Genomic DNA, 70,720 nt, shown 5'->3' with positions numbered 1-70,720 from the left:
TATTTTTATGTGGTGCTGAGGATGGAACCCAGGGCCTCACACATGCAAGGAGAGCGCTCTGCCTGCTGAGCCACAGCCCCAGTCCCTATTGTTCCCTCTTAACTCCTTTACATCTGTCTTAAAAATATTTGCCCCTGGGGAAAATCAGCTACAATACCTTTGACATTCTCCATCTAATTTCACATCCAATCCTTCTCTCTTCCCCACACCATGCACCAAGCCAGGCATCAAGTATCATGGAAATCTAATTCAAAGATGTTATAACAGAAGGACAAGTAATTTGAAAGTTGGCCTGCCCTCTGATTTGCTTTAGACACAGGACACAGGCTCCAGAGCTTATATTCCAGAGCTTATATTCAGCTTGTATTTATATTATCTACATAAAGGGTTTTTTAAAAATAGATACCTACAAAGTACCACTACAGATTTCTTATTCAATTGTGTGCATGTGTGCCTTGGTAAAGAAATTTTCCCCCTCCCTATAACTCCATCTTCTTCACCCTAGTAGCTTTAGTTGTGTTTTGCTTTCTCCAAAGTTCCCCAACCACCCAGTGAGACACTAGATGACTCTCTCAAGACTCATAGCCCATTGTTTTACATTAACTTGTAAAGACATTTATAATTCCTCCTAAACCATTTTTTAAAATATTTATTTTTTTAGTTTTAGGTGGACACAATATCTTTATTTTATTTTTATGTGGTGCTGAGAATAGAACCCAGTGCCTCACGCATGCTAGGCGAGCGCACTACCACTGGGGATATGAGCCATATCCCCAGCCCCCTCCTAAACCATTTTATATATGTTTGTCCTTTCTCTCCAGCTCAGGACCTATAAGTTCTGGTATCACTTGTCAGCAACCAGTATAAGCACTGAATCCAGCAAGGCTGACTTGATGTCATTTGGTTAAGTATTTGATGGTTTCTCTGATTAGTATTTCTGATCACTCTTGGAATTTGAGGCTAAAAACCTTGCAAACTGAAAGGAGGGAAGGCTCCAGGTTTTGTGAGGCCTGATGCTGCTGCTTTTTCCTCTTCCTTTTTTCATGTGTGTGTGTTGCTGGGGACTGAACCCAGGGTGTTGCTCATGCTAGGCAAGTGCTCTGCCTTTGGGCTACACCCCCTGCCCTTCTTCTTTAAAAATAATTAATTAAATAAATAAATAATCAATCAATCATCTTGGAGTTCCTCTTTGAGTAAAAGAGTAAGCAAATTATAAACATACAATTAGATACAGGACCCTGGAAGAGGTCTGTGAAGGTGAGGGGTTCTGACTCTGCATTTCATTAGCTTCTTTTAAATCAGCTTCTGGCTGAGACAGCGAAGCCTGGTTATATCCTGGCCAACTCTCCAGCCCTTACTGAATTAGGTGTCTATTCCTGGCTTTTCCTGTGAATTTCCTGTATCCAATACATCTATTCCACAAGATGGCTCTGGCTTAACAAAATGGCCTTGACAACCAAGTCTCTATCTAAGGAAAAGTCCCAAAAGGCTGGATTGACATTCCTCCCACTTAGAAACTTGATGGCCCTTAGAATAGTGCTCCTTTTAGAGCAGGTGGGTTCTCTTACTGCGCATGGTGCAGGGTGAGGAAATTGTACCCAATTCTGGAAGCCCCTAATGGCTCAATGCCTAAAGGTTGTGTTGTGCCACAAAAGGGCTTGGAATGTTCCAGCACATTCCACCAGTGACCTCTGTGGCTCCTGTTTCCATTCAGTTTTGGCAAAAGCGGGATAGTCTACAGAGTAGCTGGTATTCTGCTGGGATAGGAAGCAGCTTGGCCTTGCTTCTTCTATGCTACTCTGATAATATCATACAAGTTGGCACCTTCCCTGGAAGTCCCACCCAAAAGCTCCATCCAGCTCTCTGGCCTCCTGAGGGTTGGTGTAGAATGTCAAGTCAGGGCTGCCATACCAAATGGCAGTTTCTTGACCTTAAACACCCAGTTCAGAATTCTTCCCAAAGAGATGAGAAATCCTGGGATTCCTTAACCAGTGGTGTGTCTGCATTCCTCAGAAAGCCCAAGAGGCCTCCATCACCTGTGGAGACAGTAAGTAACACCAGGATTCCAAGAAAAAAGCAACCTAACCACAATTTTACAGGCCATGTGCCCATATTGCATAGCTTATTAGAAAGCTTCCACTTATTGGGCTCTTACTATAGGCTAAGCAATTTGCACACGTTATCTCATTTATCTACCCTCCTATTTTCATGACTACTTTATACAGGTGAGGAACCTGAGACACAAAAGAAGTTAGGAAATGTGTTAAAAGTGACAGCTGGAAGTGACAGGTCCACCTGCTTTCAAAGCCTATGTGCAGCACTCACTTTGGCAGTACATATACTAAAATTAGACTTATAGAGAAGATTAGCATGGCCCCTATGCAAGGATGACATGCCAATTTGTGAAGAGTTCTCTATTTTTTTTTTTTGTAAAGGATATGTGCATAATTGCTACTAGAGGTCTCAGGTCCTGAACCCAAAGGTTGAAGGTCAGAGTTAGGAATACAGACCAGACCAGTCACACCATAACCCCATTTCCCCTATCTCCCTCAGCCTTAAACTTCCTAAAACTCTGATTTTGTTTATACTGCTCAAATTATGGAGGTGGGTTGGGGGCATCTAGCTGCCTCTGGCATAGGAGTTGAAATTTATGGAAACATTATTGTGTCTGCCTCCCATGGCTAGCCTAGGACCAAATACACACCTACCTTGAGCTTCCTACCTTGCGGAATAAGAGAAGGATGGGGGAGGGGTGCAGGGGAATGGGGCTTCCATTAAGGAGAAATCAGAAAAAAGACAAAAAGAGGTGGCCATGGTGTGCTGCCCTTTGAAAAAGTCTGCAAGAGCTAGGAAGCCAGGACTCTTAAGAAATAGCCAGGGGGCTGGGGATTTGGCTCAAGCGGTAGTGTGCTCGCCTGGCATGCGAGCGGCCCAGGTTCAATCCTCAGCACCACATACAAACAAAAATGTTGTGTCCGCCAAAAAATAAAACATTAAGAAATAGCCAGTAGTAGTGTGCCAGGGCAAATGAGACTACAAACAAACAAAAGACTCATCCTTGACGGTCCCCCCCCCCCCCAGTGGGGCAGCCAAGCGAGGGGAGCTCTGCCGGACTTTGCCTCAGCGCCAGGATACTGGCTGCATCACTTGCCCAGCCCACTAGAATGCTGTTGGGAAGAGTGCCTGACCACAATGCTTGGTTGATAAGTCATGGGTACCCCTGTCTGCTACCCATTCTCTTTTCTCCCTGCTTTTACTTTGCAACCTCTGCCTGGCAGGGAGCCTCAGAGTAGGGGTTGGGGAGCAGAGTCCTCCAGATGGTATTTAATACTCAGTGATTTATGGGTGCTGGAAAGGGCCGGGTGGAAAGCCAGAAAGAGGAAGGCCCAAGACTAGTTTCCATGAAGCACCAGCACCTCATTGACAAGAGTTGAGGTACCTATTTCCTTGATGCCTGTGCCTCAGCTTTGAGACTGAGTACAGATTTCACCATTCCCAGGGCCCAAGATTCTGGTACTATTTTGTATGAGACCAATGGAACTGGCTGGAATAAGGTTAATGAACACATGTCCAAATCCTTAACCTTTTCTTTAAGCTCCAGATTACTAGGAGAGGGAAGAAATAAGTGAGGTTGAGCAGTTCCATAGCTACTATTTTTGGAGGATTTATTTTTTTTAATGCATTAAAAAAATTCTTGTACACAAGAATTCTTTTGAACCCTCCATGGCTCCAAGAAAAACTGTTTGAAATGTCCTTTCTTATGGGGCCAGGGGGTTAAGTGCCAGGGATGGAAGGCTAAATGCCAGGGATGCTGGTTGCAGGGATGCTTGGGACCGAGGCTAATGGCCTCCCTGCTGTGGGCTCAGGAATACCAGGCCCAGGCACTGGTTGCCCTGAGAGATGCAGCCATTTTTACTTCTGATTGAAGGGCACCACCTTCTGGGATTTTCCCTTCTGTTGTGGGAAACAGTAGAATATACCCGAGGGTCCAACACATCCTGTGCCCAAGAGTGCAGAGGGCAGGGAAGGAGAGAACACTGAGACATTGGGGTAGGGTGAGACCAGTTAGTGATTTATACTGTTTAGAATTTGGTCCCTGCTGGTGGAAAGAAGATGCATTTTGTGAGAACCCCTGGTAATTGCCCCTCATGAGGATGATCTCAAAAGGTCAAGGGATGGGCCTTGAATAGCCTTAATGTCCCTGAAACAGTCCATTGTGTAGCTATTGTCTATACATGTAAAGGAACTCTTCTTGACCCTATTCATACTTTCTTTTCTCTCTCTCTGCCTCTGGGGTTTCTCAAGCAAATAATTGCATACTACCTTATCCCTAGATCTAAGACTATCTTCTTTAAGATTCAACAACAAAAAATCCAACACATATTTCTTAAGTCCCTACTATATGCCAGACATGCTAGGTTTCGGGGATATGCAGATGAAAGGCACATGGTCCCCTCTCTGGACAGCATGCAGTCTGGTTTTCAAAAAATTTTCCTTAGCAATGACCTTTGGAAAACAAATCGGTGCCCATCTCCTTTCTGTGTCATACACCTGGATCATGACCTCAGGCTCCATCTTTCACATTCCTTTAAAATGTGCTCATGTGGTAATATGCACTTTGATTATTTTGGATTGACTTTTCCTGTACTCTGATGTGTCTTCCTTAGGTATAATAACAAGAATTAGACGCTATATGTCATGTGCAAGTATCATATGAATGTGTGTACCACTGTGTTAGCTGACTTTCTTTATCCACTTGCCATTCATTCATACACCCAATAGTTATTACATGCCTACTAAGTGTCATGCACTCTACTAGGGTCTAGGAATGGAATATAGGTAAAATGGACACTGCCCTCCTTGAGCCTACAGTCTGGGGTACATATGGGAGGAAACAGAAGGCAAAGGATCCATATACCACAAATAAATATAAAACTATAAGCTGGGACAAGTGCTAAGAAGAAAAGTACAGAGTGCTATAAGAGTGTGCAAGAGGGAACCCCTATCTAATCTGGAAGGCTCAGGGAAAGGTTTCCAAGGAAATGGCACTTAAGCCGAGATCTGAAAGAATTGTTGAAATAGGTAAAGATGAGTATGGGGAAAAACATTTAAGGCAGAGTAAAGGGTATGTGCAAAGGTCCTGAGATAGAAGAAACCAGAGCATCCCTAAGAATTGCAGGAGGCCAAGTGAGACTGCATCATAGAGAATGAGGCAGAGGGTCATATGAGTCAGGCCCGCCTGGAAGGTTAGTCAGAAGATTGACCAAGAAGGTCTTCAGTCTTTATCCCACCGTGGATAGGCACATAAAAAGAAAGTCAGCCCATGATGACTCTTTTCCCCAGATTACTAATGTAGTTCACACTTATATTGAAGGAACAATACTGATGGTCTGAACTGCTAGGAACTTTCCCAGTGTCCTGAATGGTGTTGCTATGCCTGATTGGCACTGAGGAGGCCCCCAAACTGATGGATAAAAACCAGCCTACAGTCTTCAGGCAATGTATGTGCTCTGCCAATGTGGATATAGGGGCAGGGTGGAGTTCTCTGCCTGAGTATCAGCTCCACAGTGATGTTTGGAACAACCCCACACTATAGGCCTTGTTCCTAGATAACTCTATCATATGCACCCCCCACTTACATAGTCTGCTTGCCCTACCTCCCCTCCTACAGCAGCTGTGCTCTCCACCCAATCTGGAGAAGGTTTTTGGATAAGAACTCTAACTCTGCCAAGGGTTGGGTCTTGACCTGGTAAGTTTAAGCCTCAGTACTATTGGGAAGCATGTATGCATACATAGCCTTAATAGTTTTCTAGAGGTATTAATGGAAACCATGGAAAAAGAGGGCTGGAATGGTCAGACCAGGCCTTTCTGAAGCCCTTCCTTTCATCCTAGATATTATTTGGAGAATGTGGCTTGGTGCAGTGACATCTGCTGGCAAGACTGGGCAGGTGATAAAATGACCAGATGCCTACTCATTCTCATGTTTTTTCCAGACCAACAAGAATATCTTTGTTTGGCATTTGTTTTTTAGGGATTGGCTAGCTTCACTTAGCATAATCTGCTCTAATGCCATCCATTTCCCTGCAAATTCTATGATTTTGTCATTTTTTAATGCAGAGTAATACTCCATTGTGTATAAATGCCACATTTTTTTTATCCATTCGTCTATTGAAGGGCATCTAGGTTGGTTCCACAGTCTTGCTATTGTTTTGAACAACCAACAATAAAAAATTAAAAAAAAAAAAAAGAATATCTTTGTTAACCCCTGAGATTGAGTTGGGCTCAACTTCAGTTAGAGAAAGGCTGAGGAATCCAAGATTGTGGATTTGAACCATGTATGAGCTAGTCTGCACTGAGCAGAGAAAATGTGTTTTCCTAGTTGTAGCTTGCACCTCTCATGTTGGCCAGTTGATTCACATTTGGGTATAGTTAGTCACAAGAGAGTTTGGGTAAACATGTATAAATGACTCAGGGAAACCCATTCCTAGGAAAGCATCTTTCAACAATTAAAAAGACTCATATTTTACAAATGGCAGAATGCAAGGTCACTTTTCATCCTCCTGAAGTTGATTAGTTTGGGAAATTTTTTAGTTTCTTACAGGAAAATGGTGTCTATAGAACCATCTTCATGGTTCTTATGGTGCTTAAGAGTGACTATGGCTTTTAAAGTGGCCCCTCAATACTTTCTGGGGTAGGGCATAAACTGCCTCCTGTTTTTATCAATGTCATCTATACATTCTGTTCAAAATTTCACTCTTCTTCAATAGCATGTTTTACTCACCCATACAGTACCAAGGCCTTGCACAGGCTAGGCAAGTGCTCTGCCACTAAGCTACAGCCCAAGTACTTTTTATTTACTTATTTATTTTTTGATACCATGGATTGAACCTAGGGGTGCTTTATCACTATGCCACATCCCCAGCCCTTTATTTATTTTTTATTTTGAGATAGGGCCTCACTAAGTTGCTGTGGCTGGCCCCCAACTCATGGTTCTCCTGTCTCAGCCTCCTGAGTTGCTGGGATTACAGATGTGTGCCACCTTGATAGGCTTCTGACTTCTTAATAACTGACTCTGTAACTGAATATGACTCAGATAAAGCGTCTCTCTTTCTCATTCAAACTTAAAAGAAAAATCATCAAGACTCCGTCAGAGAAATTAGTAATGTGTAGATGTTCACAGAAAAGAAAAGAAAATAAACACACAGAAAACTGGGGTATATCCTCACTAGAAATAAAACCAGAAGCACAAGTGAGGGCAGTTTTCACTTTCAATAAAAACTGCAGAAATTTCAAAAGCGGTTAACATTTAGTTCTGGAAACAATGTCTTAAGTTAGCAGTCTTGCACTAGTGATGATGTAAATTTGTTCAAGTTTTTTTTTTTTTGGGGGGGGGAAGAAATAAAGCAATAGATCAAGGGCAGAAATAAAGATAGAAGAGAGCTATAGATGCCTGCAGATACTGACTTCAGCATTATCTGACATGAAAGACCCACAAGCCCACAACAGGAATGAGATCACTTTATATCACAGTACTATGGCCAAAGTCACAAAGCTATTACAGTTACAATCGTGAAGATTACAGTAGAAAATGTTAAGAGTATGCCAAAAATATGAAATCTCATGTAAACAATGAATGCATATACATAAAAATGTGCATAAATAATAAAATGTGTGCAGATGGAGTAAAATTGGGCGGCTATGTAAAACAATAAAAAGAGCTTTGTGGTAGCAGTAAGATTAAGGATGTCTTATTCTCCTAAAAAATTTACTATTATTATAATGGACTGATAATTTTTGAAAAGTTGGAGGGGGCTGAGGGCAGGTGAAAGTCTTATCCCTTCTACACACACTTGTGCCAACTTGACAGGGAAAGGACGGTGTTGGCTTATTCATGGTGCACACTCAGCTGCCGGCCCAATGCCTAACACATATCAGATGCTCAGTAAATATTTGTTCAAATAAATAATGAAAATGACTATAATCTAAAAAGTCTCAACCCATGGTTACTGGGTACATTGCATCCTGGGGAATAACGAGGTATTTGGTTTTGGTGGAATCAAAAAACAAAGGCCCATCCATAATCGCAATTCCCTGGTCTTCTTGGTAAGTGAATTTGGGCATGGAAAACCCAGGGAGAGACCTTCTGTTAAAGCAAACCCAATTATACCGAGGAACATATGTTGCCCTGAGGCCTCTGCTGCCATAACAACATCATGTAACTATAACTACAGCCCTGGAGGGCTTTGGCCCCGTCAAATATGGAAAAAGATGTCTTCATCATAAGACAGCTTTGTGTTCAGACTGACTTCCCTAGGGGGCTTGGATCACGGAAGGGAGGTAGATAAGTGGAGGAAGGGGGAGATGAAGGGTAGGGACAGGAGAAGAATTCCTATTGAAACAGAATAGAGTGGGTTTTTTAAAGCAATTTTCAAAATGTGGTTATTTGAGTGTTTAGCTTTGGTAGTTATTTATAACCCCAGCTGCAGAGGTGGGGAGCTGTGTCTGAGCCTGCTGGGATCTATCCAATAAGTTCCCCCAGGGTGGGCTGGGGGGAGTGTTAAGAGTGATACAAGAACCAAATTAACAAGTGGCCAGAAGACATGAGGAGCTCCAGGCCACTTCCAGCAAGAGAAGGAAAGAAGGGTGCATTAGGACTATGCTGACTCTATTTTTAAAGCAGCTGTAAATGAAAAGATTTTAATATGAGTTATGATCATATCAGCAACCTTTGAGATTCTCCCAAAGGGGTAGAGAGAAAGCCAATACTTTTATTCAAGAGTTAAAAGCTGAACCTGGCTCCCCTACCTAGCATCGTCTTAAAAAGGCCCTGGCATGGTTCTCCCACCTTATAAGACAGTCATTTGCACAGAGGAAATGCCAATCCCTGACCCCGCTGGGCACAAAAATGGTCAGAGAGAGGCATAGAGGAGAGAGGATAGCTGGTTCATGCAAGTCTTTCCTAACTGTCAATACCTGGCAGTGGTGTCAGGACTATTCAATATAGTGCCACCCTAATGACTGAGCCTTTTTAGGAGTCAGGAAGCAAGGGAGAAGCTGGAGACATTGTGACCAGCCAGGCAAGGATTCCAATCTTTAGGAGCTCCTAGGCCTTTGAGGAAACAATAAACAACTACACTTGAATTTGAAATATGATACCTATCAATTCCCTGGTAAGGGATCATCTCAAAGGAAATTGAGGGATCTTTAAGGGAGTTTACAAGACAAGACTGAGAAGTATGATTTCCTCCCTTGGTCTCCCTGACACTCTGATCATTCTCCTAACAGCTGCCAGAGTGAAGTCTCTAAATGCAAGTCTGATCACAGGACTCCTTTGCTTAAAGTTCTTTAGAAACTGTCCATCACCTCCAGTCCAGTCTCCTTAGCAGGGCCCTGAAGGTCCTGCATGAACTGGTTCCCAACATCAGTCCTGCTTCTTTTGGCAAACACCTCATCTCTACCATGCCAAGGCAGTCACCCCCAGACACAATGCTGTTACACACATCTATTTCTGCAAATGCTGTTTCCTTTGCACCTCATTCTATGAAATTCCACTGGCTTCACTTCTTCTGTGTAAACCTACAAATCAAACACTTCATTCTTTCCTCTGTTCCACTTCTGGACCTTGTTTATCCTTTTGTTTTGCCATGTAATACTCTACAGCATTTTGAAACTGAGCTTACTGAAAAGTAAGGCACTGGTCTGTCTTCCTTACTGGACTCAAAGTTCCTTCAGTAGTAAGAAGGTGCTTTGTCCATCTTGGTGTGACTCAGTGTCTGCTGTATAATACCTGGGTAATCACTCTTGTGTTTCTTGAGTTGAAGTGAGGTTGAACAGACAAAAGCAAACAATCATTGAGACTATGTAAAGATACAGTCACAAACATTAGGATGTTATAGCCATGACTAGGGTGGCTGGAAATATAAATAACAACAGCCATTTATTGAGCACTTGCTCTATTTCAGCAACTGTGATGAGTGCTTTACAAGACTAATTTCCTTCATTCCTTACAATAACTTGAGAAGTGGCCATTAGTGTTCCTACTTCACAGATGAGGGAACTAAGGCACAGATAAACTTTAAAACGTGTCCAAGAGCAGATAGAAAGTGGCAGAGCTAGAGCTCACATCAAGGCCCCACACTTGACATTAGTAGAAATGATGAATAAAACAAGATTTGTGTTACTTTTGTCTATTTGAGAAATGGGGTGGGGAACATCATCTACCAATTGTACAAGTATAAATATAGCAGTCAATGAAAAATAATATATCACTAAGCTCTAATACTTGAATAAATGAGGAGGGCTGGGATTGTAGCTCAGTGGCACAGCACTTGCCTTGCATACGTGAGGTCCTGGGTTCGATCCTCAGCACCACATAAAAAAATAAATAAAAATAAAGATATTGTGTCCATCTACAACTAAACACACACACACACACACACACATAAAGAATAAATGAGGAAAGTCTCTCGGAAGAAAGAAAAATGTCAAGAGCGTTGGGAGATGCATCCAGGCACTAAGAAGAGCCTGTGAAGAAGCATAAAGACAGGGAGAACTGTGGAAAGTGCCTATGTGAAGTTTGGTGGGTAAGGATGGCAGGGGCTTTGAAACCAATAGCTCCTGCTTATAATTGTGTCATGATGAAAATGACTCTAAAAGATTACATGCAGCTAAGGAGAAAAATAAAAATAAATAAATAAAATAAAGAAAACAATTTTTAAGATTCCCTTTCGGGGGGGGGGGGGGGGGCTAGGGATGTAGCTCAGTTAGTAGAGTTCTTGCCTAGCATGCACAAGGCCCTGGGTTCAATCCCTAGCACCACCAAAAAAAAAAAAAAAGATTCCTCTCTCTCTGTTCTAAATACACCTAGCTGCTCTGCTGTTGTTTTCCTTATAATCATATTTCTTTCCTGGTGATATTAGTGTTTTCATCTTTCCAAAAGAGCATGTACTTTTTGAGGTAAGAAACATGTCTAAATGAAATTGTAAACTCTTCAGTGTCAGCTGCAATGTTAGAGAACCCAGTATAAGAGATTGGTACCTAATGTTGAATATCTGTAATGCTAAAAACGATAAAGATATTCTGATTGACTAGCAAGCATATACTGCAGGTAAAAACACCATTGGGCACTATTAGAAAGTATGGTATAAACTGAGATATGTTCTTAATATGAGGTTCTTACCACTAATCAGGGATCCAGAACATCCATGAGTGACCTCAGGAGAACAGCAGTTAGTATAAAATACAGAGTGATAATGTGAAATTAAATGCATGAAGGGACAGAAGGAAGGGGCATAAAAAAGAAATATGAGACATCTTCAAATAAGTTTTCAACCCACTTATTCTAATATATTTATACTAAGCAATAAAAGTTAAATACTAAATACTAAATCCGCCTGTGTCAATAATAGCCCAGTATATCCTCAAGAAGAGTGCGTGCAAGCTAAATGTCTGGGACTTTTAACTCTTCAGAGTCCTCTGTTTAGCATTTCAGTCAGGTTGCTTTGTTCTAAATTCTGTGCCTGGGGTAAGTTATCTCAGCTGGTTGAAACTGAGGTCCAATACCCTGACTTAGTGCCTGAGCTTGCTTGGATTCCACCAAGCCACTCTCAGCCAAACCTAGTTCCTCTCATTCCTTCAGGGAGGTTAAATCTTGAAGCCTGATCTCCACTTTCCAGCCTTATAGCTCTTATTTCAACCTAATATCCTTGACCATTTTCTTCCTAGAAGAAGAAAATGGTCAAGGATATTTCTCATTATTAAATACCCATTCCTTTTTGGACTCCAGCTTTACTAAAAATATTCCTTCCTCTTCCTCCCTCCCCCACAAGCACTCTTGACTCATACATCGGGATTCCAAAGTCCATTTGGGTTAAATGGGGTTCAACGTTTCTCCTACACTCAAGAAATGTTTCCCACCCCGGCCACACTGCTCTCAGACCCAAACAGTGGGGGAAGGAGGTGGGTGCTCACCACAGAGCTAAACTGAGAATTCTTTGGAGCTACAGCTTTTGGAGAATAGCTTTGCCTCCTCCTGTAACGTGAACGACAAACTTATTGCTGTTCGCTTAGGGCAAGGACAATGTCTCCTCTACCACACGGGGAAACTTCCTCAGGACAGACGCCACCCTTTCGTTCCTTTTTTGAATCCCTATTCCCACCCTTTTGGGACACAAATTGACTCCTAAAAAACACAAGTTTCTTGTGCAAAATTATCCCTTCCCAACTTGAGTTTATGTGATAAATGGAATCGTCTTTTAGGCAGTTAGGCAACGAATGGGTTAAATTTCGACAACCTGATGGATTCTGGGGATTTCCTTTTTCGAGTCCAGAAATTAAAACGACCGGGAAGAGAAATTTTGCCCAAGGTAAAGATGAAAACTGTTAACTTCAAATGTCAGGCTTCTGCCCCAAAGAAGAATGGCTGCCCACGACCACGAAGGGTGCCACTTCCCTAACTAAAAATGGCTGGCCGAAAGGTCCACTACCGGTACCACTTCCAGCCCAAATCCAAAATGGCGATCACTAGCCTCACCAAAAGAAGAGAACCTCCCAGCACCCTCTCTGGCTCATAACGTCAGGTGACGCGAGCTCCAGCCGGAAGTGAAGGAAAAAGCGCTTCAGCCCGCCGCGCCTGCGCAGAAAGCTCTAGACGCTGAGAGGCAGGAGGCACTTGGGATCGTCCGCTGGATTGGGACTGCTACAGAGGCCGCCACGGAGCCCGCCGGAGCCACCGTTCCTGCTGCTGCTGCCGCCGCTGCCCGAATCGGAACCGTCGGGCCGCAGCCGCCGGCAATGCCACGAAGGAAGGTGAGAAACGGGAGAGGGATGGCGGGTTTTTAAGGACAGTCGATGAAGCAACGTGACGCAGTTGGCCACGCCTTGAAGTGGTCGGGTTCCAACTTCCCGCTCCCCCAAACCTAGCTCAGCCACCCTCTCTTCAGTCGGTACCCAACAGAAAAATGTGGGCCCGACCCTGGCCTCGGCCTATGCTTGCAACTATTCCCGCCCTCTACTTGCCCGGATCGGAGGCGTTCTTATTGTTAATTGGTCCCTGAAACGTCTCGGAGCACATTGATTGGCTGGTGACGCCGCCTATTTGGACCCAACGGTCACCTCCCCGCGTGCGGGGGCGGTGTCTGGGCCAGGCCCCAGCGTTCTGCCACTGGTTGTGGTGAACGATCCCTCCTCTCTCGATTGGACAAGCTTGGCAGTCTGTCCCGTGGGGGCGCGGTTTAGTAGGGCCTGGATTGGGTGACCCGAGTCCCCGCCCTTCCGGGTGTGGAAGCTGGTAGTTGCGGAGGCGTGGTTTGTTGTGAGGTTCTCCTTCCCAGGTGGGGGGCACAACAAAGCCAAGGACCGAGGTGGTGGAAAACCAGCGCCCACTCCCGAGGGATCCCTTTCAGGCCTGTAGCGTCTAAGCTATCATCTTCCTGTATTTGCTTAGTTTGTCACAAATGCTGTTCGTAGGTTAATAAAAACTTGGCTGTAATTGGAATGGTCTTATGAGATCACACAGGAACACCCGCTTCTCTTTTTTCAACTGAGCACACAGAAGCTTACTGGAAAGTCTCAAAGCTACTCATCAGGCATTAGCAGAGCCACAACTACAAAACAAATGTAGTGCAGTTCGACAGATTTTCATTGACTGGTTGCTGGGGAGTGAAAAATTCAATAAGACTTAATCCCTGGCTTAAAGATATAAATCTGATGGGTAAAACAGACATACAAGTAAACATAGAAAGATGTAGTAAGTTATTTACTTGGGAATATAGACACAGTGTTAAGAGAAGGGAAATGAGGAGCAATTAAGTCTGCTCTGGAGTTAGTTGGAAAGTAAATTGGTGAAAACCAAAAAGAAGAGTTGAGTTCTATCTACGGTCAAGCCAGGAGGAGCAAGTCAGAGGTCAGGGATTCACATATCTGGGTCATTGAACTAGGTGACCTTTAAGATTTCCTTTCATCCTAGTGATTTTCTGTGACCCTTTCTGAGGCCTTTGTTGATATCTGGGCAGGCTACCCATGAAATATTTGGAAAGCTGGGTGGGTGGTATTCTGCTCATTTCTGGAGAAAATCTTTTCCCACAGAGGCTTACCACGTTAGATATTTACACATTTAATGTCTCCTAAAATGACCTAAGTTGGTAGATGGTATTTATGCAGGAATACTGTCAGTACTTTGGAATAAGTCCACAGTCTTTCTGCAATGCCCAAATGCAATGAGTTCTCTAAAATGCATTTTTTTTTTTAAGTAACTAGTTTGGCAAATCTGTCCTAAACTATCCTGAGGCTACTTATGGTTTTTGTGTGTATACCCTTTTGTGTGTATACCCTTTTACTGTTTATATATATTTGCTGTAGGAATGCTAATGTGTTTGATTATGTTTTTTTTTTTCAAGGTATATGTGAAGTATTTCTTTTCTAAATGTGTGAGAAATTATGAATTCCAAATTCTTGGCCTCAAGGGGCTTATTCTTTGAATAGAGCATTAGGATTTGGGGTACATTTCAATGGTAAGAGTGAGTGCTTAGCATGCTTGAAGCTCTGGTTTAATTCCCAGCACCAAAGGAAAAAAAAAGAAATAAACAAACAAACAAAAAAAACTCAACCCAAACACTGGGACTTACAGTTTGAAGCTAGATGGAACTTTTGGCAAATATTCTTCTCTTTCTGGCTTAGTAAAATGGATAGGGATAATGCACAATTGATAAATGTAATCTTTATGCCTAATTACTCTTTAGGAGGCTAACTGACAAATAATTCTTAACTGAAATGTGATTTTATTTTTTAAACCCTGGTTCTGAATATCTTTGAATTTTCAGTACAAGGATATCTTTTTCAGCACTTTTGTCAGTCACGTAGAGAAACTTCAGTGACACATGGCATAAGATAGAAGAAGTTTTATCTCTTTCTGCTTAAGTTCTATTGGGATCAGAGTTATAGGCTATGATATTTTGAAATGATGTATGGCTTTTTAAAAATGCGATACTAAGGGGCTGGGGTTGTGGCTCAACAGTAGAGTGCTCACCTAGCACTGTGAGCCCCTGGGTTCAATCCTCAGCACCACATAAAAAAATAAATAAATAAACAAAATTACCTGAAAGTTAAGTGGAACATAGCAGCAACATTTTTCACACTACTACGGTTTGTTTGTTTTGGTGTGGTTATGTCAGCCAGACCATTATGAGTGGGTACTTTTATTTTCAGTTTGTGATACTCATCACCAAATGGACTTGGTTCAGAATTAGTGATAATACAAGAATTCTTTCTTTACTTATTCAGCAAAGGTATCTTATTTGTAAGTTGCTCCATTTAAATGTCCTAAACAGAGGGAAGCTGGCTCTGGGGCAGGGAGGAGAAATACTTGTGGAGTCCTTTCTTGGTCTGAACTTTGTATTTCCAGCATCGTGGTTCATTTTATTTCCAGTACTTATACAAACCCACAGAGTAAATGCTTCTGTGCTAATGTCTGGATCTATGGTATTACAGAGGAATGCAGGCAGTAGTTCAGATGGAACCGAAGATTCCGATTTTTCTACAGATCTCGAGCACACAGACAGTTCAGAGAGTGATGGCACATCCCGCCGATCTGCCCGAGTCACCCGCTCCTCAGCCAGGCTAAGCCAGAGTTCTCAAGGTAAAAATCTTTGTTCTTCCTGACCACTTTTCACAGTGGACTCACTGGTCATCATATTATTGTGCTAGTTAATGTGGAAACTAGACTCATGGCTTATAGATGACAGAATCTGGTAAAATGTAAGATAAATACAAAAGTATTAGGCCTTTAAAAATGCTTCTGTCGGGACTGGGGTTGTGGCTCAGCGGTAGAGTGCTTGCCTAGCATGTGCAAGGCCCTGGGTTCGATCCTCAGCACCACCTAAAAATAAATAAAATAAAGGTATTGTGTCCAACTACAACTAAAAAATGCTTCTGTTGGGCTTAGTACCCAAAGCAGGTATCACGGATGTAATATGTTTGCTTTGAGTCTTTTTTTTTTTTTTTTAAAGACTATGGCATTAGCATCAATTAAGTGGGAATGTTGTCTCTTCACTCTGTTAGAAGAGCTTAGGGGCTTAAAAGAGTCTCTTGAAGTTGTTATTGTATGAGGTCCAGTGCTTCTAAAAGCATGTTTAATTCTGGAATGTAGTTAGATACACATTTGATGGATATAACTAGTTGTACCCAAATATTGTTTAAATACTCAGAATATTTCTTTGGTAGTAAAAAAAACAAGAATCTCAAAGTTGGAAGATAGTTTGAAGATTCTCTAGTGTATTTACCCATCTGGGCTTAGGTTTGGAGGATATGCCTGACCCCTCATGATTCTGCTCAGAGATTGCCTAAAAATGAAAGCAAGTTATAGTTAATACAGAAAGCTGCTGATCAATCTGCCTTGAGTACTTGACTAGTGTTGATTTGATTGCTGCTACATGAGCATGTGACAAAATGAGAAAAAAAACATGAGTTTTTTAAGTAAAAAGGTAGGAATATTCTCTCAAGAACTGTTACCACTATTGTTAATTTAAGGTTTCAACTGAAATATGATTATTTTCTCTTGATTTCTCCACTTTTTTCCCCCCCTGAGGTACTGGGAATTGAATCTAGGATGCCGTCCCATTCAACTATATACCAGTCCTTTTATTTTTTTGAGGCAGGGTCTTGCTAAGTTGCCCTAGACTGGCCTTGAATTTTAAATTCTCCTGCCTCAGCTGAGATTATAGGTGTGCTTTACTGGCCCTGAAATTCCTCAATCTTTTTTTTTGGTGATGCTGGGGGTTGAACCCAGGGCCTTGTGCTTGTAAGGCAAGCTTTTTTTTTTTTTTAAAACAACAGCGGGGCTTTTGATAAATGGTTCTTATAATTTAGGCACTCTGTTATATACTGGGCTATATCCCAGTATACTGGGGTACTGTAATAGAAGAATCACAGTTCCTGCCCTCAAGGGCCTTAGTTTATTGTGAGATATAGATAGCTAAAATATAATGGTAATAATATAATGTGGACAGGGCTATGAGAAAGGTGTTTTTTTTTTTTTTAATTATTTTTAGTTGTAAATGGACAGAATGCTTGTATTTGTTTATTTATATGTGGTGCTGAGAATTGAACCCAGTGCCTCACACATGCTAGGGAAGCACTTTGCCACTGAGCAAATAAGCCCCAACCCTGAGATTTGCCCATATTATAGAAGCCTAGATGTGAGGCAGCCAACTGAAGACAGGTCTTTCAGAATGACTTCTTATGGGATCTATAGGAATTTATAAGTTAAAAGATGGTAAAATATTATTCTAGGAAGAGGGAACAGTATATGCTTTTAAGAACCATAATTTGCCATGCCTCAGATGCTTGAAGATTGTAAATATTCAGAACAGCTTGGAAGGGCTGGGGCTGTAGCTTGGTGGTAGATTACTTGCCTCGAATGTGTTAGGCACTGGGTTTGATCCTCAGCACCACATAAAAATAAATAAAGATACTGTGTCCATCTACAACTAAAAAAAAAAAAAAAACAGCTAGAAAATGCATGAGCTCTGGATCTTTTTCTAGTTATTTTACTTCATGACCACAAAGTTCCACAGTTTGGGCTGCGGATGTAGCTAGGTTGAAGAGGGCTTGTTTAGCTTGTTTAGGCCCTGGGTTCAATCCCCAGCACCAAAAGATGGCACAACTCCTGGGAGCATCATTCACATTGTACTATATGTGAGCCCATTCTCTTTAAAGTGAAATGTAGACTACCTTGTGAGCAGAGGAGTCACATCCTCAGTGCATTTTTGTGTTGTATTTAGAGACAGGGTCTCTCTGAGTTGCTCAGGACCTCTCTTAAGTTGCTGAGACTAACTTTGAATTCGTGATCCTCCTGCCTCAGCCTTCTGAAACACTGGGATTACAGGTTCGTGCCACTGTGCCCAGTTGTCCTTGAGGAATCTTTACAGTTTATACATTATTCTAGGATTTATTTTGTTGTTTAGAATATGATTTAATTTCAGCTTTGAATTTCTTTTATTTCCCATAAGTATCATCAGGTTAGAGATGTAAAAGGGCTGCTGAGTGCTTCAGAATAGGTTTTGCCATCCAAAAGAACTTAAGAAGCTATTTTTCTTTGTGTCTTGTCTTTCGGGTCTAATATGATTTTGCATAAGAGTCTGAGAGTAACTGGGTGTGGTGGGGCATGCCTGTGATTCCATTGACTCAGGAGGCTGAGGCAGGAGGATCACAAGTTCAAGGTCAGCCTCAGCAACTTGGTGAGGCCCTGTCTCAAAATAAAAAAAATTAAAAGCATTGTGAACTGTGTATAGCTCAGTGGGTTTAGTCCCCTGTACAAAAAAAAAAAAAAAAAGTATGGGTAATTAGAAATTAGAAAGAAAAACAAGCCCCACCTATTGAAGAGAAAATATACTTGGTAATAGAATGGTACTATAACAAACAGTAGTATAGGATACTATAATATATAATAATATTATAATTAGTAGTAGAATATCTGTTTTATGGTAGGTTAGAGTATGGAAGGAAAGAGGATGAGACCAATATGTGTAGAGCACTTTCTTCATACCAGGCACTACATTAAGTGCTCTCTATGCATTTTTTCACTTACTCCTTACCACAAGCTATGAGGAATGTGTTACCAGTATTTTCTTTTTTTATAGGTCAATAAACAGGTTTGGAGGGATTAGCTTGACCAAAATGCCATAGCTAGTTGCCATAGTAGAGTGGAATTGAATCAAGTTCAGTCTTGTTTCCAGAACCTAAGCAATTAATATTATTCTATGTTGTATATATATATATCTGAGCTAAACTGTTTTGCTAATGTTTTTTAGTAAAATGGGTATTTTTAAAGTTTTGTTGAATTTTGTAAAATAGGAAGAAAAGGAAACTACATTTTAATAAATTATATGTTCCCTTCTTTTTTATTTTATGGTCTTTTAAAATTGGGATCAGATTCTAGCCCTGTTCGAAATTTGCAGTCTTTTGGCACTGAGGAGCCGGCCTATTCTACCAGGAGAGTGACCCGTAGTCAGCAGCAACCCACCCCAGTGACTCCAAAAAAGTATCCGCTTCGGCAGACTCGTTCATCTGGCTCAGAAACTGAGCAAGTGGTTGATTTTTCAGATAGAGGTGAGTAGGTATGATGTCACTTGTACATATTACAGAGAATCTGGGCAGTTGGCTTTTAAGGAGGGCTTGGGCATTGTAGATAGATACCTAATACTGAAAAAAATTCAGCCAAATGAACTCTGCTTACTTGATTCCTTTCTTTTATCTTGCTGAGAACAGTTTGGTACCTCAAATCTCCTTGGTCCAGAGTAGCTGGAGTACATGTTAGAACCTGTAATAGGAACAAGGGAGTAGGGCCTTCTCAACCATAGATGAAGATGGCCTGACAGATTTTCCTGTAATTATGCTTGTCTGCCAGTCTGTTTATCTCTGAATTTCTGAGTAGTATTGACCTTCATAGGACTTTTGAGGTTATGATTCACCATCCCAAAGGCCTTAGAACAAGAGGCCTGAGAGTAGAGCTTGGAAGATGCTGAGCTTCTGGTAGCTTACCAACATGGTTGGCTGGTTTGCTTGCACTGTTTTTAAATTTTTAAAAATCTGTTGCCAGTATTTTGAAATATAAAGATTTCATATAATAACCTAGATTACTAGTTCATTAAGAAAATAGGAAGATCTGGGAACACTGAGTAGCCATTTACCCATAGTAATAATTGGCTGGAACTGAATGGTAGCTTTCTCCTTTTGATGGACAGTGATCTCTCTGTGTGATCTTGCCTTTCCCCTGTAAGCATTTGATTTACAATCCTTGATTTTGAGTCTGGAATTTGAAGATTAGATTGCTAGACTGTCTGTAAGCTAACTCAAGAGTTTTAAGTCTTGTCATATTCATACCGCATTATTCAATGTCATCCAGAAAGAGAACCATTTTCATTTTGTGTTTCTTCTAGAAAGAAAGTGTGATGGTTATTTTTTAAAAAATTATTTCCGTGGAGTTTTGATTACCCATGACTGTCAACTTAGGAGAAACATAAGAGAAGTGAAATGTATTAGGTAAAGCCCAAGTTTAATTTTAATCAGAATTTAAAGTTGCACAAAAGGAATTTTGTCAGTATCTTATAGCAAATACATAACTAAGAGTTACTGGTAAAGTCATAGAGACTTTATGAGAAGCCCATAAATTCTTCTGAATAGTAAACTTCTAAATGAATGAATCCCATTCATAAGTTCTACCAATTACTTTTGCTTTAGAAACTAAAAATGCAGCTGATCATGATGAGTCACCACCTCGAACTCCAACTGGAAATGCACCTTCTTCTGAGTCTGACATAGACATCTCCAGCCCCAACGTGTCTCATGATGAGAGCATTGCCAAGGACATGTCCCTGAAGGACTCTGGCAGCGATCTCTCTCATCGCCCCAAGCGCCGTCGCTTCCATGAAAGCTATAATTTCAATATGAAGTGTCCTACACCAGGCTGTAACTCTCTAGGTTGGTGTGCCCTGGCTTCACTACTTCTTCATTCTTTGGTTTTGTCTTTCTGAGGAATTAGGATCAGCCAGAAATATTTTGTGTTCTGTTGTGATCTAGCTTCTTAAACTTTTCAGTGGTTAGATGTTGAGAGTAACAGTGTGTTGCTCACTTGAATGAAAGCATTTCTGCTTCTTAGCCTGCTGTCCATAACAGCAGATCTAATGCAAGGAAATTAACTATGATGAACCACTTACTTTATCAAGAACTTTTCCTAGTGAAAAATTCCCTTCTTTTCGCATCAAAAATAAAACAGAGCTGGGTGTGGTGGTATACGCCTATAATCCCAGCGACTCCAGAGGCTGAGGCAGGATGATCACAAGTTCAAAGCTAGCCTTAGCAAAAGTGAGGTGCTAAGCAACTTAGGGAGACCCTGTCTCTAAATAAAATACAAAATAGGGTGGGATGTGGCTCAGTGGTCGAGTGCCCCTGAGTTTAATCCCTGGTACCAAAACAATAAATAAACAAAAAATGATGACCAGCTATCTCCAATTTTCTTATTATATAGCAGATAGTTCACATTGAGGAGGACTGATAGAGCATAAGCTAGTGGAGAATATTGGTTGCATGGCTATGGTTGTTAAGGAAATGAGAAAAACAGATTTCTTACGAATAGGCTGTGAAACTAATAAATACATGTGAGACCCTGGCCTTTTGTGACTTCAGTAGTTTTAAATCTTGTGGCTTGTGTACTTAATAAATATAAACATGATAAAGTATTTCTTTTCACATAAATATCTCATTTTTTCCTAAGACTTAATTCTTATTCAATAACTAGGGATTCTTAGATTCTTAAATGATTTGAAGCCCATTTGTGCTGCTCAGGTGAGCTGAGATACAAATATCATGGGTTAAGCTTTTGTGTAAAGTTGGAACACATCACTTGGGAGATAAGGTGCCTTTCACAACAAATTTTTTGAGACTTCCCAGTGCATATAATAGTTATGTCATAGAATCTATGTATAGCTACCTAGTACAGTAGCATTAAGGTTTAAAAAAGTACATACCTTAGTTAAAAAGAGTGCTTGCCTAGTATGTACAAGGCTCTGGGTTTAGGTCCCAGATACGGAAAAAAAAAAAAAAAATTTTTTTTTTTTTTTAAAAAAGAAGAATATTGTTAAAAGAAAGCTAATGTTCCTATGCATTGTTGAAAAAAAAAAAAAAAAAATGATGCCAGTAGTCTTATTTGATGCAGAGTTGCCACAAGCCAGTATCTGCCAAGCACAATAAAATGAAATAATGCCTGTATCTGAAAGCACGCTTGTTTAGCAGTGATGATACATTTTTATATATGGTGTTTGACCACTGAAGGTAGTCTTTTGGGTGTCCAGGAAATAGTCATAAGTTGCTTAATGTCAGGGATGCATTCTGAGAGAGTATATTTATACAAATGTAGATGGTATAGTTTACTATACTTCCAGTCTATATGGGGTGTGTGTGTTTAAAAAACAGCCAGTTGCTCCTACGGCACTGATGAACAAAACGAGATTAAATCAAACATAAGTGAAAATGGTGCTGTGGAGAGATGTGATAAACTCAAGATGTGTGAGGCTGTTGCCCATAACATATGGCACACTGTTTTACAGAAAACTTTTTTTCCCCTTCAGTATTGGGGATTGAACCCAGGGGCACTAGACCACTGAGCTGTATTCCCAACCCTTTTTATTTTTAATTTGAGACAGAGTCTTGCTGAGTTGCTAAGGGTGGCCTTGAAGGTTTGAACTTGTTATTCTTCCGTCTCAGTCTCTTGAGTAGCTGGTGGTGTTGGCATGCACCACCACATGGAGCTTCAATAAACATTTTTAAATAAATAGAAGGACTACATTCTTAACATGAAAGCCATATTATAGTAAATTCACAAACCAGTAACAGTTGTTTATTTTATCATTTTCAAGTATTATGTACTCTACATAATTTTATGGGCAATGCTTTTTCTATGACTGGCAATGCAGTAGGTTTATTTGCATCAGCATTATCAGAAACACATGAGTAATGGGTCTTACTACCATGTGACGATAGCTGTGATGTCACTAGGTGATAGGAATTTTTTGGCTCCATTATAATATTATGGGATTACTATCATATATATGGTCCATTGTTGACTGAAAAATTGTTTTGCAGTGTATGACCTAAGTGTCTGGCTCTCCACAATTGCATTTTTAATAATACAGTTCCAAGGATCTGGTAGTCTAAATGTCATAGAATACCACTCCCACCATTTTTGAACTATTTTTGCCCTTTGAATGTACTCTCTAGGGCTGGGGCTTGTGGCTCAGTGGTAGTGCACTTGCCTGGCATGTGTGAGGCACTGGGTTCGATTCTCAGCACCACATATAAATAAATAAAATGAAGGTCTATCAATAACTAAAAAATTTTTTTTAAAAAAATATACTCTATAACAGTTGTATAGTTTTTAGAATTGTCGCATCTCTTACTGAAAATTAAATAATTTCTTTTTTCCATGAAAGACAGGTGGAGATTTTTGTAGAAATTCAGCTTAGGTAACTTATCTTTTTACTTCATTAGCAATGTTTCAGTTCTTTCACTCTCTGGTGTTTTATAAGCCTCTTATTAAAGAGATGTATAACAAGGAAATAATGTTCAGTTTCTCTGTGTGTTTTCAAAAAAACACATGAAAAATAAAAGAATAAGAGTCACTCTTTTAGATAAAACAAACTTTCCGTGTTACTATTCCCAATGTTTAAGCTCCTAAAGAAGGCATTGTACTGCCAATTTCAAGATTTAATTATAGAAGCTTAAATCTTCAAACAAAACCAGTCATTCCTCCAAGCAGTGGTATACTTAATCCTATTCAAAATTATCAAAATGTTTATTTATATGTTAGAAAAGGGCATTTTCTTTGTTTTTCAGTTTCTTTTGATTATTGAAGGGAGTTAAATTCAGATTGGATAGCATTGCATTATAGAAAGAATAATACACTTATTCATTTATATGACTTTATTAATTTAACGTGAGTTAAATTCCACCAAAGGAAAGTGTTCTTGTTTCTAATTTTGTGTCTCATTATAAATGTTTGACTTTATGACATTTTGGGATTTAATAATATTTGTATCAGAACAAAAGGAGCTGTAGTTTATATTAAACATAACAAGTATGTTCAAAGATTGACAGATGCATTCTGTAGGAAAAAGTTTATGGTGGGTGTAAGCCATAACCCCAACATCACTTACCTTTGGTGGATTCCATCTGAGTGACATATATTTGATAAAAATATGTTTTATATTTACCAAGAAAACAGGTTTGTTGTGGAGAATAGTCTCACTTTCTAAGCTTAAATCTTCTTTCTGGAGATAAAGTTTTCCATCCTTTAACAGGGCACCTTACAGGAAAACACGAGAGACATTTCTCCATCTCAGGATGCCCGCTCTATCATAACCTCTCAGCCGATGAATGCAAGGTAATTGTATTCTCATTTATTCAGCATAAACTTATTGAGTGCTTGCTGTTTGTGTGGCACTTTGCTACACTGGGGATATGTCTGTGAACATGATGGACAAGGTCCTGTTCTTTCTAGTGGAAGAAACAGTAAAAACAATTCTTAAAAAAAGAAAAAAGTATTTATGCCAGGTATGGTTGGGCAAGCCTGTAATCCCAGCTACTTGGGAGGTTGAGGCAGGAGGATTCCAAGTTTGAGGCCAGCCTCAGCAACTTAGCTTTAAAAACAAACAAACAACAAAAAAAACATGGGGATATAGCCCAGGTTAAAGTTCCCCTGTGTTCTATCCCCAGTACCACAAAATAAAATAAAGTACCACTTAAGCAGACAAAAGAATTTCAATATGTAATGAGTGCTTTGGAAGTAATTAGCAAGGAAATTACCTGTAGGATAGTATTAGAATGCCTTGATATTTTTCATTGTGAACTCACTTTAAAAACTGTTAGGGACATATCTCTTCTATGGCATAATTTGCAAAAATTTGTGATCTCTGTTTATGCATGAGATTCTCTTATGAATCTATGACATTGTCTTGCTTTTAAAGTTTTTTTTTTTTCATAATTCTTGTCCTTTCTTCATTTCTGCAGAATACTTTCCTTTTTGTTACTCTCAAATCACACCTACTTTTGGCTAATTCATCTTTTAAATTTTTGAAAAAATATAGCTTCTAAATGACCTTTGGGATTTTGAGAAAATATTTGAGAGTAGAACCTAAGGTCCTATTCTGTATGTTCCTGCATAGGTTGCTGCTCCCATGGATAGAATTAATAAAAGAGAAACAAGTTAAATAGATCATTCAAATATCATTGGACAAGTTTTTTTAAACTAAATACTCAGTTAAATCAAAGTATTAGTTTTTGTTTGTTTGTTTGTTTGTTTTATTTGCTGTCAAGACCTGAATCAGGTTTATGCTTGCCTGAACAGGTTTCATTTTTAGAAAAATTAGGTTTCCTAACCAACATTAGTTCTCCTTGATTCAGGAATTTGTTTTCTTATTTACCAGTAGGCCACACAGGCAAAAGTTTCTTTGTGTGTTTTGTCTTTCAGCAAAGTATTATACTTCCAATGCTTGTATGGATTTTTAAGGTCAAGAACCCTTCTCTTATTTTATTTTTCTTTGTTCCAATTTTTTTTTTTTTTTTTTTTTTGGTAGATGGACACAATACGTTGATCTTATTTATTTAGTTTTATGTGGTGCTGAGGATCAAACTGAATTGCCTCACACTTGCTAGGCAAGCACTTTACCACTGAGCCACAACCCCAGCCCTCGTTCCAAATCTTTTTGTAAGCAAGGCTGCTTCTTCTCTTGCATAGGTTCTTCCTGCTGTCGTCCCATTCTCTTGGGCTGACACATCTTTGGCTGAATAGCTCTTCCAACTTCTAATCGGAAGATGACAAGTCATTGGGTACTTCTTGCTCTGAAAACATCTGATCTTGGTTTTATGTGAATTGTCTACTGCTTGCCTTTAAATATAATGATCTAATAATGTGGTTGGTTTTACATCAAAATCTTTTTAAGGCATAACTTTAAAAAATGTTGGTTCATAGCAGTATCTGCATGTTACCTTAAGCAACCTCTTTTAGGAAAAGAAAAAAATTCATTCTGGGAAATAAAATTCTGAAAAAAAGAAAAATATTTATGTTCTGATTTTTTCATCTTTGTCTCTTGTCCTTTATAAGGAGAAGGAGGCTTAGCATACGTAATCCATCTTTACTTCTGGACCATGTTGCTTGGAAGATCAGGAGAATTTCTGAAAAAAATCTTTATTCCTCTTGGAATACCAAGTGGAGAGTTTAAACTGGTACTTCATGAACATTTTCAAGAAATGATAGAATCTTTTATGTTGTTTTTGTGTGGGGTTTTGTTTTGTTTTGTTCAGAACTGGTGATCAAACTCAGGACCTTGTGAATGCTAGGCAAGCACTCCACTACAGGTCTACACACGAGCCCAGCACAAGCTCTAGAGTTTAAAAATTGCCTGCATATACATCATGATTCAGGAGTTTCTCAGTAAACCTTTGTAGTCAGCAATATTACCATTTTGATTCAGTCATGTTTCTGTGGCTACATGTGGTAAACACTGTTACAGATATTATAGGATTCAGTGAATAAGATAATTGCGTTCAGGGAGGATACACTGTCATGGGAGGAGGCAATACAAACCTAAAAATTGATAAGTAAATAAGAATTTCATGTAGAGATAAGTACTATGAGGAACAAGGACTAAAGAGAGTGACTACTTGGGGGGTAAGGATAATGTACTGCTTTTGCAAGGTGGGGGCATCAAGGAATACATTCCTGAGAAGTTGGCATTTGATCTTGGACATGAATGATGGCACAGAGACAATTGTGTGAAGCTTTAGGAGAAGAAATAGTAATAGAAAGCTAGCTAAGTAGAAGGAATAACAAGCACAAAGACCAGGACGTGGGGATAAATCGTTGGTTTTGAGGAATTGAAAATAAGCAGTGTGGCTGGACCATCAAGGGAAATGAGAAAGCAGGATTCACACCTTGAAGGCCTTGTGGGTCTTGGCACAAGGAGTTATGTTTTTATTCTGATGGCAGCAGGAAGCATTTGAAGGGTCTGAACAGACATTTGATACAATTTCATGGACGTTTTGTTTAAATAAATGACAACTTGGTAACGTGGAGAATGGACTGTTAGGGAAGAGTTCACATGGGGTAGAGCAATCGAAAGACTGCTTAGAATTCCTGGCATTAATGATACTAGATGCCTATCCTAGTGTGGCATCAGTGGAGAGTCTTAATAGGTTGGATTCAGGTTGTATTTTGGAGGGAAGCAAGCTACTAGATTTACTGATGGATTCAATGTGAGTTGTGAGAAAGAAGAATTAAGGACATCCGACTTTTGGTCTGATCAGTTGTTGAGATGGTGTTGCCATTTATTGGGAACATTTGGGATGGAGTGGATTGTGAGGAATGCTAGTTTTTCTCTTTTGACCTTGCTAAGTTTTAATGGTGAAATTGAGATAGGCAGTTGGAAATGAGGTCTCAGTTCCCAAGTGATGAAACTGAAACTATTGAGAGCTGATATAATTTGTTTGAGATCACATAACTACAGATTTCAGTTTTCCTGTGGACTTGAACCCGACTTTCTTTGTCCTTCCTCAGTCTCTTGCACTTCTCACAGTTTCTTATTCATGGCACAGTGGAAAGAGTCCAGGCTCTTGAGTCATCAGACTTAATTAAAATCTTAGTTTTATCATCATTTAGCTGCAATCATTTCACTTCTCTGGTTCTCAGTTAATGGCTGAGAAAGCAAAATATGAAGCTTGCCTTATCTCTTTCTTACGGAGATTGTGATAATAAGTTGTACTTTACTTTCAAAGTACAACATAAATTCAAGGGATTATTATTGTATTTTTATACTTTAAGTGAACGTAGTCTTAGAATCAGGTGGATTTATTGACGTTGTTGATGGTTGCAGGTGAGAGCACAGAGCCGGGATAAGCAGATAGAAGAAAGGATGCTGTCCCACAGGCAAGATGACAACAACAGGCATGCAACCAGGCACCAGGTACGGGCCTTGTGAAAGCTCTGGCCGTTCATAGCTTGAGATCCATGCCTTGGATCTCCTTTGCCCCATAACTGTCTTTATAGTCATATCCATGCCTCGTTTCCCATGGTATGTCTAAATAACTGCTCTTTTAGGTATTAAACTGAGAATCGTGTTTTTTTTTTCAAATAGTAAATTTTCATCAAGCAAAACTTTTATTTCATGTAGAGTAATCAAGTTCTTTATAATAATAGTAGTTAATATTAACAGGTATTCTGATTATTTGAAAAGATTATACTTGGTGTTTCAGTTCCTCATTTAGCATTCCTTTTTTTTTTTTTTTTTAAATCTCATTATAGTTTCTCTTCAGATCCCCTCCACTTTGCTAGAACATTTGCAAGATCATCATCCACTTTTCCTTAGCATTTGCCACTTGTTAACCAAGTCATTTTCCTCTTCCTATGATTTCCAGGAAGCATCCTGGCTTTGTCCTAGTCCTCCTGCCTCTGTGAACATTGAAGCCACATTGATTGCCCTAAATTCCTTGTTCTTCCTAAATGTCTTTGATCTTTACTCTTGCTGGTTTCCTGCTTGAAACTCTACGTGTACCAAGAAGAGGAGTTGATATTTTCCTTCAAGGCTTTGTGTAGCTCTTAGCTGTTGTAGGAATTCTTTTCAAATCCTTTCTGACCAGTAGTGAATCTCTTTCTTATGTATTTCCATGTTATGTTCTCAAAATGTCAGCCTTTGTCTCACATTATACATAGGTCATTATCCAGGTTTGTTTTTGTAGTTACATTGTAGGTGGATAGCAAAGGAGGCATGGTGTGGTGAGGAAGAAATTTGGCTTTGCCAAACAGATCTGAATCTGAATACTGTGATTGTTTAATTGTGTTGTCTTAGGAAGTTCAGCCAATCTCCCTAAACTTTATTTCTCTTTTAATAAAAGGAGTAAACAATGCCCACCTGTCAGGGTAGAGCTAAATTATGTATATAAAGTACCTATCCCCAGTGCTTGGCAGGTGAAGGCAATCGTAAATGGTAGCCACATTCTTTGTCATCATCTGTCTTAGATTCTAGTTTTACTCAGTTTTTGTTTTTATTTATTTTTATATTACTTTCGATCAGATCAGTAAGCATTACTTCAAAAATTGTAAGCAGCCTTGGGATATAGATCAGTGGTACATGTTTAGCATGTGCAAGGCCCTGGGTATCAATTGCTAGTATCAAAACGAAAACAAAAACAAAACAGTAAGTATTCAATAAATACTGAGTTGAAATGATCTTTATCTTATTTCTGTTGCTTTGATGGAGACTTCCATTTTTAATTTGTATTAAAATAAATTTGCATCCCTGAACTCATATTTAACTGGCAGTTAAGGTAGTGGTTTGGGTAATGGAAAAAAACCTAATTTGGAATTACAAAATTGTCATATTATTTAGTGTGGTTATAATTGTTTCTAGCAGTATTTTTCTTTAATTTTTTTAAAAATATGATGCTTTGAAGCTTTACTTCATGATGAATTTTCTAGCTAGCTTCTCAGTTTTCTCCTTCTTCCTTTTAGGCACCATCAGAAAGGCAGCTGCGATACAAAGAAAAGGTGGCCGAACTCAGGAAGAAAAGAAATTCTGGACTGAGCAAAGAACAGAAAGAGAAATACATGGTAAGGAAGAGTTCAGTACTTAATTAGCATGAACTCCTGCTGTGGCATTTGATTTCCTTTTGCTTTCTAAGCTTTGTCAGGTTTGCTCTTTGATATTCTGTGCAATTTAATATCCAGTGAAGGCTGAGTGAATGCCAAGTGACTCCTCTCTGGCACTCAAAACTTACTATAGGCCCCCAAACATCTGGAGTGTTGTTGGATGGTGGGTTGTTAGGTGAAGTTGTAGCTGAACACCTGATGTACCAGATTGTTGGGTTTGTAGCCTAGGGAAAGCTTTAATAGTAAGCTGTAGGGTACCAGATTGCATGCCTGCCTCTGTCCTGTTCACTCCCCTTCTGAGTGCATGCAGGAGCTTGGATCCCAGGGCCTCAGCATTTTGCTACTGAGCTACATCCCCAGCTTCCAGAAGAAATTTTTAAAGGGGTAAAGGTACAGGTGAATGGTTTCTTCAGATGCTAATTTATGTGGAAAACGAGGAATGTTCTTCCTGGGATGAGACATCACTTAATTTAACTACCATTGTCTCTTCTCCTCTGGGGGGAGAGGTGGAGTCTAGAGCCCAGAGGGAAGGACTAAATCAGAGATTTAAAAGAGACATTTCCATTGTCTGATTTCTCTCCAGAGAAACGTACTTGTAGCAAGAGCTATGGTAAGATACGAAAGTTGTCTAGAACCAAATTGTGTGCTTTTAATTCGGTGTGATTTTTCTTTTAATCTTTCTTAATTTTAATGAGACTTTTTAAAGAGGCTAGCCTGTTTTTTTTCCTTGCAGTTTTGGGCTGAAGTTTTAAAGTGGGAGCTGACATTGTCGGTGGACAATGGCAATGGTGGCTACAGCAATTCAAGGCAAAGAATTTATAAAGGACTGCTTATTAACCTGGCCACCCTCTTTACTTGCAGATTTTCTTTTAGACTAATGTGTTAAAACATAAAACACTAAGGCTTGGAGAACCTTTTTGTTTGTTTTAAATCAGGGAAAATCTTTTAGGTCTCAGGACTCCTAGGATTTGTAGTGCCTCTGTGTTTGCTGTGCTTCATATTTTGCACTGTGCTACGTGTTTTCTCATGAAGAAATGGAGGCAGAGTTCTGATCTTGGGGTTGCTCATATATAGATAAACAGCACTCCATCCTGGAGCTGTAGAAGCATCTCCAGATTCTTTAGAATGGGTAGTGAGTGTGCTTTAGTATTAACCTACTAAGGAGTCTGTGCTTAGTCCCTAGCACCTAGTATGTAGGTGCTGAGTAGACAGTTTATGGCTGTGGTCGATGTCCATTGGAATGAAGTGAACTAACTTCTTAGCAGCAGAGAGTATTCCATTCTGTTTCTTTTCTTAGGAACACAGACAGACCTATGGGAACACTCGGGAACCTCTCTTGGAAAACCTGACAAGCGAGTATGATTTAGATCTTTTCCGAAGAGCACAAGCCCGGGCTTCAGAGGATTTGGTGAGAGTTAAAACCTCCAAGCTGAGGACCCTTGTGAAAGGCATTCAGAACTGCCAGGAAAAATGATTAGCCTCAGTCTGATGGCCATGATACTGCTTTGCTGCTCAAGTCTCTTCCCCTCCCCTAGCTGTCCTTCTTTTGTGACTGCCCTTCCCATTCTTATTTAAAACAAACCACCCGGTAGTGCACTCACCACTTGCCCAGCATGTGCCCCTTGCCTAGCATGTGCGAGGCCCTGGGTTCAATCCTCAGTACCACATAGAAATAAATAAATAAAGGTATTAAAAATAAATAAATAAACTACTTCTCCTCCTCTCTTCCCTATTCCTTATATTATTTCCCTACTTTCCACCCCCCACCCCACCAAGTTCTAGTTTGACTTGAGGTGGTGAGGCACTTTGAGTAGGTGTTCCTTTGTCTCAATTGGGTAATTTGCAATTCTGAGAACCTAGGGACAGTGTGCATACTAGCCCATGCCCATCTCTAGCTCTAGCTGGGACCTGGTTTCTTCACTGCACTTGAATAGTTATTCTGAAAGCAAGGAAATAAAAGTGAAGGGGAAATTAAGGGGGAGGGCTACTGTCAGATTATTTATTTATTTTTAAAATATTTTTATTAGTTGTTGATGGACCTTTATTTATTTACTCAAACCCAATGCCTCACACATGCTAGGCAACCGCTCTACCACTGAGCCACAACCCCAGCCCTTTTTATTTTTATTTTTTTGAGACAGAAGTCTTATTATGTTGCTCAGGCTGGTCTTAAACTCTGGGTTCAAATGATCCTCCTCACCTCAACTTTCCCAGTGCTGGAACTACAGGTGCATGCCCTTCACCCACCACTTTTATCAGATGTTTTAGAATTAAGCTTTGACACAGCCGAGTTTTATATATAAGATGGTTTCCTTTTGATTTATATTTACAATTAGTTTATAGTTAGGTTTGATGCCTGTGGCAGAATTTTAAACAAATATAGATCAAAAAATTCTGGGAATTGATTTAACAGATAAGTGTGTTCAGGAAAAGCTTGTAAAAGGAATCTCATCTCCACTCTTCACTCTTTTTTATTATATCAAAATTAGAGGGGGCTTGGGTTGTGGCTCATTGGTAGATCGCTCACCTCACATGTGTGAGATCCAGGTTCGATCCTCAGCACCACATAAAAATAAGTAAACAAAGATATTTTAAAAAATTAGATTGATTGAAAACTTAAAGGAGGTTTAAAGACTCCTCTGTGCTGGGATAGGCTGCCATCACTGTGGCTGCTTTTCTTTCCTGTTCTGGAAAAGCATTACCTAGTCCTACCTTTCACATCTTTCCATCTGGTTATTGTAGTTGTGAGGTAGACAGAATGCCTTTATTTTATTTGTTTATTTTTATGTGGTGCTGGGGATCGAACCCAGTGCCTCACATGTGCTAGGCAAGCGTTCTACCACTGAGCTACAGCCCCAGCCCAACAGACTACTTCTGTAGTCAGTTCACAGCACTGAAGGAAGCTAGGGATCCAGAACTATTTTCTACTTGCTTAGACTGCAGAATTAAATTGTTGTCCACATACTTTTTAAGGCTGTGCACATTGGCATACACCTGTAATCCCGGGACTCAGGAAGCCGAGGCAGGAGGATTACAAGTTCCAGGCCAGCCTGAGCATTTAGACCTGTCTCAAAATAAAAGATATGAAGTACTAGAGAGATAGGTCAATGGTAAAGCACCCCTGGATTCAATCCCTAGTGCTCCCCCCAAGAAAAAAAATTTTTTAAGGACTATTATTTTTAAAATTGAATATTGTGAATATATATCACTGAGATTTATATGGTTTTGTGAAAAAACAACTTTTGCATAGTAAAGGAGATAGTCTAAATAATTTCACTTGTTTAGTTTCTTATTTATTTAGGTTTAGAATACTTTGGAAGAGTAGGGAGTTTGAATCTGTGGTAGATTATAATTCTGTTTTTTGGTTTTTTTTGAAAGAGAGAATTTTTTAATACTTATTTTTTAGTTTTCGGTGGACACAACATCTTTATTTTTATGTAGTGCTGAGGATCGAACCCAGTGCTTCGCGCATGACAGGCGAGCGCACTACCGCTTGAGCCACATCCCCAGCCCTCTGTTTGGTTTTGACTGATAAAAATGTATCCAAGGACTCATTTTTTTTTTTTTTTTTTAATTTTTATGTGGTGCTGAGGATTGAACCCAATGCCCCATGCATGCTAGGCGAGCGCTCTACCCCTGACCCACAGTCCCATCCTCTCCAAGGACTCATTCTGATGAGACCCAGAATGTTGTAGGGAGTAGCGAAGCAGTTTTATTGAAACCTGTGCTCTGAGCAATATAGGTATATGGGTGTTGTTTCTTCTTCTTCTTTTTCTTTTTTTTTTTTTTTTTGGCAGTATCAGGGATCAAACTCAGGGCCTCATGCTTGCCAGGCAAGTGCTCTTCTACTGAGCTACATCTCTAGCCCCACACAGTAAATAATCGTCTGCCTGATCTTGGGGCCCATGTGGCCCTTTCTAGTATGAGTATCTCATACATAGAAGTAAAGTCTTTTTTTTTTTTTTCCCATAGCCTAGCATGGTGGCCTGCACACAAGCTTACTACTATAGGTTTTGAAAACAAAGACAGTAAATTCTAATCTTCTTTTGACTTTTGATTTCTCCTTGGCAATAGGAGAAATTAAGGCTGCAAGGCCAAATCACAGAAGGGAGCAACATGATTAAAACAATTGCATTTGGTCGCTATGAGCTTGATACTTGGTACCATTCTCCCTATCCTGAAGAATATGCACGGCTGGGACGTCTCTACATGTGTGAATTCTGTTTAAAATATATGAAGAGCCAAACTATACTCCGCCGCCACATGGTGAGTTGTCTTGGATTCCTCTGCCTTGACTATCATAACAGTGTTACAAGATTTTTGCCCTAGAGATGACATCAGTCGTAGCAATCTTAGTGGTACAAAGGCATAGGGAATTGAAAGTCACGTTTCAGGGTGAGGCATATAGCCTGTGGCCTAGCTGATGCTGGTTCTACTCAGAACCGCTGAAGGCCCTTAACCACATCCTGTCATAGGCCTTGCTTTGTCTGTTTTTCTTGCTTCCTACTCTTCTCTACTTGTTCCTCAGAATATGAATTACCTCTGCCCAGGGTTTTGTGTGTCTTAAACTAGATGAAAATGCATGGACTTCATTAGACAGAGTAGAGACAGAGTAGCTCACCTTTTGGGCAGTGAGTATTCAGGAAATGTATGTTGAATGAAAATATATATGAAGAAGGCAAGATTGACAGATAATTTCAATTAACAGACCGTGTCCTGGGTGCATCATCCTCAAGTTGTTCTAGTACTTTCTGGCTTCTGAACATTCTTCATTTTAAAATAGGAAACAGAACTTGAATCTGGTTTTGCTGTTAACAAATGTGCTTACTAGATTTTCTTCAGCTTTAAGCCATTTTTCCTTCCCTAGTTATGGAACAAAAAGCCTGGTCTTAAAGGGAATTTCTGCCATGGAGCAGGAAAAGAGAAAGGGGAAGGGGTAGAGAGTTATGAAATATTTTTGTTTCTACAGTCACAACATACTTTGGCTCTAAAGCCTTTGGGTAAAACTCTTTTCTTCCCCATCATCTACAATCCAGGATTACTGTGATTCCTGTCATGTACTGCTCCCTAGTTTGGTGGTACTGTTTTGTGTTCCCAGCTCTGGAGCACATGTAGCTTTGTGGTCCAGTCCTGCGGTGATGAATTAAACCCTCCAGACTCTTATCACCCTTGCTTTGCCTGAGGTGGGTATACAATAATGGAGGGCTGGTAATGGGTGAGGACTGGCATAGACAGTAATGGTGTCAGGGAACTGAATACTGACACAGATTGTAGATCATGGAGGTAAGTAAAACTGGTATTTTTAATGATATGAACTATTTACATTTCTACCTTTTTCTTCCTGGTTATTTAGTAACATTCACCAATGAAGGTAGCCAAAAGGACAAGACAAGAAATAGAGGAAACAAAGGGTCTAAATAAATTCAGGGATCAAATAAATATTCTGCATAATTTGGGGCCTACTGTATTATATGAGTTATAAAAATCAAATTTGAGGAATTATAAACGTATTTTACTCCATGACTATTCTGAATACCATGTAAACTGAAGTGGTCTTTCTTTGACTTGGCTTTTGTTGTAAAAGAAATTATTGTTGTGTTAGTTATTGTTGGAAAGAGCCAGCATGAGTAAAAGGGTGGAGATGGGAGCAAACTATAGGTGGAGCTCTGAAGCAATTCCAGTTAATAATATTTGGATTTACATGTAACAAAATTAAAACATGATTCTTTTTTTTTCAGTACTAGGGAATTGAACCCAGGGGCGCTCAACCACTGAGCCACATCTTCAGCCCTTTTTTATATTTTATCTAGAGACAGAGTCTCACTAAATTGCTGAAGTTGGCTTTGAATCCATGATCTTCCTATGTCAGCCTCCCAAGCTGCTGGGAGGACCAGGATTCTTGAGTTGACAGGAAGCCAAAATAAAATTGTTTAATATAAAATGTTCCTAGGCTGGGGATGTGCCTCCATGGTAGATCCCTCACTTAGCATGTTCAAGGCCCTGGGTTCAATCCCTAGCACTACAAAAGCAAAACACATAGGGGTTGGAGTTGTGGCTCAGTGGTGGAGCACTTGCCTAGCATATGTAGGGCCTTGGGTTTGATCCTCAGCACCACATTAAAAAATGAATAAATAAAATAAAGATATTGTGTCCAACTACAACTAAAAACTAAAAAAAACACAAAAATATTCCACATATGTACAGTTTTTTAAAACAACATTTAAAAATGTTTTTACCTGAAACCTTTCCAGAATTAACGTGTTTACACGAGTGATGGGCTACATTAAAGCTATTGGCAGGGCTGAGGTGTAGCTCAGTTGTAAAACACTTGCCTCGCATGCCCAAGGCCCTGGATTCCATCCGTAGCACCTCAAAAGAAAAACAGCAACAAATATACTGGCAATTGAGAGTGAGAAAAGAAAATGCCTTGTGCCCTCTTGTGGCCAAGTGCCCCCCAGTGTCCTGCAACTCAGCCATGGTGCTTTTCCTGTTTTTTAAGCCACAGAAAGACTTTCTCTTATATACTTACATAACAAGGAGAATGCATTTGCCTGGAGCTGGGGCAGATAGTGGTTCATTTGGTTTTGATTACTGTGGGTCATTTTTCTAATCTGGAAAAAGACGGTAATGGTTAAGTGGTAATGAGAAGTTACTCGTAAAGGTGAGAGTGAAGTACTTAGCAACTCTAAGCTCCTGCAAATAAGCTGCTTAAGAGTTTCCTGTTGGCATGAGGCATTTTATACTAAGCAAGGATATTCTTATTTATCTGGCTTTTACGTAGTAGATGATTTTAATCTCCTGGACCAAGACACTGCCAGAATACAGTCTAGAAAACTTGTTCCAAATGGTTATAAAAATTCCACATATATACTACAATGACTTTAGAAGACTTTATTTGTTTTACTGGAAAAAAAAAAATCTGTAATATGTGTATCCAACTTTCCCTCAGTTCAGTTAACCAGATTTGATCTGTGATGCTTTTTCCCTTTGAGGACCCTTTTCCATAGGGAGCTCTTTATCCCTGATGGGAATTCATTCTCTTGCAGGCCAAGTGTGTGTGGAAACACCCCCCTGGTGATGAGATATATCGCAAAGGCTCAATCTCTGTGTTTGAAGTAGATGGCAAGAAAAATAAGGTAAAAAGTGGCAAGTAAGATAGAGCGGTGGGAATATGTGTTCATAGATTTCTGAAGGAGTTGGGTATTTTTTTTTAACCACACCTTGTAAAGAATATCAACATTTTGCGTGCACAATAATGATATGATCATATTTTTAGGCCTTTATCTGATAAGTTTTGAATTCACTGGCCCTTTCATGGAATCTCTTCCTCTCTTCCAGATTTACTGCCAAAATCTGTGCCTGCTGGCCAAGCTTTTTCTGGACCACAAGACATTATATTATGATGTGGAACCCTTCCTGTTCTATGTTATGACTGAAGCAGACAACACTGGCTGTCACCTAATTGGATATTTTTCCAAGGTCAGTAGGATCTGGGGATTAAGAAGCTAATGGCTGAGGCTGGGGATATAGCTCAGTTGATAGAGTGCTTGCCTTGCATGTACAAGGCCCTGGGTTTAGTTCCCAGCACCAAAAAAAAAAAAGAAGCAGCTAATGGTCAGAGCAGGGGTGATGGATGTTGGCATCTTGGGGCTCAAATCCCTGATGGGGAAGAGATCATACCCCTGGCAATGATGAAAATCCTTCCTTTAAGAAAATCAAAGACAAATGCATGTATCAAAGGTAGTTTAATGAAAATATCCAATTGTTTATTAGAAGTTCTGGTTTATTCATTTCTGGACTTGCAGGCTGGAGCTGCCTATTAATTAGTGGCCTTGGCCTCCCTAGTAATCCATGAACACGCATTTTGCAGTCAAGCCAACTCTTTGGCTTCGCGATCCTCAGTGTTGTTAGCTTAAAACCAGGAATATATTCCAGTTGCCTGGGGTTAGCTGGGCTCCTTCTAGCATAGTCCTATTAATGCCTCTGGACCTTCACCGACAAAGGCTGGATTTGGCTTATGACTTTTTACTATAGCAACTAAAATTGAAATAAAATTTATATACATTCACAAGCCAAACAGTTAACCCACTTGAAGTGTACAATTCAGGAATGGGGTAGAGTGCTTGCCTAATGGAAATTGTATTATATGCGATTTGATCATTTATTGATCCCCTTCCAGAATGAGTATTTATGTTAATTTTCTTTTCTTCTCTTCCACTATATAGTCTCCATTTGAAAAAATTGCTTTTAAAGAGGGTGCTGTAGGGCTGGGGCTGTGGCTCAGTGGTAGAACACTCGCCAAGCATATGTGAGGTACTGGATTCGATTCTCAGCACCTCACAGAAATAAATTTAAAAAAAAAATTTTTTTAAGGGGGAATGCTGTAGAGCCACTCAGGAGTCTTAATCTTCTTGACCTATACTCTGGCTGTAAAGAACCCAGAGTTAACCCCCTTAAAATGAACTGGAGGTCTCAACTTGAAACCCTGGGATTAATGACTTTGGGCATCATAAAGGGTATGGGTATAATAACTGAGCCTGATAGCCACTCCCCAGGACTGGTTAGTCATATTTTGTAGGCAGCTTTATTTTATATCTGTAGGAGTGTGAAAACCTTGGTCCCAAACTCTTAATGACCTGCTCATTTGTTTGCTCTTTTTAGGAAAAGAATTCATTCCTGAACTACAACGTATCCTGTATCCTTACCATGCCTCAGTACATGAGACAGGGCTATGGCAAGATGCTTATTGATTTCAGTAAGTAGGAATGCTAAAGTCATCAGCTTCACAAGGACCCTGTGACCATTGCCTGTCTATCTGTCCTGTGGTCTCTGCAATTCCTGGGATGTAGTAGAAGTATACTGCTTCTTAGTGAATGAATGAACAAGTGGAGAAATCCTAAACGCTGTCAGTCTACTAATAACTCAGTTAACACTCAATGAATACAGGACTCTGAGTTGGTACTTAATTAGGAGAATAAAAAATTAAGCTCTTCAGGATTATCCTAGTTTGAGACTTAAACAGAACACACACATGCATAAGGCTTAAAATCTGTTTCTTTGATGTTTGGGATTTCATTTTTCAAGGACTTGTCTAGAGGTAATCCATATACCTGATACAGACTTTGAGTATTACACTCTATTCTCATTAATCTTGGATTCCACCTTTATGGAATTGTCTGCCCACTAAAATTTACTTGAAACCCTAACATCTTGGCACCTTTGTGGTCATCCATGGACATGCCCAGTGCAGGAAAAATTAAGGGTCATTGGATACACACATACTTAGCCACATTCAAATAAGTCACCCTGTTTAGCTGTCATACCGTGAACAAGTGTCATTGTCGGTCTGTTAGTGCCACTTTTCCACATTTTTGTGCTTTTTGTTGATAATTTTTAATGGCCGCGAAGTGTGCTCAGTGCTGTTACTAAATACAGGAAGACTGATGGATCTGCAGGGATGAGATGAGTTACAGGGCTGTTGGCTGGGACGAAATGTCTTTGATTCAACAGCATATATTAAACAGGGTATTTACCGTTTTAAAAAATGTGGTACTGGGGATTGAACCCAGGGGTGTTCTAGTTTTATTTTTATTTTGAGACAGGGTCTCTCTGTGTTCTGAGGTCTCATTGAGCTGCTCAGACTGGCCTTGAATTTGTGATCCAGCTGCCTCAATATTTTGAGTCACTGAGATTATAGGCATGTGCCACCTGGCCTGGCCTGTAATTCACTTTGAATCTAAAAGTGCCTACTCCATGTCTTTTTTTTTGCCCACTGCTGTTTCTTTTTTTTTTTTTTTTAAATAATTTTTATTTATTTTTATTGTTTAATTTTCGGTGGACACAACATCTTTGTGTGTATGTGGTGCTGAGGATCGAACCCGGGCCACACGCATGCCAGGCGAGCGTGCTACCGCTTGAGCCACATCCCCAGCCCTCCTGCTGTTTCTTTTGGTGACAAAAGATTAGTTGTCTAGTAGAGTTTCCCATATTATGTATTTTGCAGATCACATTCTCATGTATATTTTGTATAAATTGAATGTTAGACGTTAAAACTGGAGGTATCTTCATTTGCACTTTCCCACTCCCTACTACTACATGGGTGGTACTGAGATAATCAGTTCAAAATTTTGAAAAATATAAAAAGCCATATAATGAAATGGCTTCTCCTCTGTGTTCTTAACCTGTTTGCAACATATCACAACATAGAGTCGTTGTTTTTAAAATTCTAGTAAAGGCTTCCAGAGGTTTTTTTTTTTTTTTTTTTTTTTTGGTGTCATTATAAGTAACTGTAAATACACCTTCTTCCCCTTTTGTTTATACAAAGGCAGCATATTATATTTAACAGCTACACAGTACATATTCCATTGAATGGCTGATCCCTAATTGATACTGCAGAGCAAATTGTACTTCTTAAACTTTCTTCCTTAGCACTGTTCTTTGCTATTAGGATGAAATACAGTGTTGCTAGAAAAAGTCTGTATTTAGGCTAGGGCTGGGGCTCAGCAGTAGCACACTTGCCTGGCATGTGTGAGGTACTGGATTAAATTCTCAGCACCACACATAAATAAGTAAACATTGGCACAATAAATAGATAGATAGATAGATAGATATAGATCTACCAGCAACTTAAAAATTAAAAAAAAGAAAAAGTCTGTATTTGTTCCCTTGCAGGTTATTTACTTTCCAAAGTGGAAGAAAAAGTTGGCTCTCCAGAACGTCCACTCTCAGATCTGGGGCTCATAAGCTATCGTAGTTACTGGAAAGAAGTGCTTCTCCGTTACCTGCATAATTTTCAAGGCAAAGAGATTTCTATCAAAGGTTGGTTTTTAATTCTTTAATGTTTCATTGTTAGTTCCACTAGATGTCCTACCTTTTCCACTTGACCCCTGTTCATGCTTTTTGTCACCTGCAAAGCTGTGCCCCATTCTGTGTTTCTTCTAAATATGAAGACCACTGATATGGACCATTACAGAGAGCCTCACTAGAGTGCCTAGGGATTCTAGAGCAGTTGACCCCTGGGAATGGCTATGAACTGGTTTCTTAAAAATGAAGAAGAAAAACAAATATTTTGACACATGCAAGAGCTTCTAAGATATCCCTTTTATGCAAAGGTAGGATTTATTTTGGTCTGTTTGACCTTGATATCTCTAATTAACCAAGAGTAGCTTCTTACTATAATATCCTTTTTCACTCTTATTTGACTGGTCAAATTCTTTGTATACATTTTCCGAACAGGTAGGATTGAATCAGAGATTCTAGCCCTTTGGATTTCTCCTAAGAGAAAGGAAACCTCAAAAAGGGTGGGGGTCTATGCTTTGACCAGGTTCTCAGTGACTCTTCTGTTTTCAGAAATTAGTCAGGAGACCGCCGTGAATCCCGTGGACATTGTCAGCACTCTGCAAGCCCTTCAGATGCTCAAGTATTGGAAAGGCAAACACCTAGTTTTAAAGAGACAGGTGAGGTTTTTAATCAGCTGCTTGCTCCTTGCTGACTGTCCCTTGAGCAGAGCCCAGTAGGGGTCTTACCACCCATCCTTTCACAGAGGAGCTCAAATATTATGCCTTCATTTCTTTAACTGGCAGTGTAAAGCCCGAGTGACCTTTGGTATTAAGCTTATCTCCTACCTTGTCCTTATCGGGAGCTTTTGTTAAGCTCCTGTCTCAAAGTTGGATGACACCAGTTAAGCAGCTTTATGTTGCATAGCACTTTTATCATTTAATGATTTTCTTAGATTAGGAAGAATGGCCCAGCTGTAGAGGGGAATCTTCACAGACTCCCGGGCTTTCGGAATGGTTTTAAATGCCATCTCAACTAATGCCCACTTTTAATTTTTTTAGTTGACTCATACGTGTAATAAAGATAGGTGAATAATGATTCCGGTTCTTACTATGGGCAAAATTGGAAGAAATTTATTAGGTAGGAAAGCCGTTTGCAAATCAAAGGATATTTTCTTAAACCTTAATACATTGTTAACCTTTTGGTGATTTCTTCTTGGCTAGTAGTTATTTTAAAATCTGTATGTCAAGGCATGCTGATTGAACGAGTCTAACAGTTGTTCCCATTGTTCTTCCCAGGACCTGATTGATGAGTGGATAGCCAAAGAGGCCAAAAGGTCCAACTCTAATAAAACCATGGATCCAAGCTGCTTAAAATGGACCCCTCCCAAGGGCACTTAAAGTGACCTGTCATTCCGAGCCAGCGAACCCCAGCAGTAGGAATCCGTACCCTAGGGATCTGTCTGTCATTTCTGTTGCTCTTGTGATTGGCAAGTACAGTATCCTTTGGGAAGGCCATCCCCCTCAGGACTGTCCTGGCTCCGACCTTCATTTACACTGCAGACGCTGGTTCTGAGGAACTGTTGTTTCGGCCTCAGTGAGGTTGCCTGGATGAGATCTGTATTAGACTCAAGTGCAGATCCCTCATAGCACTGACCCAAGGAGTTCTGTTATGGTACTGTACCTGTCCAGTCACTGGTTCCCTCCTCATGTTCTCTTGCCCCATGAGGTGTGTCTTGTCCTCTGAACTTTGTACTAGTGCTTCTTGCCGCCTGGTCACCAGACCTCCAAATATGGTTGCCACTACCAAGACCTTTCCAGTTACTCTTTACAAGTGTTTTTGTGGAGGGGCAGGGAAGAGGCAGCACTTTTGAGGGTGTGTGTGTGTACTGGGAGGGGTCCATTCACATGAGATTTCATCTTGCTTTATTTAACCTTTGTTCCTCCATTTTTATTGGAAGACTTGTTTTTGATCAGTATTGGGCTGCCCAGAACCAAATACTTCTTAAGAGTTTCCCAGAGATTAGTTTTGGTAACAGTGCAATAATCCATCCAGATGATATGGCGAGAGCAATAAGAGGTGGTGATACTGTATTTTGGTTTGAGTTCACCTGTGGGCAGTGGGCATTGTGGAAGGGAATGGATAATTCTTTTGCCTCACCACAGAGTGCCCAGCAGTAAATGTTTTCTTCTCTCTTTACTCCCTGCCCCTTTTACATTCACAGGTGCCAAAATAATTTCCAGTTCTCCCTTTCATGCTTCATGTTAACTGGTTTAATAGTACTGCAAAACCTTTTCCCTCATACCAGTTTTAATAGGACCCCTGTACTTCCACATAAGTTGCATTGATTTTGTCCAGAGCATCTTGGGAGAAGTTGAAAGTGATTGAAAATGACTTTCTGTCTCAGCCCATGGCTTTCAGCAAGGCAGAGTGGCCACCTGCCAAGGTTTGCTTCTCTTTTCAACAGTTACTCACCCTCTTCTAGGCCTAAAGTGCTTCTGCCCTTCCAAGAACTCCTCCTCCATTTCCCTTTTGGATTTGACACCATCCTATTCTCTGGTCTCCTATTTTTGGTGGTGTTCAAGTGAAGGAAGAGATGTTCCCTCTAATTTCTCCCTAGCCCGTTATAACCTGCTATCTTGGGGCAGCTTTTGATGTCTGACATGTCACCCTTCCCAACCTGGTCTCCTACAACACTGCTGTCTTCATGTGGCACCCTTACCACACTCCCGACTCTGGTCATTTGTGCCTTTCTCTTGTCATCTCTGTACACTACTTATATTCACTGTGGGTTGGGGGGAGCTGATTTTAAGCATGTTCAGTGGCGGCTCCCCTCCAGTTTCAGTGTCACTGTTAAAATTTATCCAAAAGCAACTTCACTGGGGGTTTTCTTAAGGGGTAAAGGCCTTTTACAGATGCTAAACCCTTCCCCACATGTGGTAGAATGTGCTCTTCTATATCTACTCCTCAATAAAGCATGTTCTCTGCTCAAGTCCGTTTTATCTGGGGCTCTCATTTGTGTATGAAAATGACGCAGCTGACCTGCTCTAATAGTAAGTGCGTGGGGACTTGTTTTTTCTAGAAGTAGACTGTTGAGGGATGTGGTTTGTGGCTGTGGAATTGTTTTTCCCTTGGTGCTAGCCATAGAGGGAGTGCTGAGTCTGAACTTGTGTAGTTGGGATGAATTCAAACTGCCTTCTTTTTGGTGCCAGCAGTGGCTACTTGGTATTACACATACTTTTTTATTGAGTTCATTTTTGTCTGGTTTTAGGGGCAAAGGAATAGTGGGAAGTGAGTATAGGTAGCATATGATGGATACTTTTTTGCGGGGCGGCGGGTGGTAACCAGGGATTGAATTCAGGGGCACTTGACCACTGAGCCACATCCCCAGCTCTATTTTCTATTTTATTTAAAGACAGGGCGTCAACTGAGTTGCTTAGTGCCTCACTGTTGCTGAGGCTGGCTTTGAACTCATGATCCTCCTGTCTTAGCCTCTGGATCCACTGGGATCACAGGAGTGTACCACAGTCCCCAGCTACAATGGATACTTAAGGGAGTCAGAAACAGATGTCTGTCTCATCTGTCTATAAGCACATTCTCCAGTAGTGAATTGTGTCACCTCTAATCATTCCTTCTCTTCCAGATTGTCTGCAGCTTTTATCCAGTGGCAGGAAAGGAAGCTGGGCACTTTCCATCTGTCTGGTAGAAAGGGAGGAGGGTGGAGTCATTGTGTTGCTGAGATGGTTTTGTTTACTGTGGCTGGGAGTGTTGAGACCCTATACCTCTGGGCACACAAAGAGTCCTTTGCAAGGCTAGAGTCCTTGGGTGCCACTTATTAGGGTAAGCGTGGGGTGAAGAGAAGCTGAAGTTTTTTATAAAAAGACTCATCTCATCTTTTCTTAATGATGCATGCCAAAGTCTCCCTGTTGTAAATGTTTGCCTCAAAGGGAAATTTTGCTTTTCTTCACATTTTGAAAAAAAATTGAAGTAGGTAATATAAACTATGGAAATGAAATGCTCAGAGGAAAATGTGCTTGGAATTTTGTGCACAGTCCTGGTCCCAGTCCTCTAAACTGGTTGCTATTCCTTTTAGTAAAAGGAAGACTTTTCTGGTTTGAACCTTTTACAACTATGGGAACAGAGTGTTTACTTTCCTGCACAACATTGAGTGGGACTCCATATCCCCTTTGAAGTTCTCTAACCCCTGTGCATAAAAGAAGCTCAGCTGCTCCTTCATTAGAAGTTGACAGTCCTGGATCTAACTCCTGACGTCCAGTGGAGTCACCTACACCATTTTGGGAGGAAGTAACCTCTAGCATGTACTTCCCATATGCTGGGTGGCTTCACTGCCTCGCAATAGCCCCATGCAGCTGATGTTCACATTGGTTTTGCAGGGAAACCTGGAACCCACGGTGACACCATAAGCAGTGAAGCCCCACACCTTTCTTCTAGCTTTTTTGATTCCTTAATGATTAATCATCCTCTCCCTGCTAGCTAGATGCCCTGGCTACAGGCACCCATGTTTCTAAAGCTTCCATTACAAGAATATTAAGGAAGCTAGTAAATACTTTGAGACAAGAGTTGATTTTGGTTGATTGTAGAGGTAGCAAGTTGGGCAGGAGTGGGAAACCAGGGAAGCAGAAGATATGCCTCACTTGGGACTGCTGATGAATTAGGGACAAACTGCCCCTTTGCCTGCACAGTGCCCTTACAGCACTGGAAGATGGGTCTTAGATGCTTTTTCCAGAAGAGAAGTTTTGATGTTCAGAGAGTTCTTGACAGCTAATAGCAACAGGATGAGAGCCTTGTTCCTCTAGTTCCAAATCCTATATTTTGATAATGCTGTCGTGCGGTCTGTTTTCCCCTTTCTTTCTTTCTTTTTTAGGTTGACACAATATCTTTAATTTGTTTATTTATTTTTAATGTGGTGCTAAGGATCGAACCCAGTGCCTCACACATGCTAGGTGAGCACTCTACCACTGAGCCACAACCCCAGCCCTGTTTTCCCATTTCTTACATGGTAATAGTGAATCATATCAAGTAAGCATATAGTATACCCTTCATGTTGACAAGGTGATGCTTTTGATTTGCTCAACTTTTGTTAGTCCCTATAATTCTGGACAGGTTATGGCTGGGGTTAGGAGGGGCCTGGAATGGAGTTGACCATGTCAAGCCAGTTAGTTGAGATGAAGGTGGGGGCTACATAACATCTAAAACGAGTATATAAAAAGCCACAGCTTGCTTACAGTACACATTCCTTCTGGAACATGAAGCAAATGAAAACCAGTCTTTTCTGGATGTACATTAGTAACTTTCCAAGGGCAGTCCTTTACCTCCCTGCCTTTTCCCCCTTTGATGAGCAATCAGTGTCAAATGGCATTAAAACAGTGGTTTCATGAGGTGGAGGATCAAGCAGCAGAGTTCTTAGCTACATCTTTACTCCCTTTTGTTTTCTTCTGACCTTTTGAAATCTGATCAAAGCACTGGATTTGATTTTTTTTTTTTTTTTTCTTAATGCACCTGTGCTGATCTGTACACATTTATCTACAGCTCAGGAAATCACCTTTGAAGGCCATATCTGGACCTGGGGTTAAGAAACCCTGGTTTGAGAAGCCTCAGTGAGAATAGGAGTCTTGCTCTCTGCCTGCCTTCACTCTTAGCCCAAGGCCCTAAGCTGGTTCTTGAGTGTGAGTGGACTCCACAACTAATTCCATCTAGTGTAGTGAAATGGGATGGCAAAGGCATGCCTTACTGTCTCTCAACGTTGGCTTCCCTCTTCCCTGTGAGACTCACAGGTATGTATACGTACAAAATGTATAGAATTGCACGTCAAAAGAATAAAATATGAAAACCTCTTTGTTAAGTAATAGCACGTGTTGAATTCAGAAACGACCCTTTGCTGTTCATCAGGATCATGAAATTCTAGAATTGGACCTCAACTGGTTTTGCTCCAGCACTTTTTGCCACAAACATGTAAGACTGCTTCTTCCAGACTATCTCCTGCTGATGGGGGCAGTGTAATTGCTCACTTCCTTTGTGGTGTCTTCAACAGTGCCAATAAATGTCACTAAGAAAGAAACAAAAGGATTGCCTGGTGGTGAAAAATGCCCCTGGTGCCAAAATATCAGTCTGCCTCTTCACTCTTGTGCAATACCTTTAGACACAGGTCCTGCCATCGCCATTTAGGGGCTTGGAAGTTTGTTTACTTGTGCCCAAGAGTGGAGAGAATAACCTGTGCTGTTGTACAGCTCTGGCTTCATGGTACCTGCCAAGTGTTCCATGTAGAGAGAAACACCTTTTTTCTTAACCAAGTCACGTTCATTCCAAGAAGCCAGTCTTTGTTCTTAGTTGGTATTTGTTTCTGGAAACATCTTGCTTTATGTTTATTCCAAAGTTACCAGAATCTTAAACTTTTGGATATCTTCAAAGATGGCTACCAACAATTGCTCCCATCCCCCGTAAGTATGTGCTGCTCCTTCCTATCAGTGGTCCACTTTTACCTATGACTCATTTTGACTGACTGGTAAAATGATATGGAAGTGCTTCTGGTAGCTTCCACCTTTGCTATTGGACATGTGCTGACATGTCTTCAAGCTAGAAGCTTGGGCTAAACCACTAGGGAAAGGGAGACAAAGTAAGAGACCATGTGTAGGACAACTGGTAGCTCCACAAGTCCACACTTGGGTTTCTTGAAAGTTTCAATTTCAAACTCCTCACTGCAGCTTTGTGAATGGTCCCTGCTGTCACCATAGGAAGCTAATGAAACATCCAGCTTTAAGTCCCACCAACCCAGAGAAATATTCTTCTAAGCCATGTTTTGGAATTGTTTGACACAGTAAAGGGTAAGCGAGACAGGACTTAATGAGGGCTGGGGGTATAGCTTAGTGGTAAAAGCACTTGCCTAGCATGTGTAAGGCTCTTGGTTCCATTCCCAGTATTGGGGGCAGAATAAAAAAGGATTTCTGAAGGGCTAGAATTCAGTTTGATCCTATAGTTTCCATTAATTTCCTTCTTGTGATTGAAAGGTGCACAGGGGAGGATCCCCATCTTGGGCAACTCTTATGTGAATGGCACCCTCAGTCAGTTCAGCCCCAGTGTGGTCATTCAGCACATCCCAACTCTAAAATTGTTTCTGAGGCCTCTGACTGGCTTTAGAATTCTCACTTCCTTAGAAGTGGATTAATGTGCTTCTACAACTGACACACAGCCTGTCACTTCCCTGTTCAAGAATTCATGTGACCTCCTGTGCTCCTTGGATTAAGTTCGTATTTATCCTGGCTTTCAAGTTTTTCCATAAGCTGACTCAGCCCTCATAGCCTTCATCATTCCCTTCTACGTAGCCTCAGCATGCAGTTGAATTAGCCCATTATCCCCTTTTCTGTGTTTACTGGGAAAGCCTCCACTTCAACATTCCCCAGAAGTCTTCCATTAAATACAAAAGTATGAACAAAGAGTGCTGTGGTCAAATAAATTTGGAAAACACTGTAAGTACCAGTATATGTCTTGACTTCTGGACTTCTCAAAACCTCCAGTAAGCTAATGCATACTAGAATTTTCCAAAGAGGAGCGAGAACGTAACATTTCTGAAATGATTTGATCTGGATGGAGCTTCTGGAGATTCTGGTATGCTGGGGTCAGACACATTGGGAAATTTTTTTCCCCTACCCAAATAGGCCCAGTTAAAAAGGAATTCCTTTGAGGCCCCACTTATAATTTCACCTGAGGCTTGTAAGTGTCAGGTTTGAGCATGTGGAGTGAAGCCGCCTTGACTCAAATCTTGGCTCTGCCATTTCCTGTGTAACTTCAAGAAAGTGGCTTATACTCATCTGCAGACCAGGAATGGTGGTTGTGAAGGTGAATTGTCTTGCAAAGGGCCTGACATTCATTCAGTACCCAAGTATTCATAAGTGTCATTAGGCCCTGGGACAGGAGATTTAGTGCTACATGAGTGACTAGCAATCTCCTGGATGAGGCGAATTATTTTCAATTGTGATCAGTTTAACAGGAATGGGACAAGGTATTATGAAAGCATAGCAAAAGAGGATTGGTTGAACTTGAACTAAGAAGCCCTGTCTTTAAAAGGGTCTTTATCCTAGAACCTAAAAGATAACCCAGGAGAGAAGTAGAGTAACTGGGGCAGTGTCCAGTTGGGGAAGCCTGAGAACCTGGTAATGAGCTTGAGGATTGAGAGGAGAGAACAGAGAGCACAGGACCTTGGAGGTGTTGACAAGATTGTTGTGTTTATCTCAGGGCAGCACTGATCTGGTCAGGGATGGGCACAATCCATTTTCCTTTTTTAAAAGGCATGGGGAAGACTGGGGATATAGCTCAGTTGGTAGAGCGCTTGCTTTGCATGCGTAAGACCCTGGGTTCAATCCCCAGCACCACATACACACACACAAAAAGTAGTGGATGGCAGCAAGATGGAAAGCAGACACTGTGGGGAGGCCATTCCCTTCCAAGAAGGGCCAAGGGTGGCTTATGTTAGTGGAGCTAGCGGAGATGGCCAGAAGTGGAAGAATTTGACATCCTCCACAGCTAGAGGATGCATCAGAGGTGAAGAGTAACTCCCAGCTTTCTTTGGCATCTGGGTATACTAATGTGTAGCGATGCAGATCAGAAGTTCAGTGTCGGACATGCAGAGTTCAAGGACTACCCACCATGTTCACTAAGCAGTGGCTGCTGTTATTTACTTCAGTTACTTGCATTAACTTTGGCTCCCTCGAGACAGACTCCTTGTGGACAGGAAACGTGAGCCCTCCAACCCACTTCCCGAGGACCACTTATGCATCAAGCACTACTGTTTGAGCTGAGGGTATAAAGATAATTAAGGTGAGGTTCCTGACCTTGAGGCAAACTAATTAGAGCAACACATTTTCTATTGAGTGTGAATGGAAGAAAGTGTGTAAGGTGCTTTGGGAACACTGAGCAGGCAATGAATGGGTAGTTCCCCAAGGGGGAAACTTTATGGAGAAATTGACCTGTGAATAAGAACCCACAAAATGGAAAGGGAATGGCATGTGCTGGAACTGGAGCTTGAGGGAACATGGTGGGTTCCAAAGAGATGATTGGCAAGAAGGCTGTGGGCTTTCCAGAGTGAGTGCATCTTGGTTCTCTTCTAAGGACCTTAGGTCATCAGGGCAAATTCCTCTCACTTCTTTCATATTCCCAGTCCTATCTGAGGTTCTAGGGAAGTGCTAGCGTATTGAGGAAAATTATTAAATGTTTGGTTTTTTCTAAACCTCCCAAACTTCAAACACATGGATAAAGTCATAAACCCTTTTGCTGCTCCTTGAGTTGGGTTATTGAAGCAACCCATCCCTTGGGACCAACCATTGGATGGGGGGGCTAGGGTGAAATGGGCACTGGGGAGGCTAGGAAGCTCCTTAAAGGGAGAGTTCGGCAGTGTAAGACTCCTAGGAAGCCTGCACTGTCCCCTGCTCCCATATGCATCATTGGACATGACAGGTGTGAGATAAAACAGAGGTTCAGGAGCCGGGCATGGTGACGCACACCTGTAATCCCAGCAGTTTGGGAGACTGAGACAGGAGGATCTTGAGTTCAAAGCCAGCCTCAGCAACTTATCGAGGTACTAAGTGACTATGTGACCCTGTCTCTAAATAAAATACAAAATAGGGCTAGGGGTGTGGCTCAGTGGTGGAGTGCCCCTGAGTTCAATCCCCTGCACCAGCTCCTGCCAAAAAAAAAAAGAAAAAAGGCTCAGGGTGTGTTCTGGGTTTACAATGAGCAGGCAGTCTTAGGACAGAGTCACTACAGGTCAGATGGAAGGAGCCACAGGTTGTGCTGGCACCATTTGGCTTCCCCTTATCAGCCTTCCTGTCACTTCCCTGGCACCTAGATGAAGGTCCTGCCCTCCATCAAGGCCTGCTTTCCCCTCCTTTTAAATATAACCTACTCCCACCCACATTCCCTGACAAGACTCAAATGTCCAGAAAAACTAACCTTTTTTTTTTTTTGAGTGACAGAAGCTTAACAAGTCTTGTGGCCTGGTGAATGAATGGATCTCCTTTACAGCTGAACCTCCCCACATAATTTCCAACTCACTCCTGGTTCAGAACCTCTCATTGCTTAGGTTTCCCCTGGGGCTTCGTTCTGGCTAATAGGCTTCTTTCTAGGCATTCTGGGTTCCTCTGTGTCACACTTGCCTCAAACTACAAGGGCAAGGACAAGGGTCCCCCCAACACACTGGGGACCTCCTGAGGCTGGAAGCTGTTCTGTTCCCCTAGTGCTCTTTCCAAGACTCAGAAATGGGATCACTGTGTCTTAAAGGCAAAGGGGCCACCTTATACAAAGGAATTGATGAGTGACCTGGGACCCAGTTCTCCAAATCAGGAGATGTGTGGATTTGAACCCTTGAGGTCATGGTTGGGGTAGAGAAGATGAGGAGCCTAAAGGGGAAAAGTCTCCCTTGCCCTCAGTCCCTCCCACTCCAAAATACCTGCTGCATCTCCTCACCCTGTGGTCTCTTCCCTGTTTCTCTGTGTAGGACCTCATTACCTGTGTCCCAAGCCTGTTTTCCCATCTGAGAACAGGACCTGGGCTGAGTAGGCTTCCTTTGCAATTCTGATAAAAGCCTGGTGGCCTGCTGACATCCTGCCCTCTACCCCCACCCCCCACCCCAACACACACCACAGAGAAAGCCATTCAGTGGTCATTCATTTATTGAGTCCCTGCTTGTGTGCTGTGAAGCTAGCTCTGGTGATGCACAACATGTGGGGGGAGGGCAGGGCCACTCCTGCTCACCAGGGTGACCACAGTGCATCTATGTACCACAGCTTGTCACGGAGAGTCCTGGAAGAAGCCCAGTGAGTTCAGTGTGGGGCTGGTGTGGATTGCCAGCATGCAGGATCGAAGACCCCGGGAGGAGAAAGTCGGCAGTGAGATCCAGGGAAGACGTCTTGCATCCTCTGGAGGCTCTCACTCTGAACCTGGGTCCTCATCCTCTGTGTCTGGGGAGAGTTTTGTACACAGATGGTGGTTAGGGGGCTCTTATGTCTCCCCTACTCTGAAAGGCCTTCCCTAGTCACTGCCCAGGGCCCTCCATTTCCCTCTCATGTTTCTTCTGTCTGTAGCTATCTAGGGTGGCAGAATTACAGACCTGCTGCCATATCTTCCATTATTCAATCATAAGTGCCTCCAGAACAGGGATGGAGCCAATCCTTAGTTATTTACTCTAAAGAAGAGGAAGCGGCATTCAAAAGTCCCAAAGGCCTGCCTGGGGACATGGGAGGTGCCATGGATCAGGAAACTGGAGACATAGCTTTTAGTCCTGGCTCTGTTATTAGCTTACTTGTGACTTGGAACAAATTGCTTTCCATCTCCAAAAAACAACAGCTTCTAAGCTTCCTGTGCACAGCATGCCTGTGGCACTCGTTTCTATTTGGTGTTGGGGTGACTTCCAGGGTCCTTTAAATGGAGTGGTTCAAACATGTCAAGAAAATCTCAGGGGAAAATAGAGACCTTTCCCAAGCAGATGTTCTATTTGGGGAGTAAGGGAGGGACCCCAAAGTCTGTGCTCAGAGGAAGAGGTTAGTCACTAGGGAAGGCAGCCTAGAGCTCAGGTTCATAAGTATCTTTGACCTCTGGGGCACCCATTTATCCTCTTCTTGTGTGGGCTCTCCAGACCTGTGACTTTTCCCTGCCCAATTCACTTACCAGCCTCCATGCCTGACGCCTGCCAGAGGTGTAAACTGGTAACTGTTTAGGATAGTACCCATCTCAGAATGATGTGCACTTAATGACATTTGATGAAGGCAGTGAATCTCTTCACCACCCTCTCAATAGGAAGGACTAGGACTTTATGGACAGTGAGGGAGTAAGGGCATGTTTCAGGATGGAGAACTACACATCACTGTCTGTGGGTTCAGCTGGCCCCCACGGGCAGAGCAGAGTGTGCTGGGGCATGTTGGGGTGGGGAGGGCACAGTTTCAGAGCCATGTTATTTCTGTTCTGAATCATCAGGGATCACCTCCCTACACCCCTACCCTCTCCCAAGGGGCTACTGCTGGTGGCTTGTGGAAGCCTGTTCTGTCTGATTGGCAGCAAAATGCAAGGCCACTTTCCTATGATGTCCCTGTGGCCCACCAGGGGCTTTCGCTTACCTTCCATGGATGATCCCCTCCTGCTCAGGAGGGCCTGGGCCATTTGTCCCAGCTTATACCCTGGTGAGAGAGAAAGATGAGGGAGAGAAGAGAGAGGCAACAGAGAACCATTGTCGTGGATACCAGTGAAGGGCAGAACCGGAGCCAAAGCTGGGACCTTGAAAATGGAGTCATTTCTCAATCATCTTGGAGTTGAGGGTTACCCTGGATTGTTTCATTCTTTCATGTCTACATTCATTGATTTCTTCTTTTTTTATTTAATTTTTTTTTTGTAGTTGTAGATGGACAGCATGCTTTTATTTTATTTATTTATTTTTATGTGGTGCTGAGGATTGAACCCAGTGCCTCATGCATGCTAGGTGAGCAGCTCTGCCACTAAGCTACAGCCCCAACCCTGATTTCTTCTTTTTCTTCCATTCTCCCATCTGTTTTTCCTAGCACCTAGTGTGTGGGGGTGGATGGGGGGGTGTTGGGGATCAAACCCAGCGCCTTGTGCATACAAGGCAAGCGCTCTACCAACTGAGCTATATCCCCAGCCCAATAGTGGGTGCTTCTTTTGGAAGAAACTAGACTGTGTATCTGGGATACAGAGGGATGGCAGATCTGGAGCCTGTGCACTGGAGGGCTGGGAACACCAGCTGTGTGACCTGGCAGGACAGCACAGTGCACTATGCCAAGGAGAATCTAGTGCCCAGGCTGAGGAGACCACACTGGCTGGGCAGGGCAGGTGGTCAGGGAGGACAGCAGCCAGGGATGGGCCAGAGTCAAGTCAGTGAGGCCCAAAAAGTATGCTGGGGTTGGGCTTGATCCCGAGAGCACTCAGGGGTCATAGGTACAGGCTGGTTTGGTTTCTTTTGATTTTGTTTTTCCCTTTCAGCTGAAAGGTTTTAGCAGGGTAATGGCTAATCAGATTTTCACTTTTAAGATCCTGCAGTATGCAGGGGATTGAAGCTTTGAGCACTTCTGATCTTTGATTCACTTTTCCAACTCTAGGATTTAGATCCAAAGTGATTTTGAAATTTGGCAGAACTAGACTCACCCCTGTCTCCTCCCAGCCCTGCAAGCATTCCCGAGGCATGCATGGACCACCCTCTATGGAAACAACCAGAAAGCCCAGCACTTGGCCAAACCACACTGGCCCCACCCTCTGCACTGCAATGCCAGCCTTGCATTTCTGATTTGCTAGTGACCGGGACAGCCTGCCCATCCCCAGACAGCATGCGGAGAGAAGGTCTGGGCAACACTTACCTGCTCTCTCTGGCTGGATGGGAGGTATTCCTGGGGGAAGGAAAAAGAAGGAATGAAGACTGGGCCACCCCTTTTGGGTGCTTGGGGAGGTAGGGCGGGGGGGGGGTCTTCATTGGAGCTATAGTCATTCCCCTGGTGTCCTCAAGTGACAGCAGGAGTGTTCCGGGCAGAAGGCAGTGAGGAGTAATGTGATACACACACTTTGGCCTCATTGGTGCCTGGCACCTGCTGGGTGGGCATCCTTGGGGAAGGGACTTCCCCCACTGGAAGCTGAGTCCCCACTGGTGATAAGGAGATTAAACTGTCATACTCAGGAAATCTTTCTTTTCCATCCCCTGCTCTTCCTGGGCTGTTGGATTGGGAAGAGAACTTGGAAATGGCCTATTCCCAAACTCATTTTGTAGAAGAGGAAACTAAGGCCAAAACTGGTCACAAGTTGGTTTTCTCTATTTTTATATGTATACTTTTTTTTTTTAACTGCAGAAGTAGTCCTTGAATACTCGCCCACTGTTTTAAAACCCAAGCCATGTAAAGGTTTGTACAGTAAAAAAGTTCCTCTTCATTCTATCTCCCTCATTCTCTACTTCCTGTCCTTGATACAACCACTACTTACAGTTTGATGTTTATCCTTCTAGAACTTTTCCTGAGTTTGCATATATGTGTAAGTATGTATTTTTTTTAAACAAGTAGGCTTCTATCATGTATATTTGTTCTGTAACTTGCTTTTTTCTTTTAACCATATATCTTAGAGCTCTTTCCATATCTGCCCACAAATCTGCCTCTTTTGTTTGTTTTTTTTTTTTTTTTTGAACTGGCGATTGAACCCAGGGGACACTGAGACACATCACCAGCCCTTTTTATGTTTTTAAATTTAGAGACAGGTTCTCACTAAGTTGCTCAGGACCTTGCTAAGTTGCTGAGGCTGGCTTTGAGGCTGGCTTTGAACTTGCAATCCTCCTTCCTCGGCCTCCCAAGATGCTGGGATTACAGGCATACACTATTGTGCTCAGCTGCCTCATCTTTTTAAATGTCTTTGAGGTTATGTATGTGCCTAATATATTTCAGTCTTTCCCCCATGATGGTCTTTATGTTATTTCCAAATTCTCCATATTAAAAAGAGTTAAAATGAATACTTTGATCAGTGGCATGCACATTTTCGATTTTGATGGATATAGACAGTGAATAAAAATGCCAGTTTCCTCATGTCCTCACCATCACTGAGCATGACCACTTAAGAAATAGGATGCACACCTGTAATCCATCGACTACAGAGGCTGAGGCAGGAGGATTGCAAGTTCAAAGCTAGCTTCAGCAACAGCAAGGCACTAAGCAACTCAGTGAGATCCTGTCTCTAAATAAAATATAAAAAGGGCTGAGGACGGTGCTCAGCGGTCGAGTGCCCCTGAGTTTAATCTCTGGTACCCCCTCACCCCCCCAAAATAGGATGTTGACAATAAGCAAGGAGAAAACCGCTTGCAACCTCCTTTCCCCCCTAGGCAGGACTCCCACGTTGGCAGTGCCCTTGGGAAACAGAGGTTTATTTTAGTAATTCTGTTTGAGCCAAAGAAACAACTAAAAAGCTTGGCTGGTTGCTTTGCTCGTGTATTGACTTTGGCCTCTAGCTTTACTGCTACTCCCCAAAGTCACCCAGGAATGGAAGCCAGGGACACCAGATAGAGTGCAAGATGTTTGCCCCACCATTAAGGTGTCTGTGCTCCCCATATGCCAGGACAGTCTCTATTTACGTCTGTTGCCTGTTGTCATTGTTAACATTCCCCAAGGATCATAATTTACATGGATGATCTACCCCACCTCATCTCAGGAGTGACCCCTTCTGGACTGGAGTAACTGATCCAAGCTTCACTGCTTTAACCTAGGGCCCCTTCTCAGGACCTATTCAGAACCACGCTTTGCTGGGCTCCTGCATGTGACTGTCACTCACCTTCCACCTGCTTCCCCATCAGCCCAAAGAACTGGTTTGCCTTGCTCCTCTTCCCCTCCTGCAGCTGGAGCTGAATGCTGGGGACAGGGATCTCCTGAAGAAGCAGAGAGTTAACAGTAGGGTGGGGGGGTGCTGTCGAGGAGGAAATCCTCAGCAGTAACAATCTCAATAACAGCAGCTCAGTCACAGGACACTTGCTGTGTGCTGGCACTGAGCTCATTTGCATATTTCCATCCTATTGTGCATTATAATATTTACCAGCTAACACGTTACCTACTAAGTTACTGACACTGTTCTGAGGGTTTTAATGTAGCAACTAATTTAATGCTCACCAAACCCTTATGAAAACACTACCCAGTACTTCTACTGTCACCATTTTACAGATGAAAACACAGAGGTACAGAGAGATTAAATATGTCCAAGATCACCCAGCTAGAAAGTGAGAGATGAACCCAGGCCATCTAAGATGTAAGGTGAGTAAGTGACTTGTCCAAGGTCACACAAGTGGTTGAATCAGAATTCAAAAGTCTGACTCCCAGAATTCTGCTCTAGGAAACATCCCCAACATAGGCAAGGAAGAGACCCCCATTAAACTCTGGCTCTCTTCCTTGCCCTGGGCACTTCCCCTATTGTCCCAGATTTGCCTACCCTGGGGTCTGTGCCTTCCAGCAGCAGGTGGGGGTGGGGGTGGGGGTGGGGGGGTGGGGGGGTGGGGGGGTGGGGGGGGTGGGGAGGCTGTTACCCTGGGCAGTCATTTTAATCCTTGAGCTGACAGGACAAACATCTTGACCCAAGTCTGTGGGTTTAAGTTCTCCCTCCTTTGTTACCTCCAGGACCTTGGCTAAAGCCCTTTCTCTCTCCCTTCTTAGCATGAGCCCCAGAAGTGGTGGTCCTTTCTATAACCCAGAATAGGATCCTTCTGGGAACAGGGAAAGGAATGGGACCTCCTTTTCCAGGAAGCCTGAAGTCAGGCAGACAGGGCCCAGAGTATGCAGGCACCTTCCCAGAGACTGGGAGCTGAGATCGGATCAGGGGCTCTTTCTTCCATCCTTTTTTTTCTCCAGGGCAGTGCTGGAGCCCCCACTCCAGCAGGACCAGCGTGGACCTGTCTGGGGGCAATGGGAACTCACAGGCCTTTCACAGTCTTTTTTGTCCCAACTTTTGGGATCAAGAGTGGATTGTTTTCTAAGCTGTGGACTAATTCATTCACTTCCCATCTGTCTCCTCCCTGGGTCGTCAGTGGCTGGAGCAGCTGTCTCAGGCTGGAGTCGCCCAGCCTGGCCAGAAACCAGAGAAGACTCTTTGGAGATTTGGACCCATTTCTGAGAAGCTCATGAAAACCACTTTGCCTTGGTAAAAGGCAGCCTTCAAATGCAAGTGGGAGAGAATGGCCCTTTAAAGTTTAAATAGGACTGACCCTTTTCCTAGCCACTGGGTTTCTGGAGGGACATTAGAAGGCATCCATTCCTTTTCACTCAGGAAGATCTTTCCCTCAGTGGAGCCCTCCATACTGTTTAACCCAAATCCCCAGCTCCAGAGAAGACAGCAGGCAGGGAGCCCTGAACTGAGGAGTGAGCAGATCATTGGGAAGGTGTCTCCAAGCGCCAGCCTCCTACAGTAATGCTTAGCAACCCACAGCGTTTGGAAGTTTCTCCAGCTTTTTAACCGGGTCTCTCCACCTGTACTCTAAGTCCTGCATCTTGGAAGGCAGAGGAAAGTGAAAGGAGACTAAGGATGGGAACGGCAGAAAGCCCGCAGAACTTGCTGGAGTTTTTGACAACCGTCCCCACACGGCTCCATCCAGAGTGCGCCCTCACACAGCCGGGCTTCTCATATTGTCGGGTTCCCCACCATTTGGCATAGATTCCCTAAAGCGGTCAAAGCTCAAGGAAGATCTTGGGTATCATGCCTACTCCCCACTTTGCAAGTAAAGAAACAGGTCTAGAGAGAAGCAGGCGCCGGTGGAGAAGCTGACTTGAGCCCACGTCTCCCATGCCCGCTGCCTTCTTGCTACCCACAGTTCCATGTTTAAACCAGAAAGAAAACCATCACTATGATTGCCATGTCACAAGTCTTCCTTCCTTTGGCCCCATTTTCTAAGAACTTCCAAAGACCTCAGCATGGCCCTGGACCATGCTGTGCTTCACCGTACCTAGCTCTGAGCACTAGTCTCTTATTTACCTGTTTGTCTCTGGTCTATTAGCCCCTCTCCCTGGTTGAACTGGGAGCTCCAAGGTCAAAGGTCTTTGTCTTCTGAATCAAATCAGATCAGATTTTGGTTGTGGTTTGGGTGGTAGCAATGTTGGGTCTCCAGTTTTTAGATTTCTCCCTAGTGACAGTGCTCAGGGGAATAGACAAGACTGCTATCATGTCAGTACTGGTCAGGAAATAAAAGTGTTTCTACATGTGTGAAAAAACAGTGACCTTGCCCAAAGTTGATCCCCTCAAAAGGATATTCTAGAAAATTTCTGATACAGAGATACACAAAATAAGATCTTGGACAAAGTGCGCAGTTTGCTTTTGAAGCTATGCAACTTTGGACAAACTACTTGACCTCTCTGTCTCTACTTCCTTATCTGTGAAATAGGGATGATAATAGTACTCTCCCCATGAGGTTGAAATACAGATTAAATGTGTTTAGTGTTTATAACGCATTTAGACAGTACTAGGAATACAATATGTGTTAAATAAGTGTTTACACACATACATTACACACACACACACAGCTAATGCTCTCAGTCGTGTGAGCCGTGACCTCTTTGGTCATGGCCTTGAAGCTAGTCACAGGGGGGAGTCAGCTGACCTGCCTTGAGTGTACAGTGTACCGGCTGCTCTCCAAGCAGGTGTGGAAGGGATCTTCCACCCCTCCACCATGGGTCACCCCCTGCCCTGCACAGAGCTTCTCCCCAAAGTTACCTCTAGGATCAGGGTCACCCAGGGCCCTGCTTCAGCGCTGAGTGCCAGTTCCTCTCCACTGTCACCTGTTGTGTTGCATACTGACGGCCCTATCAGGAGAAGCAGGGTGAGGCAGGGTAGCATGGTGCGCGTGCTCTGACTGAGGACCCTCTGGGAGCCCCTCTCAGCCTGAAGACACCGTCTCCAGTGGCTGCCTTTTGGCTGCTTGAGTGTAGGAGGGGAAGCTCCCCTGTCCTCTGGTCCTTCCAGCTGTTCTGCTTTCCTTTCTCAGCTTATTTGACCCGGAGACATTTCCTGTGCCGCCTCTGGTCTGGGAAGGCCAATGATGGGCTGAGCTGCTCAGGAGGAGGGATCAGACCTCCCCCTGCTGTGCCCCCAACATTTGATCCAGGGCTTAGCACTCTGATGCAACACCAGCCTCACCTCTGGCTGCCTCCCTCCAGGGGCAGTGCACAATGGCATAGTGTGTGGGGTGTGCAGCGTCCAGCTCCAGGCCCACAACCCCCAGGGGACCTCATGTTGGAAAGAGGAAGAAACAGGTGGCTCCTCCCCCTTTGATGCCTGCTCCCCTGTTCAGAGAGTCTTCCTCCCAGAACTTAGTACCCCATCATCTAGCTCCCCTTCTGCTGGGGATTGAACCCAGGGGTCTTGTGCATGCAAGGCAAGCACTCTACCAACTGAGCTATATCACAAACCTTCCCTGTTCAGTTTCTCCCTCTTCACCCAGGTATCCATTCATCCATCTGTCTGTCCACCCATCAGAAGTCTAGAACCAGGGCTTGTTCAGAGACCTGAATTCCAATTCTAGCCTCCTCTCTGAATGACTGTGTGACCTTAGAACCCTCATGTAAAACAGGGTTAACGATAGCACTCTTTCCAAAATTTGATGTAATGAGATAATGCATGCGGAACACTCAGCACAGTGCTTGATGGTAAATATGTAATGCCTGTTTACTATTATCCGTGGCAGATAGGCTAAATTCTGTTTGGCATGTGCCAGCCTCTCTTGCCCTGCCTGAGACTCCAACCCACCATCTGCTCCCAGGACAGGGTGAGACTTCCCGCCCTCATGGTTTAGTTTGTCATTGCCTCTGCCCGGATGTTCCTTTCCACCTGGTAAACTCCCAATCATCCTTCAAGTTTGGTCCCACTTACTGTGCACCCCCTTATTAGGGTTTTTCTGTCTCTAATCCCGTCTCTAGCAAGAATTAATTGGCCTCTTTTCCAATACATCTCTTATGGTTCTCCAAAGACTGCTGTGAGAGGCTGTGTAGGTTGTGTACTGAACAAGGGTAGCGCCTGAGGGGAGAGTGGAACTCAGCCTGTTTTGATCACTGAGCAACAGATCCTAGAGGGAGGCTGCACACCCTGGAAGAAGGAGGTTGGCTCCAGTTCTCCCAAATGGGCCAGCTGGGCACAGGGCAGCCCTGCTAGTTGGCTATGTGGTAGTTGATTGTGCTGTGAGCTCTTTGAGAAGGGGGCTGTGAAAGACAGTACTTGGCACGCAATTGGTCCATAATAACTGTGCATTCACTCTGAGTCCAGGCCAGCTAAGACAGAGCTAAATAAGGGCTAGCATCAAGTATTTGGAGGGGACTCCCCTCATCCAGGAATCTCTTTGGTGGGTCCCAGCCAGGATAGCTTCAGAATCCCAGAATTTGCTACAGTTCTCTGGTTCAGCCTATTTCTCCCAAGCCTGGGCTGGCCTTTGGTCCCTCTCAGCACTCCAGAGAGGTATCCTGTTGACTCTTACTTAAGTCTAAGGGCAGGATGCTTAATGCCTCACATTCTCTTTTGGGCTTTCCACTGTTGTTATCAAGTTCTTTCATACAAATGGGGTTTTACTGGGCTGGGGATATAGCTCAGTTGGTAGAGTGCTTTCCTTGCATGCATAAGGCCCTGGGTTCAATCCCCAGTACCACAATTAAAAAAACTGATGGAATTTTGCTTTTCATCCTCTTCATTTTACAGATATGGAAACTGAGGCAGTCTGGGCTTGCTCTAGATGACACTGAGAAGTAGTGGCAGACCAGCTTCCCAGTCAGTGCCTTCCCATCTTCCCTGGGGCCTGACTGGGAAGAAGGCTGCAGGCAGACCCAGCATGGGCCTTTGGACAGAAGAGATGGCCTTCCATTTGCAGATGTAAAGGGGGTGACCTTAGCCCCTAAAGAGTAAGGTAGTCTCAGTTTCACCATTGGCAAATTGAAGCTGCCCCTCATAGGGCATGCTGAACATTTCATGAAGTCCTACTAGGAAAGTGCTCTGCACAATATTTAATAAACTCTAACTTAATTGTGACTATTAGACCCCAGGAGCTCTGGATCTTGATGCAGGTCTCCTGGCCCCGGTGCCAGCTCCGGTCCTCGCGGGTGCAGGAACCACCCCGCGGGGGGCAGGATGTGGTGGGCGCCCAGCGGGGACGAGGCAGGAGGCATCTGGCCGAGCAGAGAGGGCGGCGGAAAGCAGGGAGAGAAAACCCCAAAGGTCCGGAAGGCCGGGAGGCAGGCAGGGCACCGGCTGGAAACCGCGGCTATTTGCAGCGTCGCCCTCGGGCTGCGGTCAGGCTGGGGCTTTCAGTCCTGGCGGCCGAGCCCGCCGCCCCACCCGGTGCCCTCGGCCACCCGGGCACGGCCTTGGCCGCTGCGTCCCGCTTCGCCTTGTCCTCGCGGCCCGGGCGGCAGCTGGGACTGGGCGCCGCTGCCAGCGGGGAGGACGAGGACAAGGAGGAGGGCAGGACGCGGGATGGCGGGTTTGGGTGTGACCCCGGGTGGACAGGGTAGGTTGAGGTGGGGCGCGACCTCGCGTAAGGCGGGCCGGGGCAGGTTCAGGTTCGGGCGACCCTGCCAGCGGGCAGTCTGGCAGGCTGTGCCCCGGGGACCGGCCGGGGGTAGCGCGGTGGGGGGGGGGGGCGGTGGGGCCGCGGGCGGGTGGCGGCCGCCCGGAGGCTCCCTGGGCGCCGGGTGGGCGCGCAGGATTGCTAAAGGCTGCGGTTTGGCTAGGACTGCTGAGCTGAGAAGAAAAAGGGCGCAGGAGGGAGGGACTGAAAAAAGAAAAAAGAAAAAGGAGCGGAGGGGGACGGAGAAGGAAACACGAGCTGAGGGCGGGATGCGCGGGAGACCCACATCCAAGCGCCCGCCCCAGCCAGAGGAGGTGGGGTCATTGGCCCATTTTACAGGTCACTTGGGGAGGTGGAGAGCCGTGGGTAAGGTCCCCACCTGTTGACTAGCAGAGGCGGGATTCTAATCCTGATCATCTGCCGCTTGCGTGCTTTTCCACTTTGACTGGGAGCCCCAAAGAGCAATAGAAGAGAAACAGAAGGGTGATGGGGTCTTGGTTGCCTCTTGGGGACCCTCAGGGGACAGGGAGCTGTCAGCTAACAATCTGGTTCTGCCACCCGGGTGACTGAGCCTCTGAGCGCTGCTTTCGTCTCTCCTGCGCTCTTCCAGCACCCCCATGTGGAAGGTTCTGTCTGGCTGCCTCTTCTGCTTTCCTAGAACTCCTGGAGGTGCAGGAGCTGGCTCCCTCCTATGGCCTGAACCTTGTATAGAGGGACAGGAGGTAAATGAGGGATTGGGCTGCCAGAGACAGGCCCCGGGGGGGGGGGGGTCCCCTGGGGCCCACAGTGCAGTCCTTCTATTAGCCAGGTAGTGGGTAAACACACCACAGAGCCCAGGGCTGGGAGAATACTCTGTACCCTGTGCTTGGACCTTTTAAGCTGTCATGTCTTGGACCCTTTTGGGGACCTCTTTGCAGTTACATTGGGGCACCCAGTCCTTGATTATGGATTTATTGAGCACAGGTAAGATGAGAGTTGTCAGAGAACTGAGATGAAGGAAGGGGGGACACATGACAGTTTTAACACAGTGTGGAGAGTGCCACGCAGACAGTTCCAGGGAGGAGCAAGAATCCCCAGCAGACTTTAATGCATTCCTGATGCAGGACACGTGCACACTGGTCCTTCTAAACCCACTTGGGGTTTAGAAGTAGAACTGTAAGCCCATCGCATAGATGAACCTAACCCTTGTCCCTTAGGCCCAGAGATTGTGTGGGCAGACTTCTCTGCCCACATTGGTGGCCAGTCTGCCTTGCTTCTTGGCATTTATAGCTCCTCAGCTGTGCCCATAGGAAGGGTCTGAAGGCATCACCCAGTTTCAGAAATAGATTGTCACTGCTAGCTGATCAGAGTTAACAGTGCCTATCCCTATCTTATTACCAGGCCCTGCCCTGCCATCAAATGCACAGCTGGCCCAGGAGTGCAGGGACCTGGGTTTGCTCACCATGGCTCCTTCCTTCTCTATCGACTTCCTCTGAAAGGCCCACACTCACCCACATCTTTAGCAATCAGGTTCCATAAGGAAAAACAAACATGACCAGTGGAATTACTTGTCCACACGAAGGTTTTAAGTCAAGAGAAGTGAAGCAGAGCAGAGTGGTTAAGAATATTCTGGATTGGAGGCTGGAGATTGTAGCTCAGTGATACAGCACTTACCTAGCAGGCAGGAGGCCCAGAGTTCAATCCCTAACACTGGGGTGGGGGTGGGGGGATTAGATTGGAATTCTGCCCCCACCACTCACCATCCTTGACCTTGGGCAAGTTATTTAACCATTATGAACTCCCTAAGCTCCTTCACCTTATTCATAAAAAGGGAAAAATAATATACAGATCAGAGCAAGTGGATCAGAGTAGGAAGAGAGGAAGGGGAGGTACAGGAAAAGAGGTTGATGAAGTTATGTGCGTGGTTGAATATGGCATAACGAAGCCCACTATTATGTACCAAAAAGTAAATGAAAAAAATAAAAAATGACAGGGTAAGGGCATATATTTAAGTTTTAATTCTTATTGTTCATAAAGTTGTCAGATTGAAAATAGTAAAAGTAGAATATTTTAAAAGAAAACATAAAATCTTATTTTACATGTAAACTTAAAATGTTGTCAAAAAGTACATTTTTTCCGGGATAGTGGTTTGTGCCTGTAATCCCAGGGGCTTCGGAGGCTGAAACAGAAGAATTTCAAGTTCAAAGCCAGCCTTAGCAATGGCAAGGTACTAAGACTCAGTGAGACCCTGTCTCTAAATAAAATAAAAACTAGGGCTGGGGATATGGCTCAGTGGCTGAGTGTCCCTGAGTTTAATCCCCAGTACCCTCCCAAAACCATATATTTTCATTGAAAAAATTAATAAATATACAGTGCTCATGTCAAAGGGTTGTTGGGGATTAAATAAGATAATGTATAAAAGAACTTCATGCAGCATCTGGCACATTATAAGCACTTAATAAATGACATAATTATTATTGCTGTTAATAATATAATTAAATGATAATATCCATCCGTGTTCCATGGGAAAGCCCAGATTGAGGAAAGTCGTTTTAGGTATTCCCTGATATTTTGCCATCAGGCCAAGTTTCCTAAGGACAGGAACTAGGTGTCTCCCATCAGATTAGGAGCTCCCTGTGGCTGGTCTTTTCTGTAGACAAGGTCTGATGTACCAGACCTTAGCAGTGGACTTAGAAGCCTTGGGCTGAGGCTGAGGGAGGCTGGTACAGCCCCTTTTGGGGAGTGGGTCCCAGTCCTGCCCCTTGCCTCGAATGTGGCGCTGAAGAAGTCTCCCTGGGGCGGGGATGCTTTCTTCTCCCGGAGTCTGCATGCAATAATGGCACCTGACTCTGACCCCATTAATGAATGCAGAGAAACTCATGATTAAAATCAGCCTTTTCTTCCTGGATCTTGGTTAGTGAGTGCAGGAGAAAAGTGAAGGGCTAATTGAAAATATAATTATAATGCATTGTCTTTTGTCTACCAAGTGGAGCCTCCAGACCCCACTGTCTGCAGAACAGTTTGTTTCTCCTGTCGGGGAGGACTCCCGAGACAGCCACGTGGAGACAGTGCCAGTGGGCGGGGAACTGGGCTGGTTGGTGGGGCGTGAGGGGCGCGAGCTACCCATTTGGGGTTGATCCTCTGCTCTGCTCTTCTGACCATTGTCTGGGATACCTGAGCTGACAGAACTGGCCGGGGAGGGCAGCTGTGGAGGATGAGGTGCTGCCCATGCCCTCCTTTCCCCTCCCTGGAGGTACCCAAGCTCACCTGTGGTCTGGGTAGAATAGGGGTTGGTCTAGGGGTGGGGAAGGAAGAACTTCAGTCCCCTTTTGGTCTGATGTATGAGCCCTGGAGCAGGGAGCAGAGATGCAGATAGAGGGCAAGGTAAAGATTCTGAGTCCTGTCAGGTGCAGTGGCAATTGCCTGTAATTCCAGTGGCTCAGGAGGCTGAGGCAGGAGGATCATGAGTTCAAAGCCAGCCTCAGCAAAATCAAGGCGCTAAGCAACTCAGTGAGACCCTGTCTCTAATAAAATACAAAATAGGGCTGGGGATGGGGCTCAGTGGTTGAGTGCCCCTGAGTTCAATCCCTGGTACCCCCCCCCCAAAAAAAAATATTCTGAGTCCTCTGGGCCAGTGTGATCCCAGGTAGAGCCCAGGACTAGAGCCGGGGCCCTCGGCTCTGCTCCTCCTGGCTAGGCCAGCTCCCTGTTCCTGCACTCTGATCCTGCAGACAAAAGAGCAAGGTGTTAGGGCACTCGTGATCTATGCCTAGCACTAGAGGTGGCAATTAAGGAACTTGCCATTAGGAACTGTCCCATCTCTCCATCTCAGCAAGCACCTCCTCTGTCTCCAGACTCCTCCCTGTTCACTCTCTGATGTCTGTTTCTCCTTCTGCTCTGAGTGACCCTGGGGAAGAACCTTTGCTCTGGGATCACCTGGAAAACAGACAAGTTTGTTGAATGGAAAGATCTGAGATTCTAAGCGAGGTGGATGGAGATGCCATTGGAGTATGGGCATGTGTGGGATAATGAGTGAGGATGGGGTTAGGGCATGAGAGGAGTCGGCTGAGTTCTGCCTTGATGGTGAAGTAAATCATCAGAGGCAGGGCTGCCCTATGCAGTGGTGCAGGTTGAGTACTGTACAAGGACACTTTGCTGAGGCCGAAGGTAGATGCTGAAATTTGGTCCCTGCTCATGGCACCAACCCAACCACTTGGGCTTGACTGCACCCCTGGAAAAGCCTTCTCTAGATCTCACAGAGATGCCTATGCACTAGCACACAACTGGGTAAAACCAAAGAGGATGGTGACATATATACCTCAGAGCACTCCTTGTCCCCAAGAAGGCATTGAAATGCCTGTGCCAGGCATAGAATGTCAGGTAAAAATAAGATGTGTCACACCCCCTTGGAAACTCCCGTGAGTCTCGCGAGAGAGGCATGTGGCTGAGATGAAGCACTTTGACCGTCCATCAGAACACAGCATGTGGCAGTATAAGAGGTATCCGGGGCTCATAAAAAGGGACCTTTGTCATGAGAAGTTTCTGGTCAACCCGGGCCCTTTGGTCTTCAGCAGAACTTTGTACTGTGCATGGTGGATGCACAGAGTGGCGGATTTTGCTGGGAGGGTCAGGAAGAGTCCTCAGAGGAGATGTGGACTAGTGGACACAGAGCAGCAGTGACGGGGTGGGTGGCCTAGGCGGTGGGGATGGCACAAACAGAGGCACAGAGGCTGGAGACAGGGCTCTGTTCACAGGGCCACTGATTCAGGAGGCTGCTGGGCCCTGTGCAGGGAAGATGGCGAGGCTTCAGGTGCCATCAGGGGACCGTGGGTGGCAAAGCTGTGGAGTTTAAGGAGATCAGGATACCAGGCTGGTGAATTCTGGGGAGACCAAGAAAACCAAAGGAAATTGAGAACTAAATGGGCTGTATCTGGAGACCTAGGCAGGCTATGGATAGGGGTGGACTGAGGAAGACTGAGAAGGAGACGTGAGAAAGAGGGGTGCATCAGGAGAGCAGTGGGGTGCAGCGATCAGAGAGAGAGATGTGGTGGAGGGTGTGTGTATGTGAGAAGAGACATATATAGGGAAGCTCTGGAACGAGGACTGGAAGGAGGCTCTAGACCGGTTCACTGTGGTTCCTTCCGAGATGAGCGGTAGGTCCAGGGAAGCGTCCATCATCTACTCTACATCCTGTATTATTTGAACATATTTTAAAAATTTTTTCATTGTAGATGGACACAATACCTTTATTTTATTTATTTTTATGCGGTGCTGAGGATCGAACCCAGTGCCTCGCACTCAGTAGGCAAGCCCTCTGCCATTGAGCTCCACCCCAGCCCTTATTTGAATATTTTACAATATTCAAATTAAATGTGTTACCTGCACAATTAAAGCCAAAGAGATAGAAGTCAAGGAAACATGGCTTAGCACGCACTTTGCATTCAGGATCAAGCAACACACACACACACACACACACACACACACACTTTCACAAGGAAAAAAAGAAGAAGGAAGAGGAGAAGAAAGCTACATGTCCATTAATAGGGGAACAGGTAGGTCATTGTGACCGTGGAGTACTACATGTGAAAACGAATGAGTTAGAGTACTTGCAACCAACATGGATACAACTCACAAGATGTTGAGCAAACAATGTAAGGAACCTGAGCTGGGGGTACAGCGCAGTGGTGGAGCACTGGCCTAGCATGCTTGAAGTACGGGGTTCAATTTGAAATTCTAGGTAGAATTGGAAAATGTGAAAAAACATTATATGTATTTAAAATGGATTCATACATATGTCACAAAAGTATAAAAAAACTCCTGGGAAGAGTGGATAAATTCAAGAAGGATCTTACTTCTGGGGAAGGAAAGAGGGAGGGAAGATGGAGGAGACAGAGGCGTTTTCCATTTTCTCTGTAACAATGTATTTATTATTGTTGTTGTCATTATTGGCAGTAATGGGGATTGAACTCAGGGGTGCTTTACCACTGAGCTACATCCCCAACCCTTTTTAATATTTTATTTTGAGATCTCTCTTAGTCACTGAGGCTTGCCTCCAACTTGGGATCCTCCTGCCTCAGCCTCCTGAATTGCTGTGATTACAGGTGTCTGCCACCACGCCTGGTTTGTTATCTATACTTTTTGATGTGTCTTACCCACTTGGAAAAAGAAGAGATCTATGGGAAACCATGAACAGAGGGTTTTAAGGATGAAGGTAGGCGGGGTGAGGTGGCATGTGCTTGTAATCCCAGCAGTTTGGGAGGCTAAAGCAGGAGGATCACGAGTTCAAAGCCAGCCTCAGGCAAAAGCGAGGTGCTAAGCAACTCAGTGAGACCCTGTCTCTAAATAAAATACAAAATAGGCCTGGGGATGTGGCTCAGTGGTTGAGTGCCACTGAGTTCAATCCCTGGTACACCCCCCACCCTCACCCCCCCAAAATGAAGGAGGTCAGCAGTTGGAATGAGGAAGAAGGTCTCGCAGTGAGCTAATGGGGTGGGCAGGCGCTGGGCTGCCCTGGAGTAGCAGTGCTACCAGAGGACTGGGCCTCAGGTGGAGATATGCTTGAAGTCTTCCTCCTGACTAGGGGGCCCTGAAATGCCACCATTAGCCAACCTTGGGGGTTTCCCAGTGCTGGGAAGCACCAAGCTTGAACCGAGCTGGAAGTTGTTGACAGCGATGCAGACAAGTTGTCCTTCGCTGTCTCCACCCTGTTGTCACCCTGTGAGAGACTCCCTGGGAACCTGAGGGCATGACAGTGGCCCTCCCAGCCACTGCGGCTGGAGATGGGTGTAGGTTGGCCCCGAGGCAGGCAGGTGACCGGTCCGACTTTTGCAGGAGCCAGTGAGTCTCCAGAGTCCGGGGATGGGTGGGCGAGGACAGTGTTGAGGCTTGAAGATTTGGGGAGACCAAAGCCAAACCCCAGTGCCCTGGCATGGAGAGTGGGTGATGGCCAGGCTTGGCAGACAGCAGGCTGAAAGATGCAGTGCCAAGCTGGGGAGAGGGCCGCCAGGGCAGGAGATCAGAGGAGCAGATGGGGGCAGGGCACTGTTGGGGCTTGAAGCAGGAGGCCGCCTGGGGTGGAGTGTGGGGGATCAGTGAAGCGGGAGGGGAGGGGAGCTGGAGGAAGCAGGCGTTGCCAGAGGAGCAGTGAGAAAGAGTCAGTGCCAGCTCGGGGCTGGGGGCAGGGGGCAGGAGGAAGGAGCCCTGGCACTTGCTTTCTCCCCAGGTCTCCTCTCTGGCTGTTTTGGAACACGCACAGCTGCCTCTGCTGCCAACTGTAAAACCCTAGAGTCCCTTGGCTTAGGGGGCCCTGGGGGTCCTGTTTTCCAGTCGCCTCTGTACACATGGGGCAGTCATGCCCAGAGGTGGGGACTGAGTGGTGCAAAGCCAACCAGCGAGCCTACTGACAGGGGCTGCACTGGACCCACCGAGCCACCAGGTCTATACCCACACCTGGCTGTTGGAGGGCTGGGGCAGGGTGAGGCAGGTCCAGAGTGAGGGCTCTGGCCTTGACCACCAGGAGCCACGAGTCCTGTTGGGGAGGGAGGTGAGGACCCCCCACACCCCAACCCAGGCCGCAGTCAGGAGCAGCACTGGGAGATGTCCTGGGGCAGAGCCTGTGAGCTAGGACCTGGGGTCCCCAGGGGCTGTAGCAACAGTGGCCTTACAACTCCACTAAGAGGCACTTTTCAATGGAAACCAAACTCCCTCAGTACTATACCAGAAAAACTTCAGAAGACAAAGATATATTACAAAGGAGAGATTGTGGCTGTGTCTAAGGCTGACCTTGGTTACTCATGCTGTCTGAAGAGAGCCAGGGTCTCGCTCTATAACCAACAAATAACCCGGGGGGCCTCGGTCTGTTGGGGGACAGGTGAAGACCTCCTTTTGGCTTTCATCAACCATAGCACTACCGGTCAAGGGCAGAAGTCATCCTGGTCATGACCCTGGAGAATGTCAGGCCTCCTCCTTGTATTACCACAGAGCAGACTGAGGCCCAGGGAGAAGTCACATAATGTCAACATTTCATTTATTTCTGACATGTGTTTGGAGACTTGCATGTGACTAAAGGAGTGTGTGACATTCTAAGAGGGTGGTGACCTGAGCTAGGATATCCCAGAGGGCAGTGGTGCTCAGGGGAGCGGGCCTGGTTGGGGAGACAGCCATGAGGATCAGCCCAGTTGTCCTCTGGTCAGGGGAGGGGCCAACAGTGGTGGCCTGAACTTTGAACCCTCTCCACCCTCTCTTTGGCCTAGGAGTGCCTGACCCCTTTGGAAGGGTGGCCCACTCTTGGGGTAAGGGTGGGGTGTCCAGCAGCTCCCGGGGGCTGCAGGATGGGACCTATTTAACCTCTGCAGTCATCTGACCCCCATGACTCAGGCCTGGCCCTGCCCGTGGAGGGCATGGGGCCAGTCTGAGCTCATCACCACTGCCCGGAGCAGAAGTGGTAAACAAGTTCACCCTGCGCTTCCCACCCCTGTGAGGGAGCAGAGCACAGGGTGAGGTGGGGATCCCACAAACACTTCCCCACCATCTGCACAACACAGGTGCATATCTTGGGTTCCCTGGGGGCTGGTGGCATGTGCTGTGGGCTCCTGCTTGTGGGTGAAATGCATAGAATGTGCTCCATGCCGGAGCCTTTAGCCAGTCTCTCCAGGGACTAAGCTCATGGGGATGGCCTGGGTCATGGGAATGATTTTACCCCATCCCTACTGTCTGGGGGTCATGAGTCTGAGGTCCCCATGGAGTGACACCTGATTTTGCTGCTGCGTCCCCCCTTGCGTCCTGCGTCCCATGCCCTTCATGACTCCTGGCTCACAGCCACATGCTACAGGTCCCCCATGGCCTCTGGGAGCCCCTGAAACACCACAGAGAAACATTCTGGCACATGGCTCTTGCCTGCCTGGCCCACGGCAAATTCTGAGGGCTCAGCCTTCTTCATCTCCCCTCATGCCGAGGCCTCTGGACCTCCCTCCTTCCCTGTCCCCCCTCCTTCTCTCCTTCAGGGCTTTCTCTGTCTTCCTTTCACACCCTCTCCCCCATTTCTTCCTCCTCCCACTCTCCCCAGGGAGCGCTCATTGCTATTTATAGCCACCAGATGGCACCAGCGCACCATGTGTCCCCTCCTTGCTGGGGGTGCTCACCCAACCACACACACCCATGCCCAGGATCCATCCTTACCCCTCTCCACGTCTGCACCTTGCCAGTGCCCACCCCCACCGGGACTCAACACATGGAGGAGGACAAACAGAAGAGTTCCTGCAGGTCAAGGGTGGAGACAAGAGCCCCCTGTCCCCTTCAGGTGACACCTGCCAACAGTGTCACAGCACTTAACTCCTCACAGCCCTGTGAGGTATGGTTCTTGTCTCCACTTGCATACAAAGGGAATCAAACAGAGATGGAGTCACTTGCTGAAGGTGGGACAGCAACTGTATAGCAGGAGGGACCTCAAGTCCAGGATTTGCAGGTGCCAAACCCCTGGGGGTTCCTGGGTAGGGGTCGGGGAGTGCAAAGGTCTCCAGAGCAGGTCACAGTCCACCACGCTCAGTCCCTGCCACCATCTTTCTGTCTCTGGGGTTGTTTTCTTTAAACCTGTCTCACGATGCTCCTGAGTCCAGGGACCTTTGATCCTTAGACCTTAAATCTTCCAGGATGTAGACATCTCTCCACGAACCAGCTTTTCTTGTGCTCTTTGGTCTCTCTATGTACCCTGA

At 43.7% G+C, this 70,720-nt stretch overlaps 2 protein-coding genes and 1 non-coding gene across 7 annotated transcripts; 2 read left to right on the top strand and 1 right to left on the bottom strand.

Annotated features, from left to right (window-relative positions):
• Window positions 1–2,317: 2,317 nt before the first annotated feature.
• LOC114083496 (U6 spliceosomal RNA) lies at window positions 2,318–2,422 on the top strand. Its single transcript, XR_003581155.1, has one exon. It is a non-coding gene; the product is annotated as a U6 spliceosomal RNA (small nuclear RNA).
• A 10,205-nt stretch (window positions 2,423–12,627) lies between these two features.
• Kat7 (lysine acetyltransferase 7) lies at window positions 12,628–42,959 on the top strand. Of its 4 annotated transcripts, none has more exons than XM_027924672.2 (15): window positions 12,628–12,807; window positions 15,487–15,634; window positions 18,928–19,104; window positions 20,236–20,475; window positions 23,850–23,932; window positions 27,420–27,509; window positions 29,054–29,152; window positions 30,489–30,599; window positions 33,266–33,457; window positions 36,238–36,327; window positions 36,530–36,670; window positions 37,853–37,946; window positions 39,863–40,009; window positions 40,541–40,647; window positions 41,266–42,959. In XM_027924672.2, the coding sequence occupies exons 1-15, from the start codon at window positions 12,793–12,795 to the stop codon at window positions 41,365–41,367; spliced, it is 1,836 nt and encodes a 611-aa protein (XP_027780473.1). In that variant the 5' UTR covers window positions 12,628–12,792; the 3' UTR covers window positions 41,368–42,959. The 4 variants fall into 4 exon arrangements, with proteins under 4 accessions (XP_027780473.1, XP_027780472.1, XP_027780475.1 ...); XM_027924671.2 differs by having other exon boundaries at window positions 39,842–40,009; XM_027924674.3 differs by lacking the exon at window positions 27,420–27,509.
• A 7,672-nt stretch (window positions 42,960–50,631) lies between these two features.
• Window positions 50,632–58,438, bottom strand: Tac4 (tachykinin precursor 4). 2 transcript variants are annotated; one of them, XM_027924762.3, is made up of 6 exons: window positions 58,196–58,438; window positions 55,280–55,373; window positions 53,338–53,367; window positions 52,090–52,149; window positions 51,279–51,394; window positions 50,632–50,937 (listed from the first exon to the last, which is right to left on the bottom strand). In XM_027924762.3, the coding sequence occupies exons 1-6, from the start codon at window positions 58,316–58,318 to the stop codon at window positions 50,800–50,802; spliced, it is 561 nt and encodes a 186-aa protein (XP_027780563.2). In that variant the 5' UTR covers window positions 58,319–58,438; the 3' UTR covers window positions 50,632–50,799. The 2 variants fall into 2 exon arrangements, with proteins under 2 accessions (XP_027780563.2, XP_071459042.1); XM_071602941.1 differs by lacking the exon at window positions 58,196–58,438 and having other exon boundaries at window positions 55,280–55,531.
• Window positions 58,439–70,720: the final 12,282 nt, after the last annotated feature.

Source organism: Marmota flaviventris, chromosome 17 (assembly GCF_047511675.1).
Source record: "Marmota flaviventris isolate mMarFla1 chromosome 17, mMarFla1.hap1, whole genome shotgun sequence".
In the NCBI taxonomy this organism is placed as follows: domain Eukaryota; kingdom Metazoa; phylum Chordata; class Mammalia; order Rodentia; family Sciuridae; genus Marmota; species Marmota flaviventris.
Note: the sequence above shows the minus strand (reverse complement) of the source record. Positions and strands in the feature narration are given on the sequence as shown.

What these genes read in the sequence shown, in the direction of transcription:
- Kat7 (XM_027924671.2), top strand. An exon ending in TCTCAGCCGATGAATGCAAG is followed by an intron (nt 23,933 to 27,419) that starts GTAATTGTATTC and finishes TGATGGTTGCAG; the next exon opens with GTGAGAGCACAGAGCCGGGA. An exon ending in CAAAGAGATTTCTATCAAAG is followed by an intron (nt 40,010 to 40,540) that starts GTTGGTTTTTAA and finishes TTCTGTTTTCAG; the next exon opens with AAATTAGTCAGGAGACCGCC.
- Tac4 (XM_071602941.1), bottom strand. Translation starts at nt 55,505, where the DNA reads ATGCAAATGAGCTCAGTGCCAGCACACAGCAAGTGTCCTGTGACTGAG. An exon ending in CATCCAGCCAGAGAGAGCAG is followed by an intron (nt 52,150 to 53,337) that starts GTAAGTGTTGCC and finishes CTCTCTCACCAG; the next exon opens with GGTATAAGCTGGGACAAATG. An exon ending in GAGGGGATCATCCATGGAAG is followed by an intron (nt 51,395 to 52,089) that starts GTAAGCGAAAGC and finishes CTCCATTTAAAG; the next exon opens with GACCCTGGAAGTCACCCCAA.